This window comes from Mya arenaria, chromosome 15 (assembly GCF_026914265.1).
Source record: "Mya arenaria isolate MELC-2E11 chromosome 15, ASM2691426v1".
Classification (NCBI taxonomy): Eukaryota; Metazoa; Mollusca; class Bivalvia; order Myida; family Myidae; genus Mya; species Mya arenaria.
This window is the reverse complement of record NC_069136.1, coordinates 15,376,132-15,448,220: the sequence shown is the minus strand read 5'-3', so window position 1 is coordinate 15,448,220 and position 72,089 is coordinate 15,376,132. Positions and strand designations below refer to the sequence as shown.

Below are 72,089 nucleotides of genomic sequence, written 5' to 3'. Positions count from 1 at the left end.
AAGTCTTGGTTAACTGAATAAAACCAGATGGTAGAGGCAAAGTCTAGATGGCACTGAATAAGGGACATGACCAGTAACCTTTTTGTGTGCTGGGTAAGGTACTCACGCTTCCTAAATAAGAATTTTAACCTTGTATTTGCCTTTTTCATGACCGACCTAACCATGTCCTCAAAAGACAAGCAATTATCAATGGTTGCGCCTAAATATTTTACTGAAGTTTCACATTCAATTGGCAAACCTTTGCAAGTCACGTTTAGATTGCCTTTAGATTTAAGCCTCTGTTTTGACCCGAATAAAATAGTTTCTGTTTTACCCAAATGCAGAGATAGCTTATTACAGATAAGCCACTCACTAACAAGATCTAATTCTTCAGAAAGGCTAGACTCTAAATCTTCTGTACTTTTGCCTGACACTAAAATTGCGGAATCATCGGCCTATGCATTTACTATGCAGATCTGACAATCAAAGGGCATTACAGATGACAAATAGGAGCCTTGCATATAAATATAACATGACTGATTTTAAAGTTAAATATTGATCTCTGACGTTAATTAGATAAAACCTAAAATGTTCACACAAAAAAAACACTACCGCTCAGCAGCAACATACATAAATACACACAAAAATAGCTAAATCTGTTATTCCTTGTCAGGTTTTCAAGTTTCAATGTACGTTGTTTGTCATCTAAGCACCTGTGCGTTTGTAATTGTAAGGCGTTTTAGACCAAGGTGCCATTCTTTGAGAATCGGCAACTCAAACTAGACTCAAAATGGCACTTAAGCATTAATTGTAGGATTTTAAACATAAAAAAGAATTTAAAGAACATAACAAACATCCCACTATAAAGATGGTCAGAAGTGAAGGCCTTGAATTCTCTGAAGCGACCTAACTGAACTGTTTTCTGAAAAAAAGTTAACGCCCTATTGTATCAGAGAAGTGAAATAAAAGATATTTATCACTTCTGTTTTACTTGTCCGCTCTTACATGACGATTTAACTTGTTGTACAACTTATCTTCCTGAGGAGTATTTTCTTTCAACGCCTCCTTTTTGGATGGGAGAACACCACGGATTAGTTTAACTCTGCCGTCTTTAAACACGTCTAGGATTCCATTGGCATACCAATATATTGTGATTCCATGTACGTCTTCTCAAACAGACCCCATAAGCAATAACCTGTCCTCCTTCGTTTTCCTTTCCACTCTACCCTACCCGTGTTTATTTGTCTTGATATGTTTTTGCTCAATTCCAAATGTCTATTTAATGACATTACAATTGTGTTGTCTTACATGTCCCTTCTGTGCGTCATATTGTCAGCGTCATGTTGTTTATCCCATCTGTGTGTTATATTGTCAGCGTCATGTTGTATATCCCATCTGTGTTTTGTATTGTCAGCGTCATGTTGCATGACCTATCAGTGCGTTATATTGTCAGCATCATGTTGTTTATCCCATCTGTGTGATATATTGTCAGCGTCCTGTTGTATATCCCATCTGTATGTTAAATTGTCAGCGTCATGTTGTTTATCCCATCTGTGTGTTATATTGTCAGCGTCATGTTGTTTATCCCATCTGTGCGTTTTATTGTCAGCGTCATGTTGTATATCCCATCTGTGTGTTATATTGTCAGCGTCATGTTGTTTATCCCATCTGTGTGTTATATTGTCAGCGTCATGTTGTTTATCCCCTCTATGTTTTATACTGTCAGCGTCATGTTGTTTATCCCCTCTATGATTTATACTGTCAGCGTCATGTTGTATATCCCATCTGTGTGTTATATTGTCAGCGTCATGTTGTTTATCCCATCTGTGTGTTATATTGTCAGCGTCATGTTGTATATCCCATCTGTGTTTTGTATTGTCAGCGTCATGTTGCATGACCTATCAGTGCGTTATATTGTCAGCATCATGTTGTTTATCCCATCTGTGTGATATATTGTCAGCGTCCTGTTGTATATCCCATCTGTATGTTAAATTGTCAGTGTCATGTTGTTTATCCCATCTGTGTGTTATATTGTCAGCGTCATGTTGTATATCCCATCTGTGTTTTGTATTGTCAGCGTCATGTTGCATGACCTATCAGTGCGTTATATTGTCAGCATCATGTTGTTTATCCCATCTGTGTGATATATTGTCAGCGTCCTGTTGTATATCCCATCTGTATGTTAAATTGTCAGTGTCATGTTGTTTATCCCATCTGTGTGTTATATTGTCAGCGTCATGTTGTATATCCCATCTGTGCGTTTTATTGTCAGCGTCATGTTGTATATCCCATCTGTGTGTTATATTGTCAGCGTCATGTTGTTTATCCCATCTGTGTGTTATATTGTCATAGTCATGTTGTTTATCCCCTCTATGTTTTATACTGTCAGCGTCATGTTGTTTATCCCCTCTATGTTTTATACTGTCAGCGTCATGTTGTATATCCCATCTGTGTTTTATACTGTCAGCGTCATGTTGTATATCCCATCTGTGTATTATATTGTCAGCGTCATGTTGTATATCCCCTCTGTGTTTAATACTGTCAGCGTCATGTTGTTTATCCCATCTCTGTCAGCGTCATGTTGTTTATCCCCTCTGTGTTTTATACTGTCAGCGTCATGTTGTATATCCCATCTGTGCGTCATATTGTCAGCGTCATGTTGTATATCCCATCTGTGCGTCATATTGTCAGCGTCATGTTGTATATCCCATCTGTGCGTTATATTGTCAGCGTCATGTTGTATATCCCATCTGTGTGTTATATTGTCAGCGTCATGTTGTATATCCCATCTTTGTGTTATATTGTCAGCGTCATATTGTATATCCCATCTGCGTGTTATATTGTCAGCGGCAAGTTGTATATCCCCTCTGTGTCTTATATTGTCAGCGTCAAGTTCAATATCCCATCTGTGTGTTTTTTGTCAGTAGTGTTTGAAAATCGATAATCGAATCAAATCGGACCAAGCATTTCGATTTACCATCGGACAACAGCCGAAAGTTCATAATATAATTTAGGAATACATTCTTCATACAATCATGTTCATTTAAATGTTTAAACATGGAATCAGTACGTGTGATGCTATAGTAATGCTTTTTGCAACTGTTAGTAAATCGCCATAACCTTTTTTCTGTTTTTTTATATTTAATAAAAAACATCACAACACATACTTAATAATTGCACATCAATTGCAAAATGATGCACACCGCAGCAAGTATGTTATCTTAGCATTTTATCCATGTAAAAGCATATCAAATCATTGTGAACCAGCTTAACATTTAATAACCTGTTATATTGAACATTCCATTAGAATATCTTAATTAAAAAAACCTTCGCAAAAGAGTAAATTAGTTAATTACAAAAGATACCAAAACCGGTTTCAAAAACAGAATGCATCGAGCCGGGATCCCCGGTATTTGCGGGTAGGACCGGAGCAGCTACACCATAGGGACAATAATGAAGAAGGTTTTAAGAAATTTATAAACAATTAAAATCAATTTGTAATTTTGGGAGAGTTTGTTAAATTGAACTCAACGAGAATTTACCGAAAAGAAAAGTTGACATTTACTCGATATTTACCAAAAAACAAAATACGTAGTTACTGGAAGTAACATGAGCGGCATCGAATTTGGACAACCACTATCGATTGTCGCCGACATAGTAATTTTTTTCAGCGACGATTTATCGATTGTACTCGATAATCGTTTCAACACTAATTGTCAGCGCTATAATGATTATCCCATCTGTGTTATATTGTCAGCGTCATGTTGGTATATCCAACATGTTTGTAATATTGTCAGCGTCATGTTGTATATTCCATCCGTTTGTTATATTGTCAGCGTCAAGTTGTTTATCCCATCGGTGTGTTATATTGTGAGCGTCATGTTGTTTATGCCATACATTTGTTTTATTGTCAGCGTCATGTTGTTTATCCCCTCTGTGTGTTATATTATCAGCTCCGCGTTGTTTATCCCATCTGTGTATTATATTGTCAGCGTCAAGTTTTATATCCCATATGTGTTTAATATTTTCAACGCCATATTGTTTATCCCCTCAGTGTGTTATATTGTCAGCGTCATGTTGTATATCCCATATGTGTATTATATTGTCAGCCTCATGTTGTATATCCCATCTGTGTGTTAAATTGTCAGCGTCATGTTGTTTATCCCATCTGTGTGTTATATTGTCAGCCTCATGTTGTATATCCCATATGTGTGTTATATTGGCAGCGCCATTTTGAACATCCCATATTATTTTTTTATTTTCAGCGTCATGTTGTATATCCTCCCTGTGTGTTATAGCTTAAACGTCTTGTTCTGTATTCCATCTGTGTGTTATATTGTCAGCGTCATGTTGTTTATAACCTCTGTGTGCTTTATTGTCAGCGCCATGTTGTTTATAACCTCTGTGGCCTTTATTGTCAGCGCCATGTTGTTTATAACCTCTGTGTGCTTTATTTTCAGCGCGATATTGTTTATAACCTCTGTGTGCTTTATTATCAGCGTCATGTTGTTTATCCAATATGTGCACTTAATTGTCAGCGTCATGTTGTTTATAACTTATGTGTGCTTTATTGTCAGCGCCATGTTGTTTATCCCACCTGTGTGTTATATTTTCAGCGTCATGTTGTTTATAACCTCTGTGGGTAGCGCCATTTTGAACAGCCCATATTATTATTTTATTTTCAGCGTGTGTTATATTGTATGCGTCATGTTGTATTTCCCCTCTGTGGGCTTAATTTAAAGCGCCATGTTGTATATTCTTCTGTGTGTTATATTGTCAGCCCCATTTTGTATATCACATATATGTGTTTTATTATCAGCGTCATGTTGTATATCCCCTCTGTGTTTAATATTGTCAGCGTCATGTTGTATATTCACTCTGTGTGTTATATTGTCAGCGTCATGTTGTTTATCCCATCTGTGTGTTATTTTGTCAGCGCCATGTTGTATATCCCATACGTGTATAATATTTTCAGCGCCATTTTGTATATCCCATCTGTGTGTTATATTGTCAGCGGCATGTTGTTTATCCCCTCTGTGTCTTATATTGTGAGCGTCAAGTTCAATATCCCATCTGTGTGTTTTATTGTCAGCACCATGTTGTATATTCACTCTGTGTGTTATATTGTCAGCGTCGTGTTGTTCATTCCATCTGTGTTTAATATTGTCAGCTCCATTATGTTTTTCCCATCTGTGTGTTATATTGTCAGCGCCATGTTGTATATACCATCCGTGTGCTCTCTTGTCAGCGCCATGTAGTTTATCCCCTCTGTTTGTTATATTGTCAGCCCCATGTTGTTTATCCCATCTGTGTGTTATATTGTCAGCGTCATGTTGTATGTCCCATCTGTGTGTTATATTGTCAGCGTTAAGTTGTATGTCTCCTCGGTGTGTTATATTGTCAGAGCTATGCTGTTTATACCCACAGTGTGTTTTATTGTCAGCGTCTCGTTGTATTTGCCATCTGTGTGTTATATTGTCAGCGTCATATCTGATATCCTCTTAGTGTTTCATATTGTCGGCGTCATGTCGTATATTCCATCTGAATGTTATATTGTTAGCGTCATGTTGTATATTCCCTCTTTATTTTATGGTCAGCGTCATGTTGTTTTTGTTCATCCTATATGTGTGTTATATTATCAGCGTCAAGTATTTTATTTCGTCTGTGTTATACATTTTTAGCGTCATGTTGTATATTCACTCTTTGTTTATATTGTCAGCGTCATGTTTATATTCCCTCTGTGTTTTATATTTTCAGCGTCATGTTGTATATTCCATCGCGGTGTTTTTTTCAGCGTCATTGTTATTATCCCATCTGTGTGTTATATTGTCAGCGTCTTATCATTTATCCTATTTGTGTGTTATATAGTCAGCGTCATGTTGTATGTCCCATCAGTGTATTATATTGTCAGTGTCATGTTGTATGTCCCATCTGTGTGTTATATTGTCAGCGTCATGTTGTATGTCCCATCTGTGTTTTATATTGTCAGCGCCATGTTGTATAAACCCTCTATGTGTTTTATTGTCAGCGTCATGTTGTTTAAGCCATCTGTGTGTTATATTTTCAGCGTCATGTTTTATATCCCCTCAGTGTGTTATATTGTCAGCGTCAAGTTGTATATCCAGTTAGTCTGTTATATTGTCAGCGTCTTGTTGTATATCCCCTCTGTGTGTTATTGTCAGCGTCATGTTGTTTATTCCATCTGTGTGTTATATTGTGAGCGTCAAGTACTTTATTTCCTCTGTGTTTTAAATTTTCATGTTGTATATCCCCTCTGTGTTTTATATTGTCATCGTCATGTTGTATATTCCATCTCTGTGTTTTTTTGTCAGCGTCATGTTTATTATCCCATCAGTGTGTTATATTGTCAGCGTCATTTTGTTTATCCCCTATGTGGGTTATTGTCAGCGTCATGTTGTTTTTCCCATCTTTGTGTCATATTGTCAGCGTCATGTTGCATATCCCCAGTGTCGTTGAGCATGATCTGCATCTTCTGAAATTGCCGTATGTCTGTTTGCTAGATTTGTTTATAATGTACGCATCAAACTCCAAGTTCAATAAACTCTGAATTCTGATATATATATATAGTCGATAATCATATTCAAATTTAAGAATTTAACATAAGATATGTTTATTCAATATAAAGCTTTACTCATATAAATCTGTAAATTATTGCATTTTATTGAATTTCATGTTCAAACATCGATGATTGTAATATATTCAAGCAATACTTATGAAGCATATGGTACTGCATTAATTAACTCGTACTTATTTCATCTTTGTACTTTAAATATTTGCGCAGAACTTCGGAATTGAATGCATGCGCATCCGGAAATTCAACGTTGTACATGCGTGCGCATGATGAAACGACAGCTTTCAGAGCTTTAAGAGCTTTTAATTTGATACCAATTCAAACATTTATGAGTATATTGTTTCGCAGCAGGAAAAGGATTGAATATTGACAGTCTGTAGAGGAAGAGTCGCCTTGGATATTAGGAGTGTTCTTCAAGTCTAGGATTTTTCTGGTAAGCTTTAATTAATTTGTTGAATCATAATAGTTTAATTTTATTATGTTAATTGTTGGATGTTTGGTAGTATCAATTCTGACACATTTTATGAGTTTCTTGTATTCTGGTTGGCCATTTTAAATTTTAATTTAAAAAAAAATGTATAAACCGTTGCAATCTTGGTGTATGTACAGCCGATATTTTACTCAGTCGTATTCATAAGAAAACATTTCATATCTTTATTTTATGTTGTTGTGTTTTTAACAGATCGAACCTGTTTTCATCCGTAAATACACATTTACAAAAATTAAGTGTTTGTAATAGATATAAGACTGAACGTTTTTAAAATGTCAACCATATTTTTTCTATTTCTATTTATTTGTTTTCATTTTTCTGGCAACACTTATGTCAATTTGTATATAAATATGTAATCAATTTTGAAAAAAAAGGTTTTCTACCTACCCACCCTACTGTGATACCCGAAACCGCAACATTATTTTTAGAGGCTAAACCTTATTATATTGAAGCATTTGTGAACAAACAAGCAGGGGAGCCATAACACCGATCCGCGTCGTATACACTAAGCCGTTCGATCGTAAATTTATAAAGTCAAAACAATCACGGCCGATGATACAAGTTTTATTGAAAATAATATTTTATTTCTTAGTTGTCACTTAATTTCTTCTATTAAACGAGAGAAAAGCTGACTCTCAAGTCTTAACCACCTCAGCTCGGTCCACAGACCTCAAGATTAAACCCAAATGCATTTTCTCAGATTTTAACCGCTTTCCAGAATATAACCCAGACTCAGATTGACTGCCTGACTCTAAACTTTCTAACTTATTGACCCCGACTGCAGTTGACTATACAGAAGTTTTTTTCTGAATCACTCTTTACAGTTTAACGACATCATATGATACCCTTAACATAACGTGATAATAATCAAAAGATGTAACTTGTGATCGCCACAAAAAGGATCTAGTCAATCAACAGTTTCAGTGACGTCAATTTAAGCTAGGCCAAACCCTTTTAACAACGGTTTAGTAAACAGAGTAAATCAACTACTTTTGACAGAGTTTTAGTAAACAGAGTAATTAAACTACTTTCTTGACAGTGTCTTAGTTGACCTGAGGCGAAGGCATTTGATCTCGATAGAACTAAGTAAGATATGAGCGAAGTAAAAGGCAGGTCATTTGATAACAAGTATTCAAGTCTTAGGTCATCCTAAGCATATGCTAATGCGATTGACTGTTCCTTCTATTCTCAGAATATCTAATCGACACATGCCGGTAACGGTAATGAAGTTCCTATGCTAATAAAATGCTATGGCAGTTTGACCACTTAGTAGCTAAAGATAGGAATGATGACCTAAACAGAAATGAATTAATATTAGCGAGAGCCATTGTGTAAGAATCAATTGTCTTGTAAAATCCTTGAATTTTAACCCAAACGTTTAAGATCACGGCTTCGCAATGGCACAAAATTAAAAATGGGTAGTTCCTTCCAGTGTTATATCTTGCATGTACATTACCGCTATCAACCTAACAAGACTGACACTTTCATGTGACACCATACGCTATTCCGTGGCATCGTAAATAGATACTGTTAGGTGCAATAATTCCAATACAATAACAATATATTATTTGAAGTGCTGAAAATGAATTGACGGTTATCCAATTGCATCCAAATGCCATTACAATACAAGTGATGGCAATTTTTTTTGTTTTATTTTAACTTGTCTCGATTCATTGTCGACGTCGATTTAGGACCGACTCCCTTAATTCACCTTCCAGTACATGTTATATCGTACGAACCAACTTATAATGGAAGCGACCGTAAACTAGTAACGCCATTACCTTGTACGATGACGTACTGTGAAAAAACTCCCTAATACGACATGCATATATAAAATGAACATTATCGTACATTTGTCTCTTATAAATCCTGCCCAATGAAACTGTATCGTATAACAGTCGTAAACGTAGTCGCATTTAAACTAATTAAAACGTTCTTACGAAGACCCTCGGCTTTACAGAAAAGTGTTTATGACACTACGATAGTTAAATAAAGGGTACTTATTTATTACAACAGGAAAAACAAATCATTAGAAATTAATAATTTATCGAGCTAGTTCTCTATTCTTATTTATGGCAAGCCGAGATCTGATGCAATCAACCACTAATGTATGCGGTGTACATAGCGTTAAACAGATGTTGTTAAATGCACGTTATACGACCAATTTTACGTATAATAAGTTTGCATCTACCATCCAAAAAACATATTTCACATCGAGATCGATTGCGACCACAGAATGGTTGAAGATCAGTGCAACAATATTCCTGAATCTTGAAATTTAATGGTAGCTTAAAAAATCTCATTCAAAACATGGATGTTTTTTGTATTTTGGTATGAAATCCTCACCGAAAGTCATGATTTGATACGTGATAATATATTAGCATTTTTACTCAGTAGAACAACTCCTTTGTTTTCATCAAGCGTCATTTTTTAACTTTATATGTTAAATTGTGTTGTTACTTTTATCTATCTATATTATAATAACCATCCAATTATTTTGGAAGGAGTAGCTGCTTGTACGCGTCATTCTTCCCTCAATCATGAACATATGAATTTCACTAAAGTTCTTATAAACAAATATGAAATTCTACAAACAATGCACTATGGTTTACTTTATGAATATTACCATTCACGGTTATCTGAGCCTTTAACACACTCGCCATTGACGAGGGGGAATCGACTCGTTATAATTACGAACAATATGTAGCAGATGCGCTCAATTTCAATGAAATATCTTTAAGAAAGGTACACGAAATGTTATTTTAACCAATGTAAGGTGCACAATCAACGAACAGAAAGTCAAGAAAAAAAATTCGATTTTCATGACAAAGTTGTACAATTTAAATCAATAAAAATATAAGGATTAAAAGGCTTCAATAATGTGCAATGAAGCGTATATTTTTTTTTAAATACACATTTACCTTCTGTTACTACTCATACAAATATATTAAGCCTGGTCATTAGGGGTGTAGTTAGTATAGTATAATGACATTCAGGAAATGAAGAACAAAATGCAACAATATCAGTCTATATTTTGAATATAATGTGGGGATGACGGAAGGGGAGGGGTTAGGGAGAGGCAGGGTTGGAAAATAAGGCTCAGTTGGACAGTGTGCATCAAGTTTTCACTCTTAAGCTGTTTGGTCAAATCATTCACAAGAAAATTAGATTTAAGAACCACGTATACTTCATATCGTGGTTAATACCTATTCTATATAAAATGCTTTCGTCCGATTTCAAAATACGTTCATCCGTTGAGAGTAGATTAAATGACGAAGCAACTTGTCGGTCAGGACGTCAGTCAACCGAATTTGTTATGTCAGCGATAAGGCGGCATTTTCTATTTTTCTTTTCGGTATATGCAAACTGTGTTGCAGAATACACGTGTAAAGCGTCTAACGTTTCATCCGAGGATCGCTCATAGATAGACGGCCATGGACCTTCTTCGTCGATGTTTTATTGTCGTGCTGTGTGTCACCACAGTCAACGCTCACGTACAATGTCCAAAGGGGAATAACGAGATGCCTGGAGGTGAAATCGGATTGCCCTTTCCTCCAGACAAGTGTGCTGTGCCCACGGAAGACTTTCTAAAATACGCAAGTATCTTTTGTGAACCAAGGTGTTTCTGCTGTCTACAAAGCATGCTTCCTTATTATAATAAAGGTTATGCAAAATGTTTTTTTCATTTGGAGCAGTCTACTATCAACACTCGTATATCGAACATTGCAAAAAATAATAATTTTGGCTTTATCTACGGTACGATGTATGTTTATTTCTTGCCGGGAAGCCTACTGTATATTGTTTGAGTGTGACACCTGGCACTTATCATTTAAATAATTCGGTATGGTCTAAAATGGTTATATAAAGGCGTTCAGCATAAATTTAACGAATCAATACTACTTTATTATCATGACTTACCATGTAATATTGAATAACAATAATAGATGAACAAAACGCGAATGTATCCAAGGCGTCCTCGTACAGGATTTTTGGCACTATATCGATACCTCGCGGTCAAAGAAAATCCCTGTCTTTATCAAGATAAATTGAACTGCAGTATCGATTTGCATATCGATATCTCAAAATAAACTCGATCTGGGGTAAGAAATCCTGTGCAGCGACACCGAAGTAATAATTCGGAAGCACACACAAGCTAACTTTACTGTTAACAGGTTGTCAACAGGGTATACGTCTCGGCCTACGTGATCGACACCTTACGGTTAACCTCCGCTATATCTACCCAGCGTCGGTTTACAGTACAACCAGACGGCAGTATTGTGTCAACATTCGCATATGCGTAAGTCTCTTTATGATTATCATAATTAACTATGTTTCATATATCAAAATCAAACTTAAGTATGTTGTTTGGCTAATTGCAACAAGCCATTAAATCCTGCTTCCGAAGTTTCGAAAAATTGGGGCAATGGGTCGGGACGCCCAAGACATTTATCTACTAGGCTTGCTCATGTAGTTTTCAATGTTTCGTATTATTAAGATTATGATCAATATTACCCAATGTCTGTGATTATCATGTAATTTTCTAAATTAAATACACGAAAGGTTTTCATCTGATTACAAATCCCTTATAAATAAGTTGATGTACGCTATTAATTTCATTCATTACATTATACTATTTTATCAGTGCGGGCGACAGCTGCCAGAGCTTTGATGTGATATATCCAGGGATTCGTGACGATATTGCAGTCTTCCGTAAGGAATATGCAAGTTATATATCTTATCTATATCTCGCCTAAGCATCTGTGCTGAAGGTGAACTGTTGTGACCGGTCAATGTTCATCATCCGTAGTACGTTACCCATGGTTAACAGTTTATTGTTAACACTCTAAAGGCCACATTGAGCTTCCAACCTGCATTTGTATGGAGCTCTGTAGAAACGTATTCCCTATCAAAGAATATCCTGTTATGTTAGTAAGCATATCAATAGGTAATAACTAGTCTTGCTAATACTCTTGCAGCAAATGGTTGTCTAACAAACTTTTTCCGAATGTGTAAACTCTAGGTCATTAACAAAGGGTCGGGTAAATTAGTTAGTATTTATTCAAATTAGTATGTTAGAGACCAACAATCATATAGTCTATACATAATATTGACCAATTTGCACGCTGAACCAATCTATATATAATGGATGAAAGTTCCATCTGTGTACTTAACATTAAGCAAAAAAAAAATTGGGTCAAGTGTCCGATTGGCCTGAGTAGAACTGTACCCAATGCTAGAAGGTTTCAAGAACCCGGATAGGATTACACAAATGCGATAAAATAGTTTACAAAAAAGTAGACCCAGTAGATCTTTTTGTTCAGCGAGTTCAAATCGCAAATCATTCCGCTTGAAAACATGATGGGAGATGGAAAGTAGCCCATATCCTGACATGGTCAAACGATACATTGACTTGCCATGTATAAGGCAGTAAACCATGTATCACTGAGCAGTCACTTCCGCATTGGTTTTATCCTTTTGTGATTTCTTTTATTACATTCTAGGAACACTTTTCTTCTGTGTAATATTATAATTGGTTAGCCCTAGTACCGATACGTTTAAGTGCAATAATTTTGTGAGAGAATTTTTCGCAAAAATCAAAACGTTTTTTTTTTATATATTTTAAATCAATATCAAACAAAGAAGATAAATGCTAGCAAACCAAACAACTTTTTTGTCATATCTTTGAAATGGTACAAATACGATATATAAAGTTTCAACGGAATTCGTTGTTTTAATTGCAGTCATCATCATCATCATCATCATCATCATCATCATCATCATCATCATTGATTAAGACAGTAAAACGCCGCTCGAAATTTGTAATTTGTATGACACAATTGTTTTTGTAGCGGAACCGGAAAATCGAGACTTCAGAGTTTTGAGTTGTTCGCCAGCAGAGTACTTGATAACGTACCACTGTAGAGATGTGACTGAAATAGTGTGCGGAAAGTGTCCAAGAATCGCTGTTCTCATCTATGTCCGAGTAAGCAAAAAACTCTTTGTTTGTGGTTATGAATATTTAAAGAAGAATATTAAAAGAAAATGAAGGAGAAACAATTAAAACACTATCCTGCATTCAAACCAAAACGGACCATGGTCGGTTTGTTTTGTCTTTAAGAAGTGTTTTGCAGACATGGTGTATTCAGGTTAACTGTACTAGTTAGGGGCACGTTACTCAGAACTGGACTTTTTTCTTGAATACAATAAACACCTTCGAATAAGATTTCATAGGAAAAAAGTTAGACCCCATATCAATAAATCAGTATGACATATACATTTTGTCTAAAAATTAGTGCATTCACGTGCCAAATATACCAATTCAAATCCACTTAAATTACTGTACAAGTGATTCGTCAAATTTAGAGAGTTTAAAATTATTTCAGAAAAAAATCATAACTATCAATTAAATGAAAGACAGTCTGAATGGACTAGCTTAACAAGGGATTCTCATGTTGGACAACGAAATGATATGAGCGAACAGAAATGGTGAGTCTGTTAATTGCCTTTCTTGGTTTAAATAAAAGTTAGCCCCTTCACAATCATGATTAATTTAGGGAATACTGTTTAAAATTAATTATTGTTGATGCAATATTGCTGATTGTATATTCATAGGTAGCGAGTTCAGCGAGTTTTAACAATTAAAAAGCGTGTCGCATTTGATTGCATATTTGTTTTATAATGCATTTACATAAAGGACCGCCGTGAAGACAAGGACGGAGATGGGATTCCAGACGGAGATCCGGATTTCACAGACGTTCCGTGGGGCGAAATTGAGAAGTTTTCCAAACACTGTCTCGGCGAGGATTTCGAAAACGACGATCTTCTTGGATGGAAATGGAAGGGAAGATCACAGCCAGAAAGTTAGTTTAGAATAATTAAAAAAAGACAATAATATTTTTAAGAATTTTTTTTTTGGTAGTATATAATAGCCAAAATCATGGGGAATATACCTTAACAATGTTACTAGCAAAATAAAGTTAAGGAAAATGCAAATTAATTTAACTTCTGTAACTTGTACATATTTATATATTTTCTACTTTGAGATAAACAACTTGATTATGTACATTAACATAAAATGTTCATACTAAATAATGTAAAAAGCCGGGAGTAAAAGTATAGACTTCAATCTCGTACAAAAAATACGTGTTTTGTGACTTTTTCAGACTGTACGTTGCTGTCAGCTTAGCACCTTAGCAGTATTGTAGGTACTACGGTTGCCTCTGACGAAAAAAGAAAATAATTACAAACAAAAACTTAACATCGTCATTCAAAACCTTTAAATAAATTTGACATTGTGCCTTTTCAAAGAAAATGGCGATACCGATTTATATTGATGTCTGGTGAACCCCAACCCCCAAATTAAATAATCAAATAAAAGATATAACTATAGTACAATTAATAAATTATATCTTTTGGAAGGCATTGTCATTGCCAGTTGATACCTTAATATATGTAAAATAAATGATCGAATATATATTAAACACTAGACACCGCACAATGCGGCAAAAGTTGTGTTCGATTTGTATATTAGGAATGTTAAGGCTTATTGAACGATGTATGACGATCAGTCATACAGATGTACAGGAGTAAATTTATACCCCCTATATATGGTTGTTACATTGTCGGCAAACAACAGCAATGTCTGCCACTTAATATATGTTATAAAACAGTTTTTGTGAAAATTTGTGAACTTAAATACCAAAGTATTCTTTAAGAATAATAATGTTCAATTAGCTGTGTTTATTCGAAAGGCAAAGTACTCATGGCAAAAAATGTTCGAAGCAATTTCTCAATTCCACGTTAAATCTTTTAAAATCCAAAGCGTATTAGCATGTAACAGTCCAGACAATCAAAAGTACTACAAATTTCGACCAATGAACCTTTAGTGTGACCTTGATCTATGAACCACTGACAAAGCTTTTGCAACACACAAACTTGTCATGGTGAACATGTGAGTTATTCTAAGTTCTTTCAATGAACTGCTTACCACAGTCCGGACTAGCAATTGAGAGTTTATGGTGAACAATGGTTTTTAAATTCCTAAATGCATGGCCAAGCTACAACCCTGACTAACAAAATAACAAGCAATTTTGACCAATGACCTTTAAATGTATTCTCGGACTACGATTGTCAGAAATAAGTCTTGCTCATAACACACTCCTGTCATGACAAACATTTGTTCCAGATTATTTGAAAATCCCCCTACGGATGACAAAGAAACATCCCGGAATGATCAAGTTTTAGGGAATTTTTAATGACAGACACGGGTCTTGCAAGCGACACATCGTCTTGTCATGGTGAACATTTTTGCCAAGTGATTTCAAAATGTCCCTATATATGACATGATAACAACCCGAAAAAGACAGAAAAGGGTGTTGATCAATAACCCCTTACCAGTTTTACCATTGACCTTCAAGGCATGAGTCTTGCACGCGATTCACCGGTTTCTCATGATGACTATTTGTGCAAAGAGATTTTAAATCCCTCTTTACATTGCCAAGTTCAACCCGGAAAACGAAATGAAAAGAAAGTTGTATTTATAATCGGAACTTAGACCCCGCATTGGTTGCAATTGTTTTGAAAAATGTTGAAATTTGGACGTTACTCCGTAAAAATAGTGGTTTGTGACAAAAGTCGATCTGTACTTCATGGTCTTAAACACTTGGCCAAAAAACATATTAATCGTGTATGCGTCAATGTCCAGACACCATACAGGGACATTTCAACATACAGAAATTAAACATTAATAGACCAGTGTCTTCTATATGTATATATAATTAACCCCCACTGAGGATGGATGTCATAAACCGAGCAGATTTTCTATTCGTACATGGTGATAATTAACTGCGGTCGGAGTCCGATCTACCAGTCAATCATTTCACACTATAAGAAAAAAATTGGTTCTAGCCGAGCTTATTCGCATATATTTGTTTGAACTTACCTATACGGGTGTTGAGAGGTGTGTAAGCGGTCCGGTAGCTCAGTCGGTAAAGCACTCGCCCTGATAGCGAGGGGTCCGGAGTTCGAGCCCCGGTCTAGCTGTACAGTTTTCTCACCTTGTGACACTTGGCGCCAAACGATATATACTCAATATCCTACCCGTGGTTTCGACGAGATCATGTTAAACCTTGTCCTCAATCCTGATAATTCGAGGACGAATTTGAACTTGGCAAGGGAGTATGTAACGTTATACTTACCTAACCCATAACCCATAAGCTTGGATGGATAAACTGTAGTTACGTGGCCAAGTGGTAAGATACTTGTCCGTGAACACAAAAGGAGCATATTTAATCCCAACCTTCGACCGTATAAGTCGGATACTCTTACTTGCGCTTTTGCCCATCTTAGGACTTCGTAGATATACAAAGCTTTCCAGTTCGATGTGTACTCGTACATCGGCAGATTGCAAACGTTGTCAGGTAGGATGTGTATACTTCAGAGGAAAAAAGACGTTATCAAGTCTAAAATGTACACATCGGAGGAAGTGAACTTTCCAGCCTGGTGTGTATTAATCGGGAGAAAGCATAACAATGGGTTAATTCAATACGAGAATCATTAAGAACGGAACTTATGTCAGAAACGATTAACCAAATATCACCAGATGAATTAACGGATAAATTACCGAAATCAAAACAGGCTAATAAATTCCTTTATTCATTACAGCAAAGAGATATTTTAAAACCGTCGTCAGAAAGTAAATGGCGAACATTATTTCCAAGTTTAGATGACGACAAAAAATGGAAGTCAATTTACAGGCAAACATATATTAATACAATACACACGTGTCTGCGCAGTTTTTAGTATAGATTTTCATTAAGAATAATACCGACAAATAAATTTCTTTATAAATTTAAAATAAATCAACACCTCTATGTGACTTCTGTAGCATAGAAACAGAAACAATAGAAAACGTATTCTGGGAATGTCAGAAGATACAACCTTTATGGGACGAACTTAACATCAGACTGAAAAAAACGAACTTAACATCAGACTGAATTACGATTGTTTGCATGTTTACACGTAACATTAAACAGTGGTTGCCCTCTCCTAATGTATAAATGTGGAACGAAACAACGGTTGTCTTTCTCAAATGTATACATGTCAGACGGAACTACGGTCCTCTTTCCCTAGTGTATACATGTCAGACAAAACAGTTATCCCAAGTCTATCCCCGTTAGACTCAACAACTGTTGTCTTCCCCCAATATATACACGTAGGACAGAAAAACGGTTGTTTTTCCCCGATGTATACACATCAGTCATTCCCATAATGTATACACGGTCCGAACAACGATTTTCTATCTGTCATTTAAGTTAACATTTATATAGTGTAGTACACACTCATACTATCAGGTTTTTGTATTAACCCAACATTAAAGTTCAATTAATATATAACAATATGGAATTCTTTGATTTATATAACTTATGTAGTGGCTGTATATGTTTAGTCGATATATCGACTTAAAACTTTTCTTTTTCTTACAGATAAACACTTATTTAAGAAGCTATACCTTTTGCGTATAGTCTCCTTTAAAAGGTTGACAATGGGACATCAAGTTGTCTTAGTAATCTTTTGTATGTCTATATCGGAGATTAAAGAATTAAATGCACCAAAATGCACCGTTTAAGACTCAATATATACAAGTTGTTATTAGTACAGGGCCTGATACCACCTTTAAACACTAAACAATATAATTGTCGGCTGTGGGGAGGGGCGCCATTCAGACGTTGCACCACCATGTTCTGCTTCTTAAAGCTTCAAATCCTAGGCCCATCATGGCAAATAACAAAGCCGCGGTATGTTTTTTTATTGCGCTGGCATGGCCACGAGTGAATATGTATTTTTGGTGTTCACGAGGTGAAACTTTTACACTGTAACAAACATTTTGTATTGTAAAATGACAGTTATTTAGTGGGTGTTTTTGAAAGCGCAGATTGTTTGCGGACGTAAATTCATTTCAAATGGTGTCTTAAAATTTTAAACCCAGCCCTGTGTGCACTGACGTTTGATTTGCGGCATGAGAGCTGGCTAAGATATCAAAACTATATACCAAATCAAACATATATTTTACTGTATGCAACAATGAAACAACATTTTATTTTTCTTACAGATATTATATCTAACATTTATTTTATACTTTCCGGTTGTTTATATATATAAACAACCGGAAAGTATAAAATAAATATTCGGCTGTGCACTCAAAAACAGATAGACATATTACAAGTTTATATTTTCTTAGATAAACAGACAATTTAACCATATAGCGACAATTGTAAACGATCCATTTTTGGAAGTACTCGATCATCGTTTTATCTCTACAGTGAAGTAATAGTCTTCCTGAATTGAGATACAAATAACCTACTCGAATCATTTCATTATATAAATCTAGTTTCAGCTGAATATCCAATGAAATAAAAGCACTAAGTGCATTTCCCTTTCAATGATGTATTAAAGCGATTGACATATTTACAATAGAGTTTTCAAGAGCGTCCTACTCTTTAATACCCGGACGTATGCATGCTCTTCAAAAAATATACGCAAAATGGCCGGGACGCGATAGGTAAGCTTTAAAATTACTTACAATAAATAAAAACGATGAATGATTTTGACATGAACGGGTATTTACCTACATTACATTTAACCACACATCTCCGTTATATCTCATACTTAAGCTTTATTTATGAGAACTCCATAAACACTTTCACTTAAGATTTATTTATGAGACCTCCATAAGCACTTTCACTTAAGATTTATGAAACAGATAACACATCAAACAAACTGCAGTCAAAATTTACATTTTGGTTAACCAAAGATTTCCTTGTTTGATATATAAGTCAATCATAGTACATCATAGGTATAAAACAAACACATCTTACGCATTCGCCAGAAATATATCAAACTACATGTACGAACGTATACGTGTAGGTGGCAGCTTTTAATATTATCTTGGGGCTCAACGTGTATGGAATAAGTCCTGTATTAAAGAAAAGAAATGATTCAAAAATTCTCCTTAGAAGTTCTCGTTACCGTTCTAGGATGCATAAATGTAGTGACATCCAGCCATTTTCGTGGTGGTTCAATCTTCTGGAAACCTACTGGTAACAGTTACGAGGTATGTGGAAACCTTTTACCCTACCACACCTGACTCTGGCTGTGATGTTAGTCGAATGAATATCTTTATGTATGGATGGGTGTAAAATTGATTACTGGAACCAGTTCGTTACTAAAAACACTATTATTTAATTTGGACATATTTTGAAGTAGTAAACGTCAAGAAAATGAAATCTTAATTATTTATATTTTGTTTATTTATTCTGTACACCTGTTGATAAAATGTTTATGCTATCCTTGAAAACAGTGTTTATTTATTAGTTACTTAACGTATTGCAGAACTAATGGTTTGTTTTTGTTGAACGATGACTTATATCAAAACCTATACATTTCTACTCACAATAGAATATCAAAATATGTAAACGTTTCGAGAAATTCTCGAAACAACGTAATTTTAGGACGTATTCGCCTTTATTTCCACTAGTGTGAGAACGTCTCTTGAGGCATACATTTAGACTCTGCAACTATCAGTGGCATCATAACGCCTCCAGATCCCTTCTTTAAAATGCAAGTAACTTTAAGAAACGGATGTTACTTTATTTTTTTAACCTAGTAATAGCCTGTTTCCGGTTCCGTTAACACTGCTGTTAAATGTTGCCAAACATTAAGGTATTATATCGTTACTCTAATAAGAAAAAAAGCTGAGAACACACCTCTTGGCATACACAGGCATCAATTATACTAAGTTAGGGTGAAAGGCCGAAAACTATCCATTATGTCAGAAAAAGAACAGTCCGAGACACGCAGTGCCGAGGTTGTTTTTTCGCTGGCATAATGGACAGTTTTAGGCGTTTCCCTTACTTAAAACATGAACAACGAGGTCCAAATCATGATTTTCGTGGCGCGATTGGCAAATTATTGTAACCTGTCACACAAATTAAAAAGATACTAATCATGCAAATTTTAGGCAAAGTAAAATAAGTTGGCGTTCATTTACGTGTGAATATAAATTATATTTTTTTAAACTGATCATGTTTAGAATATAACCTTTATTTATAGCCAATGAATTGGCAGATAAGCAATCATTATGTACTAGGCTTAATCATTATGAATTTAAACCTTCCCGGGTGTTAAAGGTCCATCTAATGCTCCTCATCCGATATTAACTCCCTGTGTCAGATTTTGCGTTGATAATGTGTCAGCCAATGAGGCTGTATTCTAAGTCCATTCTACGGATGTATAACAAGTGCAAACTGTAATTTAATTGTGCATTATTAACTTAAAACGGAAACGTTTTAAGTTTAATAACTTTTTGTTTTCAACTCCGTAAAGTAAAATGCAACTGTAACTTTTGGCTCTACCATCGTTAGAATAACGACAAATGTAGATAAAGTTTCGTTCGATATTTTATTTTGTCATTTACACATCAAAACATGTCCAACCCGTGTAACCACTGGAATGGCAGTAACAGTGAAACGTCAAAGTATCTGGTACTTTAGACACGTCACCCCAATCAATCTCTGGCTTTCGCTCTCAAACCGGGACTGGAGGACCTGGTGAAATATGAGATTTGTCTAATAGAATATGGATATCTAATGAAGCTGTTATGACACTAAATTAATATGCCATTCTATTATACGTGTCGATATCTCCCGATACGATCTACTACAAAACTGCCAGTATCTCTGGCTTCCTCTCGTGGAGAAAACTTACTTAACCCAAAGAAAATATACATAAAGGTTACACTACACTATTGATTTTATCACCCTGTCACATTCTCCCCCTCTTCGGAAAAGTCGTCTCGACTTGTCTGAAAGCTTATCTCGTATAAAACGGTTAAAACATAATAATAATTCAAGTATACATTTACTAAGCATGTAATACAACTATGCAAATATCTTGATACCTGAAATACATAAAAAAAAATATAATGTGTACTCCTCCCCTTTCTTCGAAAATAATTTAATTCCTGTAATTAAATTATACAATGATTAGTAGTTAATAAACTGAACTACACACAAAAAGAAATCCTGTATGAATTGTCCCATCTTTAGAGAATATCTGAGTATCCATCTGTAATTCCTACAAATGCTGTTAACTCCCTGAAATAAATTCAACATATGATAAAAAAATAATAATAATACCTCGTAAAAACTATTAATCTTTACAAATAAATGACAAGACTTATACTGTAATAGGTACTGTCACAATTGCATGAAATAAAACAATAAAATCTTATTATCTGAAATAAGCTACTTAATCACTGATTTCAACAAATCTGTAGTGCATCTAATATTTTCCATGTGTAAATGCATCAACTGACTGATGTCCTGCTGTTGTCCTACAACATAGGAATCATACCAAGCTGGTTTCTTTCTCTGTCTTGAAGACCTCCGTAATTGTGATACTTCTTCGTCGCTTTCTGGGTCCCTCTCTTCCTGTCTTCTTGGTGGATCTCTAGGATGAATTCCTGGTAACTGAACTGCTTCTTCTGCTTCAATTTCATCTTCAGCATCATTAGATGTTCTTCTAGAACGATCTCGTGGCTGGATTCTTGGCCGTCCTGCTTCTTCGTTATATCTCTCTCTATCTTCTTGCTGACCGGTCAGTCTATCTTTAGAACGTATTACAATACATTCCATCTCCGAGTCTGTATCACTTGACTCATGTTCATCAATCTTAACGTGTTCGTCTTCTACTTCTCTTACATCTGTAGTACCTCTGTCCAGTTCTACATTTCCCACTGTATTTTCTTTATCTTTACTTGTTTTAGCCATCATTCGCCTGCGGGGCTTCGGAATCGGCCTTTCAGCTTTCTGTTCTTCTTCTGTATCTTTAATCAATAACAAATGGTTTCTATGCAGTGTTTTTGTCCTACCATCTTCATCCTCAACCACAAATACAGGTATGTCTTTGTTTGGTTGACCCATAACCTCATACATCCTTTTCTCAAACTTATCAGCCAGTTTGTGAGGTCCTGAAAATGCTAATATGTTTACAAGAACCTTATCTCCTATTTTAATATTTGTTGCTTTGGCCTTTTTATCGTACTGAAGTTTTTGTTTATTTCTGGCCTTTTCTAATGATTTGTTCGCAAGTTCTTGTACTGTTTGCAATCTCCTCTGCAAATCCTTCACATAATCTGTAGTGATCCTTTCATCATCCATGTCCGTCTGAAACATAACATCGATTGGTAGTTTTGTCTTTCGCCCAAACATTAACTCAAAGGGTGAATAACCTGTAGATTCGTGTTTTGTCGAGTTGTAAGAGAAAACAAGTGCTGATATATACCTTTTCCAGTTTTCCTTCTTGTTCGGGTCTAATGTTCTTAACATACCTAGTAGGCTTTTGTTGAATCTTTCAGAGATGCCGTTACACTGTGGATGGTACACAGTGGTTCTGATCTTGTCTATTCCCATCAAACAGCAAAGTTCCTTTATAATTTCGGATTCAAAATTTGGACCTTGGTCGGACAAGAGTTTGGATGGAATGCCATACTGGTAGATGAAATGATTTAACAAAACTTCTGCTGTAGTTTTTGCAGTTTGGTTTTTTGTTGGAATAGCTACAGCCAACTTTGTGAAGTGATCTGTTATCACTAACACATTGCCAATCCCTCCTTTACATTCATCAACTTTTAAGAAATCTGTGCTTACTAGTTCTAGAGGATATGAAGACTTAATGTTTATTAAAGGAGCTGTTGCATTTTTGGTAGTCAGACTGAACAACGGTTATCTATCGAGGATCTATACACGTCAGATTTGACAACAGCTGTCTACCTAGGATGTTTACACGTCAGACTGACCAACGGTTGTCTTCTCATGATACATACACGTCATACTAAACAACGATGTCTACCAAGAATGTAAACATGTAAGACCGAACAACAGTTCTCTTTTCCTGGTTGTATACACGTCCGACTGAACAACACATCAGATGGAACATAGTTTTTCTTCCCAGGAAATTTACAGGCCATACTGAATTACGATTGTTTCCACAATGTATACATGTAACACTAAACAGTGATTGCCCTCTCCTAATGTTTAAATGTGGAACGGAACAACTGTTGTCTTCCTCAAATGTATACTTGTCAGACGGAACAGCGGTTGTCTTTTCCTGGTGTATACATGTCAGATAAAATCGGTTATCCCCAGTCTATACCCGTAGGACTCAACAACAGAACAACAGTTGTCTTCCCCCGATATATATGCATCAAATTGAGCAACGGTTGTCTTCCCATTATGTATACATGGACAGAACAACGATTTTCTATTTGTCATTTAAGTTCACAAGTATATACATGTAGTGTAGTACACACTCATATCGTCATGTTTTTGGATGAACCCAATATTAAATTTCCAGTAATAGATAACAATATGAACTATTTGTATTTATATAACTTATGTAGTTGCTCTATATGTTTAGTCGATAAATAACCTAAAAACTTTCCTTTGTCTTACAGATAAACATTTATTTTCTTTAGAAGCTATACCTTATGCATATAGTCCCCTTTAAAAGCTTGACAAGGGGACGTCAAGTTGTCCAAGTAATCTTTTGTATGTCAATACAGCAGAATAAATAAAGAAATGCACCTAAAGGCAACATTTAAGACTAAAAAGACCACCTTTAAACACTTAAACAATATATGTGTCGGCTGTGGAGGAGGCGTCGTTCAGACGTTGCACCCCAGAGTTCCGCTATCTAAAGCGTCAAGTCCTAGGCCCATCACGGCAAATATCAAAGCCGCGGTATGGTGTTTACTGCGCTGGCGTAGTCACGAGTGAATACGTTCTTTTGGTGTTCACGAGGAGAAACTTTTACACTGAAAAATATATATGGGTTTTTTGAAAAGTGCAGAATTGTTTGCGGACGTAAATTCATTTCAAATGGTGTCTTTAAAACTTTATCAAAGTCCTGTGTGAACTGACATTTGATCCAGGCAATGAGAGCGGGCTAATCTATCAAAACAATATACCATATCAAATAGATATTTTATTGTATGCAACACTGGCCCATCATTCTGTTTTACTTACAGATATCTTTAAACAACCGGAAAATATAATATAAATTCGGTTGTGCACTCAAAACAGATAACAAGTTTATATTTTCTTAGATAAACAAATAATATAACCATAAAACGACAATTTTACGTTTTTGGAAGTACTCGATCATCGTTTTATCTATACAGTGAAGTAATAGTCTTCCTGAATTAAGATAAAAAAGTAACCTGCTGAAATCATATCAGTATATAAATCTAGGTGCAGCTTAATGTCCAATGGAATGAAAGCACTGAGTACATAATTTCCCTTTCAATGCTGTATTTAAGCGATTGGCATATTTACAATAGAGTGTTCAAGAGCGTCCTACTCTTTAATACCCGGATGTATTCATGCTCTTAAACAAATACACGCAAAATGGCTGGGACGCGAAAGGTAAGCCTTAAACTAATACTAACAGCAAATAAAAACGATGAATGATTTTTATCATGAACGGGTATTTACCTACATTACATTTAAAGCTGCACTCTCATAGATTGACAATTTTAACAACATTTTTTTTTTGTCTTGGAAAGAGAATGTTTTTGCGTAAATATGTGCAAACCAATAATTTAAGATTGCTGACAAAAAATCAGATCGTAGATTTTCATATTTCCGTTCGAAAATTAATGTTTTATGGCTAAAAACATCAATTTTTAGAATAATATTTAAACATCTGCGATCTGATTTTTTGTCAGCAGTCTTTTATCACTAGTTTCCATGGATTTTCCTAAAAATTGGCTCGTTCCAAGATAAAAAATAAAAAGAGTTGTCAAAACGTCCAATCTGTGAGAGTGCAGCTTTAATCACACATCTCAGCTATATCTCTTAATAAAGCTTTATTTATGCGACCTCCATAAGCACTTTCACTTAAGATTTATGAAACAGATAACACATCAAACAAACTGCAGTCAAATTTACATTTTGGTTAACGAAAGATTTCCGGGTTTGATATTTAAGTACATCATAGTACATCATAGGTATATTACAAATATATCTCTTACGCACTCGCCAGGAATATATTTAACTACATGTAAGGTAGTCAACGTCAAAGTGGCAGCTCATAATAATATCTTTAAGGCTCAAAGTGTATGGAATTAGTCCTGTATAGAAAAAAGAAATGGTACCAATATTCTCCTTCAAAATTCTCGTTACCGTTCTGGGATGCATAAATATAGTGACATCAAACCATTTTCGAATCTAAGAAAGCTAATATTTTCCTTGGGCATATGGTAACAGTCATTGTTTTAATTGGCTATGACAATTACGGTTACCTGCATAATTATAATAATTATTGTTTTTTATGATTAATGTTTTAAATCTCCTTGTATTTTTTATACCATTGTTTCCATTGTCCCGAATTGTACATTGTTTCCCAACATGTCCGAATTAATAATAAAATAAGTCATTTAAAAATAGATTTTGAGTATTTATACAAATAAACGGATATTTGCACGAACAAATCTCAGTGAATGCATTTTATTGTTCCTTTTAGTTTTTACATTTGTCATGAAATAATCTTATCCAAAGAGATAATAACTTATCAGCCAGAAAATTTTTAAAGGGTTAAAATATAAGTTGATGCAAAACAATGGTCATTTAAATGCATATATTTAACTCGCTTGACTTCAATAATAAAAACAACAACATTGATAAGTTTTAACCTTATTGTATAACTTTAACTGCTGTACTTACGAAAAAATGCCTATAATATATCAGAAGAATGACAAATAAAAGTGGGTTACACAGCAGTGGTAATAATTTGTGTCACATTTCCTGTACGATTGAAATTCATTTCACAGAATGAACAATTAATCTTTTGTTTGCAAGCGTGTCTTAACTAAAGATGATAAGAAACGTTTTGTGCTCGTGCGGTGCAAATTATTTGATACCTTACACTAAAACAAGCAATAATAAATATTCTATGTAATTACAACCTGTTTTATAACTGTATTCATGTTGTCTAGGTCGAATTCAGTGCTAAGCTAGGTTGGGCATATAGAACATATTCGTGTAGTTCAAGTAACCTTAACGTGTACCAACCCTCATCCATCGTTGACTGGAAATGCGTTTCTGGGTGTCCAGTTCACGGGACGATTGTTAACGCCAAGAGGCCTGGGCTTACATGCACTGGGTTTGAAGCTTTGCAAAATTGGGAGAGGACTGAAAGCACTTTCAGTTACGTCTTTCCTGCGCCAGGACCTTACGTCATTGAGTAATATATCTTTATTACAAAAGAAAACGTTTTCCATTGTCGTATTACTAGAGTATTTCATTCCCTTATTGTAACATTAATATAACAAGCTTCACGTCATACCTTCGTTTACAGTATGATGATGTACTGTCGGCTTCATCTTTGTATATGACCCTGTCATGTTTTGAGAGTAGAAAAAAATATTTATATTCAGCCGAAGCCACTGGGCATTGGAAGTATTGCATTTAATCTTCCTTAATGTATAAGTATTTTTTTCCAGAATGATTTATATTATATTCGTGTTCAATCAGGTTTACGGGTGGATATTGGATTGGCGCACTAGGAAGTGGAGACTGGAGATTACTTACAACTGTGAATTTGCATACACGTTCAGACACTCTCGCCCCCAACACCAGCCCCGTTGTGCCATCCAAACCTGTATACTAGTGGGTGTACTTTTAATAAATTGTATGTTTCCTTATATAAATGCAATTTAGGGGAAATACAAATACATCGCCAATTGATAGAAACATTCTGAATTTTACCTAAAGCTGTTTGTTACATAACCACAAACATTGAGGGGTATGGAGGAGGGTTGGATTGTCAGGCGGTCGATCGTTCGACGGTCTGTCGGTCAGTCCTTTTCACCGGACGATAAATCATGATGAGGTTGCCGGATTCAAAAGTTTTGGTTGACGTATTAAGTACAATAAACTACATGTCAATTCCGACCACAATTGCGAATCACCTATTTTGGCGGAGTTATTGAATTTATCATTTGCCTTTAATACGGTTGTCAAACAATAATTCGTTAATACATTTTGGCGGTGCATATGTTCAATACCTTAATATATAGGTCACATTTGGTTTTAGCTGCAAACCATTCATTTTTTACAAAATTATGAACGCCGTTAAAACCTTAAATTATAAAACACGTTGTCCGGGCAAGATCTTTGAAGGAATTCACGGATTTTAATTGCAAACATCTTTAACATCGTGAAATATAGACCAATTTCGATTTCAGTTACAAACCTCAATATTTATATTTGGCGATTATTTATGAAGGGATGACATATTTAAACGAGTTTAAGTATACCTTCAGATCATAATAAAACATAGTAAATTCTTGACTTCGGTAACAGAATACTTCTTTTGAACAGAGCTATGACCCCTATTTTCTCATCAGTTGCTAAAAGGTGGTGTCCTGATGACACTTACATATTCATTTTTGTAGTGTTAAATACGGATGTAAGGAGACGCTCCGGTTACCAGTGTCTGATGCAGATGGTGACAACGTGGCATGCAGATGGTCTACGGGTACTGAGTGTGAAAGTATTTGCTACTCTGCAGGAAAGGCTCCAGTAGCAACTCTTCAAACGGTATATTGTTAGTTGGGTATACTACCTGCTTCCGGAATAAATTTGTCAATTTGAACTATATGATACAATACATACAACTCAAAATTTAACTATGATCACATTAAAATCATATTCACCAATTGTTTGTAAATAATGAATATCAAAATTTGGATATTAAAATTCATGCCCCCAAGAACAACTTGCCAAAAAAGCGTCAACATTGAAGCATAGTAACATATATTCGACATTAATACATGTTCTTTTTCCATTTAATACTGAGCGTAGTGTGCCCTATTTAATATTTCAGAATTGTGATTTGACAATAGATGCTACCCACAAAAAATCTGGCGTCTACGCCTTGGCAATTACGATTGAGGACAAACCTACATCAACAATAACTATCGGGAGCACAACGTATGCACCGTCGAGGGTTATATCATCGGTGCCTTTACAGGTATGCGTTTTGGCGTGAGTTAGGATAACCAAAAGTATGCAAGATCCACGGTCATAACTTCGGTGTCCTTCTGTATCTGCAGTAAAGCGCTAGATAGGTTATCGAACATATGCACCATCGAAGATCATATACTCAGTGCCTCTTAATGTATGCTATTAGGTTTTGGATATGGTGTTTGAGAAAATATAATCGTTACATGAAAAGGCTCCTTTCGCATAGACAATCACTTAATTATACGCATCAGCAATGTTTTCTTTTTTAGCACTATTTGTAAGTTGTATACAGTGCCATTTCATATTCATATTATTTTTACAGTTTGTTTTGGAGACACCCGACCTTCCTACCAGGTCTTGCTCTGACAAGCCCATTTTTTTGGATCCAACTCCATCACAAAACGACGTTCTTGTTTACAGACCAGGGGATATTGTTTATCTGAGCTTCTATGCAACATCAAGGGCGGCAACGTAAGAATTTCACCACATAAAGTGTTTAAACATGTTTTCTTCGGTATGAACACAAGTCTAAAAATACAATACAAACGTATCATAAGTAAAGACAAATACAGTATTTCAAATTTTGTTTTCAGTTTTGTAATAGTCAGGAAGAAATGAAAAAAAAAACATATGAACAGAGACGTCTTGGAGTTCTCTCGCATTTTGCAAGAATTATAAACATGCATTGAATTAACCTACCTCATTTGATCATATTCTTGAACAAAAGGCTGTATTACCTTAAATTTTAATACACTTATATTCTTTAATCATGCCTACAGGATAAAATCATTCAGCCTTCTTGATCCACCAACCAATGTGAGACAGTCTGCTCCGCGCAATGACGACATGCATTGAATTAACCTACCTCATTTGATCATATTCTTGAACCAAAAGGCTGTATTGCCTTAAATTTTAATACACTTATATTCTTTAATCATGCCTACAGGATAAAATCATTCAGCCTTCTTGATCCACCAACCAATGTGAGACAGTCTGCTCTGCGCAATGACGACATGTTCCGGCCTGATGTTTATGCAATGGACCTCACATGGACACCATTGCATGCTGACAAGGGCTCTAAAACTATCTGTGTTGAGGCGACAGACAACTTCTTGTAGGACTGAATTTTATATTATGTATAAAATAATTAATTCCCTGTTGTATCAGTGTATGCTACTTATGTTTATTCAATTATAAAACCCTGGTTTTGGTATGAATACAACTTCCTTCTTTATTGGTAATGTTAATATGGATCATGATTTCAAGCAGATTTAAATATATATTGAATGGTTGTCGGCTGCAACTGTTTCTTTGTATCAATGTATATTTACTCTGCTACAAAAATGAGGGTTATTTCGAAGTACGAGTTCAATAGGTTTAGATTTAAACAGAGAAATATAAAAGGTCTTATTTTTTCAGGATGAGTACCCAACATTGTGTGACACTTGTTGTCTGGGGTAAGTACGTTTTACTACGGTGGTCATCTCTTAGCTTCTTATGAATGTTCTAAAATATGTTAAATGCAAATACCTGAGCGTAGCGTTCTGTGACATCGGTTTCGTTGGTCATTCTTTAAGAATATGTGCAATTTATAACATCGTTATCAACTATTTTGTACTAATAGTGTTGTTGATTTCCCAGTTCTTTGGGATCATTCAATATTAGTCCGTCGGTCTAGAAAGTAGAATACCCGTTCTACTAAAAACGCTCGTGCTTATGCTTTACCTACAGCGGAACTCTTCCAACGAAATTGCGCAATCAATGCCAGAATTTCTTGTGTAAGCAATGAATCCTCTCCTTCAGAATGCATTTGTTTAGAGAAACGAAAAGTTGTGTTGGTGTTTAATATGTTTACATGAGTGTGTATTCCGGTACAGGTTTCGTCAGTTTCCCACTGCCTGGTGCATTCGCATATTGTAGAGTGCGACAGGACCTGTCGTACACGCACAAATTTAATTCGCGATTTTTTTTCATAACAATAGAGGATATTTACTGTAATATGTAAGCTTCATTAGGTGTATTGCCTACTAAACACATATATTTAACCTTAAAATGTTCTTCTTTCAAATAAAGAACCTTTAGAAAAACTTTTATTGCAGATAATAACCCATGCGACAGTTCACCGTGTAAACATAATGGAACCTGTGATCGTCAAGGATATAAGGACAACTATAAATGCGCATGCGTACCAGGTTTCACGGGACACGACTGCAAAATAGGTCACGGGTCTTTTTTTCTGAACCGATTCAATAATTGGAATGTTGAAAACATTTATTTTAAAACGTAAATAAAGATTCCTTAAAATATTATTTCTTCATTAAGTGTTAATTTTTAGAACGAATTTCTTAACCACTTACAAATGACGACTTTCGGTTGGCTGGTAACACGTATTGCAGGCAGTATCATTTATTTGGGCTGGACATGTGCTTTATATAGCCGGAATTTCATCGCAGTATATAACAAATAATACATATAATATAATAGTGTACAACAGTAAACAGGTCTACGTCAAATTTGTTGATGAGCATTTAAAGTACACCGATATCGAGACAATAATAATACTTTTAAATGTACCTTCTTTGTATTTCCAGACATTGACGAGTGTGCTAGCAGCCCATGCCAACATAATGGGACGTGCTCTGACCAAGTTAATGAGTTCTTCTGTGGATGTGTTGCTGGATACACCGGCTTCAACTGTGGAATAGGTAAGTGAAATATTTATAACGTAGATCTTACTTTCCTAACACCATTTATGTAGGTCAATACGTTCAGATACTTTTTAAAAAACATAGATACCTTAGGATAGTACTTCTTTGAAAAGCGTTCTTTGCAGCACAATTTCTTAAGCACATATCAATGGCAACGTTCGGTTTGTTGGCTACACGATATGTTGGCAGTATCCTTGATAGATAGGCGGTCTGCTAAAAAGCGGGAAATGTTTCAGCCCGTTTACTTGTGATGGGACGATGATCGCCAATAATCGATTATATCGGCAGACATTCGTAACGATCGGCGACCACATCGTTCGATAATCGAAATATCGAAAAATAAATCCTTGAACCTAGTAAATTTCAACTTGATGTAGCGCAGTAACTTAGAGCTTATGTAAGTAACCGCTACTTTATATTTTAAGAGTACTTTCCTTCATTTGTTTATGTTGCTTACAAATCGCTTTATGATGGCAGACAGCGACCCCGATCTCAAAATATTATATTACCCTGGTAATCGATCGTCCGCCGGAAAAGTGCAAATTATTCGAGCGAATTGGTTACGGTCATGAAAGCCCAGATTGCATTTGCTTGATCGACCCTAGCTGTGTTCACATATTGGAATGAACGTCAAAATCAGTCGATGTAAAAACTAGAAATATTCGCAGAATCGAAATATTAACCGTCTAATTTCGAAAATACGTTAGAAAAGGTTTGCTCTTTTTGTTCCAATTACTTGTTATTTTTAATAGCTAATGCCATCCAAAACAAATTTGTTATGTCTCATTTTTTCATTTTATTTTTCAAAACCGGTTTAATTAATGCACCAGTCAATTGTAACCAAGCCCCCCCCCCCTCCCCATTATTTAATATGCCAGAAATAATACCTGTTTTCTGACTGAAGCATAAGAAATGAAACACACATGAAAACTAAGGTCCTTATTGATATAAATCAGAAAATGATGTTTTTGTGATTTTGTCCGATTACAGCCGATTGGTCGGATAATCGATCTCAGATTAATCGATATTGAAAATCCAAGCCGACAGCCGATCATTGCAGTTTACCCTCATTATGTTGTTTAATGATAGTGAAACAGTGAAAATGTGCGCTATAAACTTTGTGATAACCATTAAGTTGACAGAGAGTATTCAGAAATGAGTCATGTATATAATCCTATTACAAAATCTTTCAACCGCACCGGGAACCATCCCAGTGCCCCGAAGGTTTTCCGTTCGAAATTCACTATGTGTTTGCACGACAACAGTTTCCGCAGAGAAATCAAGCTGGATACAAACATATGCAGCAACGGTCATCTGACTATAAATCTACAACGGCACCTTCCCCCCGTAACAGGCGCGGGCACCCATTCAACTATTTATCGCTGTCGGATCTAACGCCTCCGCTCCACAACAACCTGACAATTCGTACGCAGGACCATTGAACCACCTGAAAATCGGTCATTGTTCGAAACACCAAATCGCTTTTCAGTATTCGTCGCCGAAACCCCAACGTTCTAAGTGTCGGACAGTAAACGTAAAGCCGTTTCCGCACTCGAACTCGATTCCTCTCCTTAGCGCACTGACGACGGAGGCTCCTCTGCATTCCCGTAAGTGCCCGTGGAAATCACCGACAGCTTCGACATCGAACTGATCTCAAACGAAGCCCACGCCTAACCTCAACTCACAGTGGGCAGTCTTCAAAATTGGGACAGGCATGGAGAGTCACTGATGATCTTTGAATAATGTGTATAAATGGCCAAACCCGTACAGTGTTTGTTTCTATAGCCCTTGTAACAACTACATACCTTTTCCACATATATGTTCAACCATGCCATACGCATCTTAATTATGTTGAAAGATTTGCATTGAATAACAAAACCGATGGATACATCCATACTAATGTTTTGTCTTATGAAAATGAAATAAGTTTCCCTATACGTGTTCAGTAGAAAAAAAAGTTTATTTAATAATGTATAGTCAGATCATTTAAATGGATATGGAATAAGAAATACTGTTTATAGTATTATGAAACCGACCAACTTGAAGATTTTTTGTCTCTAAATGTATGCGGTTTAAAATTGAAACTTAATTGTCCTGAATTTGTTTAAACCAACACATTATCGAATTACAAGAAACTCATATAGATAATTTAGATATTGTCATAAGATCAATAGTTACGATGAATTGCACCTCGATATTCATTATATATTCAAATAAAGATCCCATTTTGATATTCAGTGCGATATAGATACAATTTCTAATCAACATAGTAAAACTTGCATCTTTGGTGATTTTAACGCAGGAAATAATGTCTTGGCGATTTAACGGCATTTTTAAAGCAGTTAATAAAGAGTTCCAGTGTGAACTTGAAATATTTGAACAATCGAAAAATGTTCACATTAAAAGAAGTAATAGTGACAAATCAAGCGTTAATTATAGGCTTAAAAATTTCTATTGTTTTTTATATATATATTGAATGGCCGTACAAATGGTAATGTATTAGGAACACCTACCTATAGTAGAGTTAGTATTGTTGATTATTTTATGTGTTATCGTAATGTGGCGGAATTTTGCCCAATCCTTTCTGATGCACACACTCCGGTTAGTTTGAGTAACACTTTTAAAACAGAGAATGATAAACATAACGATTTAGGCAAGGGAGACAAACTAAAACTATGGGAAAATAAAATAAAACGTAATGTTGACAAACGTTGACTAGACTAGATGAATAATGAAATTAATGAAGAAATCAATTATAAAAATGACTGTTGAAAAGATTGAAACACATGTAAAAACATCGAACTATAATAAAGACTGTGGATTTGGTCAAATGAGTATATCAAACGTTCATTTAAAGATATATACTATTCAATTAAATTTTAGACAAGGGAATTGTTTGTCAAGGTTAGACAAATGGAATTTAAATCCTATATATAAAAATAAAGGAGAACATAGCCGGCTTGAAAATTATCGACCTATAACATTTTATAATGTTATGGCTTAGTCAAGTCATTTATCCCTAGTGTTTGATACATGTATATACAATAGAATAAATCATTGAATGAACCTTTTTTTAATTGCCAGATATTGACGAGTGTGCTAGCAGCCCATGCCAACACAACGGTACCTGCTTTGATCTAGTTAACGAGTTCTTCTGTCTATGTCTGGATGGATACACCGGCTTTGACTGTGGGATAGGTAGATTGAAAATTTATGACATATACCTAACTATCGAAACAACGTGTAAATATATCAATATTTTCAACTATTTTTAAAACCTTCATACCTTAAAATAGTTTAGCTCTCTCTGTGTACAACGATGTTCCTAAGTATGCTAATGGCAACGTTCTCTTTGCTGCATACACGTGACTCAGTCAATAGCATTTATATGTCGGTGCGTTCTTTTTAGCATGATTTTGTTAAAACCCAACAGCGTCATGCGATTAGCTGGTTACTGGTGTTGCAGGAAGTATTATTGATAGATTGGCGCTGTGCAAAATAAAGATGGAATTTCATCGCTGTGTTTATATCCATTATGTAATAGAATTAAGGTGCAACAGAGTACATGTATGCGTTGAACTGTGTGATGACCATTTTTAGTACTCCGATATCTAGACTTTAATTATTATCTATAAATGTACCTACCTTGCATTGTCAGACATTAACGAGTGTGCTAGCATCCCATGCAAACACAATGGGACCTGCTTTGACCTAGTTAACGAGTTCTTCTGTGGATGCCCTGTTGGATACACTGACCTTGACTGTGGAATAGGTAAGTAAACTAGTTAACCATGGAGATTACTATTGTTAGAAGGAGTTTGTATATATAAAAAGAGAGCTTTTTATTTATTCATAATTACATTAATTTAACGTTCAACATTTCTAGCACAATTAAATGTTGTTTTGTTATATTTTTGGCAGATATAAATGAATGTACGGCCCAGCCTTGCAATAATGGCGGGACATGTGTTGATCTTGTTGGATCCTCCTATTGTCTGTGCAAACCATGGTTTACTGGCAACATTTGCCAAACAGGTACAGTGTGTAACAAACTGACTTTGCTTCAAATGATTTCGCTTAAGTATAATGGATATTTTAGTACGAGTGACCACATTTCAAGAAAGCATCATACCCAATAGAATCTCTTAACATTATCTTAATACAAATAAATAATATATTTCATTATTTAACTATTCTATAACTTGGGGATGTTTGCTTCAGAACTTATATTTACATACGAATATTTTCACAAATATAAACCAGGCGTTGACACATGCGAATCCATGCCGTGTAAAAATGACGGAATCTGCCTATTTAACGAGTCAAGTGGTTACTTCTGCGACTGTCAAGATGGCTGGGTTGGCAGACAATGTGGCTATAGGCTTGAGAACGAAACGTTTTTCAAGGGTGAAAAAACTGGAATGGTTGGTATAACAGCTCTTTCTAGGGATTATTTAAACTCAGAGTTTGGGATTCGAGTGTAACGATGGCATTGGTTTCACCTGTTTGCGTAGCAAGTATAATAACTTCACTTCACGAGTATGATTATTCTACCTGGAGAATTAAAAACAGCATGGTAGATGATCGCCGTTATATGTTAATATCGAGTCATGGTTACACATATTTTATAATATTTTTATATTTTCACGACTTGGAAACGCTCAATTTATGGATTTTAAATAAAAGGCATTGATTTTGTAGGTGCGTGTCATTTAAACAGCGTGTAAGGATTCGATCCGTGTTCAATATCTCATCCCTGCCTCTTAAAGCAAAATTAACTTTTTTGACTTTCAGACGGACGAGTACATTCACTACTCCGACTGTGATTGTGTACTCGGTTCGGGTCGCCAAGACTACTGCTACATGTACACTCTTAACAAACATACCGGATTTGGAATTCTTGCCGTCCTGCTTGGAATCCTGTCATCGATGATTTTGTATTTTCTATTTTACTGCGTATTCAACAAATCCCTACCTTGTTTTCATAACCGAATATCGCAAGCATGGGATCACGAAGAAAAAAATGATTTTTCTGATACACTAGAAGAAGAAAAAGTAGAAAAAGAGAATGAAGTGTGTGATACACCCTTGGCCAAAAATAAAGAAGTGAAAGTATCTCCTCTAGAAAAACTGGACGCACCTAACAAACGCAAACATCACTGTTGGGCTTGCGAAGTTAAATACAACAATGCGCCAGCCCCACTGTGGTACAGGAAGGATTTTAAGAAATATTGAGTTAACACTGTCATGCTTTTGTAATATTCTATTTACTATGTTCGTCTATTGGTGTTTCGTTGTATATCCTCTCACATTATTTATTTTGATAAATGTTTGAATACGTTAAAGGTTGAATACCCTTTTCTGACGTCTATCCGAAAAACAGATATTTTGACTTTCAGAAACATTTCGAATCTTTTTGACACTTGATCGATATCATTATTATAAGGACCGGCCAGTCAGCCCAAGAAGGCGAATGGACATCGGCTTACGCCCGCTCATATACACCTTTGATTGGCCGGTCCTTATAATTTAATTTGACCCTCAGAGGTTTTTTAATATTTCTTAATTTATGTGAGGCTGAACACCTTGCCTCATTAACATGTTTGTAACTGTGTCTTTCGTTGAGTGAATGTTAGGTATTAACATTTTGCATCTATAAAGGGTCATTTACAAGGTATCTAACCATCTTCTGCACGGAATGTTTGTATTTATTTTGTATATCATTTTGCCCATATTTATATTTTCATCAATTATTTACTTTTACGTACTTGTTAGAATATATTAAGGACATAAGTATTAATAAGGCAGGAGTAAGGAAAGCGCAATGAGCCAGCTTCTCCTTTACTAATACGATTAACGTTATAAGTTCTGACAGAATTAGAATAAATACTGCTATTATTTTCGTAGAGAAAACTGTATCATTTAACTAAAATAGCCAGTGAATTTCATACGCAAAATCTTTTTTTTATCGAATTTACTTTTGTTGTTCTTGTTTATGTTTTTGTTGAAATAAAGTCCAAGTAGAAGATTTTTTCCAAGTCTTTATACAACCTATTTAAAATAAAATAACGAAAAATTGATGTTCCTAGCTCTACTTTCTTCCGGTATCCTTATGATACCGGGCTTGAGCTCATCATTTCTTATAAACGACCATTTATTTTGTATATCATTTTGCCCATATTTATATTTTCATCAATTATTTACTTTTACGTACTTGTTAGAATATATTAAGGACATAAGTATTAATAAGGCAGGAGTAAGGAAAGCGCAATGAGCCAGCTTCTCCTTTACTAATACGATTAACGTTATAAGTTCTGACAGAATTAGAATAAAGGATACTATTATTTTTGTAAAGAAAACTGTATCATTTAACTAAAATAGCCATTGAATCTCATACGCAAAATATTTTTTATCGATTTTTTTAATATAAAATTATGTTGCAACTCTTGATATTATAAAATATTTCTGGTGTTTTTAAATCGTGTTTTTTTGCCGTTGATTCGTTATACTTGTATTGGAGATCAAGTTCAGTAATACTTAATCACACAGTGGTAAAGGACAGTCAGTTTTCATTGAATTCATTGCAACAAATTGACAGTTGCCCATTGAAATATGAGCAGAGCATGTCCGCCAATAGATAAATCGTTGCCTCAGGAAACGACAGTGGAAAAACTGAAATAAACAAGCGTAACGATCTAAATGGAACACAACTCTTACGAGAATTGTCCATAAGTTACCAACAGTAAGTTCCCCTATTATTTATCATTATCGTGAAAGCAATGAAATAATTTCAATACAAATATATCTGTAAATCTTATTCCGTTTTGCACAATTTTTTGTGATTTTATATATCCGATGTATAACCGAAATGTATTCATACATAATTATATTGAATATGAATTATGATTAAAGCAAACATCAGATTAAGCAGCGAGAGCAAAAGCTTTCTGTACATGGTAATTATAATGTAGTGAAATGATCATATATACTGTTTTGCCAATTAACTGTTTATTTTAATAGTTGAATTAAGCTTACCTAGATATTCTGCCAATCATCTCTTATACTTTTAATGGGAACCCAAAACCTACGACGTCTTAATTATAATATATTTCCACGACATACTCCATATCTAACTACAAAAATAACTCAAGACACATTTCAAGTATTTCAGATTTAATAATGTTTTAAGCACTTGGGCAACCAAATGAAAATCAAAGAACGGGAAAATTAAATACTAATGGAATGATATAAACACCTTAAACTGTCAAACTAAAAACAACATCACCGATCAAATGATGCACATTCTCATAGTCTCAAACATAAAGACACTGAAAATCTTTTATTTTAATTGTTCTTACGTATCCATCCTTACCTCAGCATCCCTGCACGTGCGGAACCTACGTAGTGCACCCTTCGAGGTGCCTAGAACGTTATTCGGTCACAGGTGTTTAAGGCTGCAAAGTGCGTCCAAAGCGTTACTTTTCATTGGGTTCTGCCATACCTTAAAATAGGAAGTAAATGCCGACTATATTTCCGGAACCACAGAAGCCACGTTAACAGGACCGGTCTTGTAGTCTTGCCTACGTAACGCGACCGTCGGTGCATCTCTGACCTACCTGCGCCGCTGTTAACATAAATTTCCTATGGTGTAAAAATGGCACAAAAAAAACGAAAAATGCTGTACCCTGTGTTGACTATAGCTCAGCATCACTGCACATGCGGATGTCGGAAACAGTATTGTTGTTTAGGGTTGTCTTATGCCTACTTAATGCACCCTTCGGAGTGCCTTGGACGTTATTCTTTCACCGATTTGTAATGACGCAAAGTGCGTCCAAAACGTTATTTTTCAGCGGGTTCTGCAATACCTTATAATGGGAAGTAAATGCCAATGATATCTCCGGAGCCACAAAAGCCACGTGTTCGGGACCGGCCTTATAGTATAGGTATCTCGATTGCCTACGAATCTCAATTGTCGCCGTTACCATTCGCGTACCAGTTTCTCATTTATTGTAAAAATTGCGCCAAAACACCGTACAATGCGGTACCTGGTGTCGAAGGTAGCTCAGCATCCCTGCACGTGCAGAAGTCGGGCTTAGTATTGTTGTTTAGGGTTTTCTACTACCTACGTAATGCACTCTTCGGGGTGCCTGGGACCATATTCGGTCACTGGTTTCCAAGGCCGCAAAATGCGTCCCAAACTTTACTTTTCAGCGGGTTCTACCAAACCGTATAATGGGAAGCCAAAACATATATTCCCCAACGTATACGCACTGGACGGAACAACACTTGTTTTGCCCCGATGTATACACGTCGCTCCGAACAACGGTTGTATTCCCCCAATGAATACACGTCAGACTGAACAACGGTTGCCGTCCCCCGATGTATACACGTCAGTCTAAACAACGGTTGTATTCCCTTAGTATACACGCCAGACGGAACACTGGTGGTCTTTCCCCAGATTTGTAGACGTCAGACTGAATAACGGCATTCTTTTCATGAACTATAAACGCCAGACTGAATAACGGTTGTCTTCTCAGGATGTATACACGCCAGTCTGAAGAACGGCTGTCTACCCAGGATGTATATACGCCAAACTGAACAACGGTTGTCTACCCAGGCTCTATACACGTCAGACTGAACAACGGTTATCTTCCCAGGATGTATACACGTCAGACTGAACAACGGTTGTCTACCCAGGATGTATACACGTCAGATGGAACAACGGCTGTCTACCCAGGATGTATACACGTCAGACTGTACAACGGTTTCTACCCAGAATACATACAGGTCAGACGGAACAACGGTTGCCTTTCCCGATGTATACACGTAAGACAGAGCATAGTTTGTCTTTCTTTGATATATACACGTCAGACAGAACAATGAATTTTTTACCACAATGTATACAGATCCGACTGAACAACGATTAAATAACCCTAATGTTTACACGTCAGACTAAACAACGGCTGTCTTCTCTCTATGTTTACACGGACAGAACACCGATTTACTTTTTATTATTTAAGTTTATATGAATATAGTGTAGTAAACACTTATATCGTCAGGTTTTAGTAACGCTAAATTGAATAATTGAAATTTGAAATATTTTGATTTATTTAACTTATGTAGTTGCTGTATATGCTTATTAGATACTTAGACTTAAATCTTCCTTACATATATCTTCACTTTTACCTTATGTGTATAATCAAAAGTTTGACATGGGACCACAAAATGACCAATTGATAGTGTGTATGTCATTATCGGATAATAAACATTACATGCAGTTAAATGCACCATTCAAAACTCAATAGAGACAAAATATTTTAGTGTAGGACTCCATACCTCCTTAAACACTTTAACAATATATTTGTCAACTGTTGGGAGGGGCGCCGTTCAGACGTTGCAACACCAAGTTCTGCCTTGTGGCTGTCAAATCTTAGGCCCGCCACGGCTAATATCAAAGCCGCGGTATGTGTTTCACAGCGCAAAAGAGTGAATAGTTACTTTTGGTGTTCACGAGAAGAAGCTTAAGGCGATCTTATCTGTTACGAATATTTTGTATTCTATGTATAAAAGGGAAATGACAGTTAATGAAATGACAGTTAATGTAAAGTGACAGTTAATGAAAGAAGTGGAAAGTTTAAAAACATTTGCGGACGTAACTTCATTTCAGATGGCGTCTTCAAAATTTTGACCAAACCTGTGTGAACTGGCGTTTCATCTTGGGCATGAGAGCAGGCTGCAATATCAAAACTGTATATAATATGAAATAGATATGTTCACTGTTTGAAACAATGAGACATCATTTTGTTTCACTGATAAATATCTATAAACCACAGGAAAGTATTTGATAAATTTGCATCTGTGCATGGAATACGAATAGACAGATAAATTGTATTTTTTTTTCAATTTGAAAGATAAACTGAAAATATAACCAAATAGCGCCAGATGTAAACATTCGATTTTTGGTAATACTCGATCATCGTTTTATCTCTACAGTGAAGTAATAGTTTTCCTGAATTGAGATAAAAAGCCACCTTCTCAAATCATATCAGTAATATAATCTATGTGCAGCTAAATGACCAATGGATTAAAAGGAAGGAATGCATAACTTCCCTTTCGATGCTATATTTAAGCGATAAGCATATCTATAATAGAGTGTTCAAGAGGGTCCCACATTTCATTACCCGGATGTATGTTTGCTCTTCAAAAATGCTGCACAACAAATGGCCGGGGCGCAATATATAAGCTTTATACAAATACTACTGTAAGATAACAACAAAGATTAATGTCTTTGACATGAATGGATATTTACATACTTTACATTTAGCCTCAGATATATGTATCCGTCATATATCTAACAATAGCTTTATCGATAAGACCTTCATATGCAAATTATTTTCAGATTCATTAAGCAGATAACACATCAACCAATCTTCAGAAGAAAAAAAATACATTTTGGTTTACGAAAGTGTTCCGGGTTTGAGATATAAATACATCATAACTATATAACATACATATCTTACGCACGCGTCAGAAATATATGAAACTTCATGTCAAGAAAGTATAAGCTTAGATGACAGCACGTTATATTTTCTTAAAGGTGTAAAGTGTATGGACTAAGTCCTGAATAGACGAAAAGAAATGATACTAATATTCTTCTTCGAAATTCTCGTTATCGGTCTAGGATGCATACATGAAGTGACATCCAGCCATTTTCGTGGTGGCTCCATTTTCTGGAAACCTGGTAACGGCTTCGAGGTATGTACAAGTATTGGACCTAAAACACCCGACTCTGGCTGTGATGTGTGCAGTTTTACGGATGGGTGAAAAATTTATAACTTGAACCATGTCCGTTTCTAAAAATGTTAATATCTATTTTGGCATTATTGTCAAGGTAAAGGTAAAAAAACTCAGTCCTATTTTCCGTCGTTGTTTTTATAATTATGCTTGTTGATAAAATCTCTATGCTTACCTTAAATACAGTGTTAATATTTAAGCAACTTAAACGTTTTACATAGCTTAAAATACAATTGGACATTAAACGATTAAAGTTTGTTATGATTGTTTTTGAAACTTGCTTCAATATACGCGGTTTTACTTAACGGAAAGCATGTTACAGAAAGGACAACAAGGACAATGAAATTTGTTACATGTGGACAATTTCACACGATCTTCATAAATTTATCATTTTGATTCGAACAGACAGGAACTGATTAAAGCATAAACAATATTTTTTAAAAGAAATGAAATAACAGGTGCGATCAATAGAGAAATATTTTTAGAAGCATACAGCGGATGGTATATCGGCATAAGGATAATTTTAAGACTGCGCCCAGGAGTGAGCCGTTTATATTTGATATCGTTTAAAATGTAGCTTTATCTTAAATGATTGCTTTCGATATTTTTCACGTTGTAAGATAAAATGTGAATTACAGTGTTTTTTTAAAGAATGCATACTTTAATTGATAACGCAGCCTTAAATTATAACGGCCCTGAATAATGTTTTTATTTTAATATTGCTTATCAATCTCCTACGCAGTAATCTTCCTTTGCGCGCAGCGATGAAGGGAGTTTTGAATAACTAAAATTAAGCTTAATGAATTGTTTTGCAAATGTCATTCAAAATAATAAATTCTAGAATATTCTCTCATGATGTATAGCCTCATTTTTAATTTACTCATAACAGAAAAATGTGTTCACGAAATCAGAAACAATATACAATTGTTGCAATATTTTCAACAATAATATATTTCGAGCATATGTTTACTTCACATGTTATCATTTCAGTAAATTACAACATTGTTTTGGTGATCTACATGCATGTTTGTTTTTTCTTCTATTTTTGCGCTGACTTTATGCTATGCATCATTGGGAAAATCATCAAGGAAAAGCCATTATCAACATAATCTTATTCTGTATGATACACATACATATGTTTATCATAAGAAATCAAAACAGTAAACATATTTACGTGTTTGTCCATTGCACCATCAATATATCCAGTTTTCTGTTTTTCTAATGTCGATTCATTCTGACGTTCATATTATAATGTGAATACAACTAGGGTCTATGAAGCCTAGGAACAGATTCATTAATATATAAGCTTGAAAGACCTTAGCAATTTCCCTGAAATAATTAACATTTATTATCTGAATAAGTAAATTAAATACTTTTCAACAAAATTATTTGAACCCTTAAAACCAGTTGCACTCATTACTGCAAATGCGGTGTGTCCTTGTCTTAGCGATAATGTTGTAAATTCATTAATAATCTTCATTGCGTCGATGTTTGCCTATCCTACGTCAATTTTATATTTTCGTAAAAATGACGTCTGTGGTACACGTGCTTGTCGTCGTCGGACAGTTATGCCATATTTGCCCTCACTTGCCATGATAATCTTACGAGTGGAAACGATTATCATCTAGGAAAGAACAAATTTATATAGTTAAATGTTACTTAATATAGTAAGTATTGTAGTATACAGTTATAACTCTTCAAAGTATAATTTGACATTTTCTAGCATTTTGAACTCTTTTTTATATGTGAAAGCAGTTTAAAATGCACACAGAGCATGATGAAAACTCAAATACGTACTATCTGGGATGGAGACCATAGGCTAAAATTTGGAGCGCTTTTGTAAACAAAATGTCAATTCAAATCTCATTGTAGCATAGACAAATGAATAGAATGAAAATACTATGTTTAAGAGAACAAATGCAATACATTTCAACCAGTGAACATTGAATGTTAGTATTCCAAACGTACCTAATTCACACGTGATTAATGGCTTTCAGGGATATGAACGTAGTTGGGCTGGTTAAAGTACTCATGTAGTCCGTCACACTCTAACCAACCCAACTGCGTTCCTACCCCGATAATTTCACCATTTCATTTCTTTAATGACCACTATAATAATTTTATATCTAAACATTTAATCTGTATGTGACATATTAATCTTATCAGTGATTTTGCAACTTACACACTTTGTAGTGTATCAAAAAGATTATTGTCGTTGAAACCTTACACTGAACAAGCATTAATGATTGCTTCATACCTTAAGCTAAATCTTGTTCGTGTTATTACAATATGTTTAGATCATAACTGTTTTGCATTTTATCCAGGTAGAATTCAGTGCCAAGCTGGGATGGGCATATAATACGAATGCGTGTAGCTCAAGTAACCTAAACGTGTACCGAAACTCATCCATCGCTAACTGGATATGCGTTTCTGGATGTCCAGTTGGAACGGTTGTTAACGCCAAGAGGCCTGGATTTACGTGCACTGGGTTTGACGTTTCACAAAATTGGGAGAGGACTGAAAGCACGTTTAGTTACGTCTTTCCTGGGCCAGGACATTACGTCATTGAGTAATATATCTACATTATAGAAGAAAACGTTTATGTTGTATCCCTGAATATGAACTGGAAATATATAGCCATTGGTCATTATAAATATCCCTTCTTCAGGTGATACTTTTGTTTACAGTATGGTGCATTATAGTCTGATTTATCGTAATAGTTTAATATGATTTGGACATTTTTAAAAAAAAAACATTTATAATCAGCCGACTGAGCATTGGCAGTATTGCATGTAACATTACTCAATGAATAAATTAAATTGTTCCTTACGTTACATCATATTGGTACTTGCAAATGGTCTGTGCTCAAGAATGTATTTTTATACTATATTCGTGTTCAATCAGGTTTACAGGTGGAGCATGGATTAGTGAACTAGGAGGTGGAAGCTGGAGATTAACTACAACGGTGGATTTGCATACACGTTCAGACACTCACGCCCCAAACTTCAGCCCTGTTGTGCCAACCAAACCTGTTTACTAGTGGGTGTATTAACTTTTAATAAATTATATGTTTCCTAACACGAACTATCAATGAAAACTAGAGAAAATGCATCGCTATTCGATAAAAGAATCATCTTAATCTTAAACAAAGTTTTGAGGTCATGTAGGAGTAAATTTGTCCGAAAGTAGTTCGGTCTGATCATTAATAGAAACTACCATTTTTTTCAACTTAAACATTGCAAAGAATACGGCTTTTGGACGAGTATTCATTAATGAGCTTTGGAGGTTCACAAGCTTAATAGCATGATAAAACTTCGAAATTTACTTAAAATACAGTATCCAGAAATTAGCTCATGGAAGAGGATTGGCATGAATTTTGATACACATAAAGATCAAGATCGACTTCAGTTACAAACAACCAATTCAGACAAAGTCTTTTCCCTTTTTCAAACTAGATTTTGCCAAAAAAACGGTGACCAGACAGATTGCCAGATATAAATGAGTTTTGGTATACATGTTAATCAATCTGTAATACCATTAAAGTTAGACTGTGGTTAGGGAGTTATGTCACCCTTTTAACTTTGAAATCGCCAACACTTGGTGTCCTGATGATCTCTTATATAACCATTTCTGCAGCGTTAAATACGGATGTAAGGAAACGCTCCGGTTACCAGTGTCAGATGAAGATGGAGACCGCGTGGCATGCAGATGGTCAACAGGTCCTGAGTGTGTCGACGTTTGCTACTCTGCAGGAATGGCACCAGTAGCAACCCTTCAAACGGTATAAAATGCTCGCTTCCAAAGTTATTGAGATAAAAGTTTGTCAATTTGAATTATATGATACAAGACGTACAAATCAAGTTTTATTTGACCAAAACAACTGTTAATTATATAAACCCATATTTGTAAGTAAACCATTACTGTGTTTTAATAAAATCCATGCGCCAAAGAACATCTGACCACATTATGGTCAACATTGAAGTATGGCAACATTCTATTCGACATATTTAACATTATGCTGTTCCATTACAATCAGGTTAAAGTGTGCCCTATTTAATATTTCAGAATTGTGACTTAACAATTGATGCTAGCCTAGACAAACATGGCGTTTACGCCTTGGCAATTACGATTGAGGACAAACCTACATCTACAATAACTATCGGGAGCACGCCATATGTACCTTCGAGGGTCATATCATCAGTGCCTCTACAGGTTCGCAATAAAGTTAGGAGATTCAAACGTATGCAATATCATATATTCAGTGTCTCTGTAGTTTTGCTATAAAGCGCTAGATATGGTATTCAAACATATGCACCATCGAAGGTCATATATTCAGTGCCTCTTTATGTTTTCTATAAGGCATTGGAAATGATATTCAAATTGTGTGTATAAGAAAAATATTAGCCGAAACATCAAAAGGCGCCTTTGCCAAAGACAAACACCTATCAGCTATCATATATTTTCAGCAAAATCGGAAGAGGTCTGAAGTACTATAGCATATTCATATTATGTTTACAGTTTGTTTTGTTGACACCCGACCTTCCTACCAGGTCGTGCTCTGATAAGCCTGTGTTTCTTGACCCAACTCCATCAGAAAATGACGTTCATGTGTACAGACCAGGGGATAATGTTAGTCTGAGCTTCTATGCAACATCAAGAGCGGCAACGTAAGAACTTCCCCACATTTAGTGTTTAAACATGTTTAAACATGTGTTTTTTTCCTTTGTAGGAAAATAAGTTTAAAAATACAATACGTACGTATCATATGCATAAACATATACAGTATCCCAATTTGTGTTTTCAGTTTAATAGAGTGAGAGAAATGACAAAACATATGAACAGAGAATGAATAAAGAACAAGCATTTAACGTAAATCAAGCTACCTCATTTGATAATATTAGTGGACAACATGAAGTTAATAGAAATTTTCATATTTTTAATCATATTCACAGGATTATATCATTTACCCTACTTGATCCACCAACCAATGTAAGGCAGTCTGCTCTGCGCAATGACGACACGTTCCGGCCTGACGTCTATGCAATGGACCTCACATGGACACCAGTGGCTGCTGACAGGGGCTCTAAAACCATCTGTGTGGAGGCGACAGACAACTTCTTGTAAGAGTGAACTCAGTAATATGTATTGAATTTATCCCTGATGTATCGGTGTATGCAAGTCATTTTTGCATTTATAAAAGCCTCGTTTTGTTATGAATCCAACTTTCTATTTTATTGGTAATATGCAATGACATGTTTGGCTTTCTATCGTATAATTGAAGTGTTTGTTGCTTGGATCCTGATTTCATGCAATACAAACTTCAGACTTAAATTCATATTGGTTAAAAAATATTCATTTCAAAAGAGCATTTTAAGGTTAAACAAAGTTATAGCATAATCAAAAATAAATGGGTTTTTTCTAAGGTTATAATACATGAAAGCTAAACAATTGATATATGCACAAAACAAAATAATTTCTACAGAATTGAGAAGGAAGCTTGATAGGTTATACTATGCCTCGCGTCTGTCACTCTTTAATGCTGCTTGTAATGTTGTTAATGTTGTAATTATTTGTAGATTTATTTTATCGTTTTAACTTGATGGATAAGTTGCAAGGTGAATGACAAATATATGAAGTAGTAGGTGGCAAAATGCGTTTGGAGTACGAAAGTAGCCAAAGAGAGCAACGTTCAGGGCAGAGAGAGGGGAGATGGCAGGGTCAGGGCAGGTCATTTGATCTATAATTATATTAATTAGGTGATTTCATATTTGCTGAGTTATTTTTCAGAGGTTAGCTTATTTGCCTGAGCCCAAAACTCGGCCAATATAAAATCACCTTATTGATAAGTATTTTATCAATTAACTATTACGTATAGTAAACATTTTGGTAAAAAAAATCAAATACATTACCTTTAGTTCACATTGAAGCCGTAGGTATCCCTTATTCATTCATGGTGTCTGCTTTCCTAGACATGATATGATTATGCTGATTTTGATATGCATCCTTTAGTAACATAGCAAATACTTATGAATTAAGCGCTGTGCAGTCTAAGGAAGCATGCCTTTTCGTCTTAATTTCGTAAATCCTTTGCCAAAACGTCAAAGGTTTCACATCTGTCGTACATTGTATCGATGTATAAAATCATAATAGTCGTAATATCCACAAACGGGTTAAATACAACTTTAACACAAAAGTGGTTGAAGAATTTAATAGGCTACCAATTGCATAAAGGTTTTAACGAAGCACAAAACAGAACGTGATTGGATATCGTTGAGTTGGTCAGGTCCGTGGCGTGTTTTGGATCCAAACAATAGAACTTGAAGTGAAATATGCCTAATGGCAGACAATTGGTCGAGTAGGTGATGCTGTATGCATATGTTGTTTTTTTGCATGATATAGGGAACAGGTGACGAAGAAATGATAGGCGTCCTCATATTGAATGGTTGTAGACTTCAATTGTTCTCTGTATTCATTGTACCCCGCTACAATGTTCATGGCAATTTCTCAGTACAAATCTAATGGTTTTGTTTAAGAAGAAATAGAGAATGTTAAATTTTTCAGGATGAGTACCCAGCATTGTGTGACTCTTGTTGTCTTGGGTAAGTACTGAACGTTATATCATGGTGATCATTTCTAAGCTTCTTATGAATGTTCTAAAATACCGTTTATGTTTAATGCAATACTGTAAGCGTCCTGTGACATCGGTTTCTTGAGGTAATTCTTATTAGGCAAATTATTACATCGGTATCAAATATGTTTTAGATTTGTATTCTTATCGTACTTCATTTATAGTAGTGTATTTATTTCCTACTTTTTAGGATTATTTTATATCAGTCAGTCGTCCTGGAAAGTAGAATACACGTTTTGCTAAAAAAGCCTTATGTTTTACCTACCACGGAACACTTCCAACGAAAGCACGCAATCAATACGAGATTGTTGTTTTAGGAATGAAACATCTCATTCAGAATGTCAGTGCTTATGTTTTACCTACAACGGAACACTTCCAACGAAAGCACGCAATCAACACGAGATTGTTGTTTTAGGAATGAAACATCTCATTCAAAATTTGTTTACTGTTAAGATGCAGGAGAAGTTATGTTGGGTTTGAATATGGTTAAACGGGTGTGTATTCCGGTACATGTGTTGTCTGTTTTCCTCTACCTTGGGTCAAACAGTACTTTTCTTACACACTCAAGAGCAATGGGTAATTTCTTTATAACAATAAGGGGCATATACTATTAAATGTAAGCTTCGTACGCAGCTTTATCTGATTTATTGCATACTTAACACGTATGATAATCAATCAAATGACGTTCTGGCTATTTCAAATAAAGAACAAGAACCTTTTGAAAAATTGAAAATTTGGTATTGTTTTTTTCTTTTGCAGATATCAATCCATGCGACAGTTCACCATGTAAACACAATGGAACCTGTCAACGTCAAGGATACATAAACAACTATAACTGCGCATGCGTACCAGGTTTCACGGGACACAACTGCATAATAGGTCACATATCTTTCACTGCTGAGACAGTTGAATAGTTGATATGAAGAAAAAAATTCGTTTTAAAACAACATATGTAGAGTATGTATCTATTAAGCGTTCTTTGTAGAACGATTTCATTAAGCACATACCAACCCAGACTTTTGGTTTGCTGTTTGCACGTAATACAGGCAGAATCATGATGGGCTGGGGCTGTGCTTAATACAGGCGGTATTGCAAGGCCGTGTAATGTTATATATGTACAACAGTGTACTGTATACGTCAAATCGTTTGACGAGCAAGTAAAGTACACTGATATCGAGAAAAAGTGTAAAAGGTTAACCTTTTAATATATTAACTCTGTATTTTCAGACATTAACGAGTGTGCTAGCAGCCCATGTCAACACAATGGGACCTGCATTGACCTAGTTAACGAGTTCTTCTGTGGATGCCTTGATGGATACACAGGCTTTGAATGTGGAATAGGTAGAAAATATAAGTAAACTGTAGTTCTAACTTTCGTAATAATTGGTTTGTAAAACAATTTGTTCAATTATATATTCTAAAACATACACACCTTGATAGAGCAGTTTTTCTGTGATTAGCGTTCTTTGTTGCACGATTTTCTTCAGCACGTTCAAACAGCAGCGTTTGTTTGGCTGCTTACACGTGATGCATGCAGTAATAAATAGGCCGTTGATATGCGAACTAAAGCCGGAATTACATCACCGGTAGAGCCCGCATTATGTGACTAAATAAGCGGCCAACAGTGTACGTGGGCACGACAAACTGTTCGGTGACCATGTCAAGAACATCGATATTGTGACTTTAATACAATGTTTAAATGTACCTACGTTGCATTGCCAGAGATGAACGAGTGCGCTAGCAGCCCATGCCATCACAATGGAACCTGCTATGACCTAGTTAACAATTTCTCTTGTGGATGTCTGGATGGCTACACCGGCTATGACTGTGAAATAGGTAAGCACAATATTTATACCGTGATCTTACTTTCTTTACAAGATGTTAGTTCATCAATATGTTCAATTATTTAAAAGAAAATATGTATGTTGAAATGGTATTTCTGAGTAAAGCATTTATTTGAGCACGCTTTTCTCAGACCATCCAAAGGTGATGCACAGCTGATGATGGCAGTATCAATTAAAGGACGGCGTTGAGATAAATAAAACCTAAATTTCAACGCCGTGTTTATCCGCGTTGTGTACTTTAAAAAGAGTGCATCAGAAAAATTGTGTGATAAAAAATTACCGAACGCCGATATCTTGACTATAATATGATCTTTAAATCTACCAACTATGTATTTCCAGACATTGACGAGTGTGCTAGCAGCCCATGCCAACATAATGGGACGTGCTTTGGCCATGTAAACGAGTTCATCTGTGGATGTCTTGATGGATACACCGGCTTCGACTGCGGAATAGGTAGACGCAAGGTTTATGACGTAGATCTTACTTGCATAACACTATATTTGTAGATCAATACGTTAAATTGTTGTTGTTGTTTCAAAACACATTGATACTTTCAAATACTACTTTTGTGGAAAGCGGACTTTGTAGCACAATTGCGTCAGCACATAACAATGGCGACGTTCGGTTTGCTGGCTACATGTGTTGTAAGCAGTATCATTGATAGGGCGGCGCTCTGCTAGAAATCAGGGGATTGTTTTCGCCGCAATTACCCGCACTATGTAAGTTAGTAAGAGTGAAACATGTGTAAATGTCCACTATAAGCTGTGTGATAACTTGTATATGATTTAAACCGAAATAGTATTCATAATATTATCATTTGACGAACCTACTTATTACCTTTATTTGCAGATATTAACGAGTGTGCTAGCAGCCCATGCAAACACAACGGGACCTGCTTTGACCTAGTTAACGAATTCGTCTGTGGATGTCCGGATGGATACACCGGCTTTGACTGTGGAATAGGTAGACTGAACATTTAAAACATAGACCTGACTATCGTAACAACGTGTAAATATATCAATATGTTAAATTGTGTTTAAAACATACACACCTTCAATAATTACATACCAACAGCAACATTTGGTTGGCTGTGTACACGTGATATCGTTATTGATAGGTCGGAGCCGTGCGAAACATAGCTGGAATTTCATCGCCGAGTTTACACCCATAACGTAATTGAACAAAGGTACAACAGTGTGCATATATGCGTTAAACTGTGTGATCATCATTTAAAGTACACCATTATATTTACTATAATGTCTCCTTTAAATGTACCTACTTTGCATTGTCAGACATTAACGAGTGTGCTAGCAGCCCATGTCAACATAATGGGACCTGCTTTGACCAAGTAAACGAGTTCTTCTGTGGATGCCCTGATGGATACACTGATCTTGACTGTGGAATAGGCAAGCATAATTTTTATACCGTGGAGCTTACCATCGTAAAATCGTGTTTGTATATCACTATTTTCGATAATTGTAAAACACATATGTATCATGAAATAAAATTTCTGAGTTAAGCGTAAATATTTAGCACGCTTTACTTCAGCACATCAGGTGGCGATGTTCAGTTTGATGGTGACACTCAATGCTGGCAGTATGATTCATAGCACGGCGTTGAGATAATTGTATTCTAAAAGTCAATGCTGTCTTTAGCCGCGTCACGTAATATAAAAATATAAAAAATACATCAGTGGAAAATTTAAAAATCAACATGTGTGATGATTATGTACTGTATGCCGATATCGTGACAATAATATTCCCTTTAAATGTTCCTTTATTGTATTCCTAGACATTAACGAGTGTGCTAGCATACCCTGCCAACACAACGGGACCTGCTACGACCTAGTTAACGAGTTCGTCTGTGGATGTAGTGATGGATACACCGGTTTTGACTGTGGTTTAGGTAGACATACTATTTATTACGTAGATATTACTATCGTTACTATCGTAACACATACATAAAAAAACGTTCAAATAAAGGCTTTTTAAAACATGGATACCTTATAGTTGTTTTTATGTGAAAAGCTTTCTTTGCAGCACATTTTTAAGCGATGGTGACGTTCTATTTTGTGGCTACATTGATTGGGCGGCACACTGCTAAAATATCGGGAATTGTTTCGCCGCCTTTACCCGCAATTTGTTATTAATAAGAGTGAAACAGTCTAAATGTGCACAATAAACTGTGTGATTATAACCATGTAAAGTAAATGTACACCGCTATCGTGGCCATAATATTATCATTGAATGCATATTCTTTGCATTGCCAGATATAAACGAGTGTGCCAGCAGCCCATGTAAACACAACGGGACCTGCTATGACCTAGTTAATGAGTTCGTCTGTAGATGTAGTGATGGATACACCGGTTTTGACTGTGGAATAGGTAGTTTGGATTTTTAAAACATCGATCTTACTATCGTTAAAATGTATAAATATATCAATATGATTATTTAGTTTTAAATCATACACACCCTTGGAATAGTATCAACTTTGATATGTCGGCGCGTTATTTTTACCGTAATTTTGTTCATTATATACCAACAGAGATATTCGGTTGGCTGGTTACTCGTGATGCCGGAAGAATAACTGATAGGTCGGCGCTGTGCTAAAAAAAGCTATACTTTCATCCCCGTGTTTACACCCAATTTGTAATGACACAATTGTGCAACAGTGAACATGTATGCGTTACTCTGTTTGACGACCATTTATTGTGCACTTATATCATGACTGTAATATTACAATTAAATATTCCTACTTTGCATTGCCAGATATTAACGAGTGTGCTAGCAGCCCGTGTCAAAACAATGGGACCTGCGTTGATCTAGTTAACGAATTCGTCTGTGGATGCCCTGATGGATACACTGACCTTGACTGTGGAATAGGTAAGCATTATATTTATACCGTGGTGCTAACTATTGTTGCAACGTGTTTGTATATCATTATTTACAATTCTTTTTAAAAACATATGTGATTGGAAATAGTTTTTATGAGTAAAGTGTTACTTTAGCACGTTTTTTTTCAGCACATCTACTGACGACGTTAAGTTGGCTTGCGGATATTGATGCTGGCAGTATTATTGATAGGACTACTAAAATATATACATGTAATAACATAAGGAAGATGGGAATTAAAGTGATGGCATGTTTGCTCAATTTGTTAAGCCAGTTTGATTTGATAACTATTATGATACCAATCAAGCCAGACTTATTAAGAGGCGCCTTATGCGAAATCAAGCCAAGCTAAGAAATCAAGGTGTAAATTCACATTATGGGCCGTAAAAAATACACCCAGCCAAGCGAACAAAACAAAGAGTGGAATTCTTAAGAAGGGACCGCGAAAATGAATGCGAACGTGGTAAAATATCGACCATCGAGAAATCGAGTCGTCCGATCAAATTTTATATGGACATATAGTAAAGAAATCGGTCCTTTTAATCCAGTTCGAGTCCACGAATATAGTGAGCCGGGTGTTGATCATACACCGACATTGATACCATTATATTATCAGTGAATGCATGTACTTTGCATTGCCAGATATTAACGAGTGTGCTAGCAGCCCATGTCAACACAACGGGACCTGCTTTGACCAAGTGAACAAGTTCGTCTGTGGTTGTCTGGATGGATATACCGGCTTTGACTGTGGGATAGGTAAACTGAACATTCATAACAAAGACCTAACTATCGTAAGAACGTGATATAAAAAAAATATATCAATCTGTTCAATTAGGTTAAAAGCATACACACCTAATAATATGTGTTAGCGTTCCTTGTAGCACGATGTTCCTAGGTATAACAATTGCGGCATTCTCTGGTTCGTCCTTTTTAGCCCGATTTTGCTCATTGCATACCAACAGCAACATTTGGTTGGCTGGTCATTCTTGATGTCGGAAATATTACTGATAGGGCGGCCCTGTTATAAATTAAGCTAGCTATTCATCGCCATTTTTACATCAATTAAGCAATTTAAACAAGGTGCAACAGTGTACATGTATGCGTTAAACTCTGTGTCGACCATTTAAAGTACACCAATACCGTGACTATAATGATACCTTTAAATGTACTTCTTTTTCATTGCCAGACATTAACGAGTGTGCCAGCAGCCCATGCCAACACAATGGGACCTGCTTTGACCAAGTGAACGAGTTCTTCTGTGGATGCCTGGATGGATACACTGACCATGACTGTGGAATCGGTAAGCATTATATTTATACCGTAGATTTGACTATCGAAACAACGTGTTTGTACATCATTTTTTTCAATATTTGTTTTAAAAACATACGTATCTTGAAATAGTATTTCTGAGTGAAGAGGTTTTTTTAGCTATAATATTACCTTTCAATGTACCTTCTTTGTATTGCAAGACATAAACGAGTGTGCTAGCAGCCCCTGCCAACACAATGGGACATGCTTTGACCTAGTTAACGAGTTCTTCTGCGGATGTCATAATGGATACACCGGCTTTGACTGTGGAATAGGTAGAGGGATTATTTATAACGTAGATCCTACTTTTGTTACACCATTTTTGTAAATATATCCGTTTGAATAGTTATTTAAAAAAATAGATATCTCCATATAGTATTTTTGAGGAAAGGGTTCTTTGTAGCATAATTTCTTAAGCACATTCATATGGCGAACGTAGATCTGCTAGCTACGCGTGATGTAGGCAGCAGCATTGATTGGGCGGCGCTTTGCTAAAAATATCGGGAATGGTTTGTCGCGTTCATCTGCATTATTTCCAGTGTAAATATGCACTATAAACTGTGTTATAATCATATAAAGTACATGTACACCGATTTTGTGACCGTAATATTATCATTGAATGCACTTTCATTGCATTGCCAGATATTAACGAGTGTGATAGCAGCCCATGTCAACACAACGGGACCTGCTTTGACCTAGTAAACCAGTTCGCCTGTGGATGTCTGGATGGATACACCGGTTTTGACTGTGGAATAGGTAGATTTAACATTTATATCATAGACCTAACTATCGTTAGAACGTGTAAATATATCAATATGTTCAACCATTTGAAAAAATACACAACTTCAAACAGTATGTCCGTGTTGAGCGTTATTTGTAGCACGATGTTCATATCTATAACATTTGAGAATTTCTCGTGCTCGATACACGTGAGGTAATCAGTATCATTAATATGTCGGCGCGTTTGATAGCATGATGTTGTTCATTATATACCAGTAGCGACATTCGTTTGGATGGTAACTCGTGATGCAAGAAGTACTATTGATAGGTCGGCGCTGGGCTAAATATAGTTATACCTTCATCGCCTTGTTTACACTCATTATATAATTGAACAAAGGTGCAACAGTGTACATATGTGCGTTAAACTTTGTGACAATCAAGTAAACCGATATCATGACTATAATGCTACCTTTAAATGTACCTTATTTTCTTTTCAAGACATTAACGAGTGCGCTAGCAGCCCATGCCAACACAATGGGACCTGCCTTGACCTAGTTAACGATTTCTTCTGTGGATGCCCTGATGGATACTCTGGCCTTGACTGTGGAATAGGTAAGCACACTGTTCATACCGTGAATATCACTTTCAAATATCATCTTTTTTTCATTTCTAGCACATGTTGATGTTTTTATTTAAAACAAATTGCAGATATTAATGAATGTAAGGCTCAGCCTTGTAAGCATGGCGGGACATGTGTTGATCTGGTCGGAACTTCCGTTTGCCAGTGCACACCATGGTTCACTGGTAACATTTGCCAAACAGGTACAGTGTGTTACAAACTTTGCCTTGGAAAGTTTTCACTTAATTAGTATAGACATTTTCTGTAGGAGTTAGCATATTGAATCATGCCTAAAATAAACTTTTGACATTATCTTAATACGTATAAATGATATTTTTCATCATTTAAATATTCTTTAAGCTGTGGTGTTTTGCTTCAAAACTTATATATACATAATACAAATAATTTCACAAATATAAACCAGGCGTTGACACATGCGAATCCCTGCCGTGTGTAAACGACGGGCACTGCCTCTTTAACGAGTCGAGTGGATACATTTGCGAGTGTCAAGATGGGTGGGTTGGCAGACAATGTGGCCATAGGCTAGAGAACAAAACGTTTTTCAAGGGTGATAAAACTGGAATGGTAGGTATTACAGCTCCCTCTAGGGAGTATTTAAACTCGGTGTTTGGGATTCGATTGTAATGATGAGTATAACTTCACGGCATTTATGTCAACCTTATTGTGAATATAGAGAGAATGATCATTCTACTTGGCGAATTGAAGCAGCATGGTAAATGATAGCCCTTAGAAAATATAGAGTAATATCGAGCGATGGTTACACGTATTTGATAGGATTTCTATATTTTTATGATATGGAAACGCTCAATATATGCATTTTAAGTAAAAGGACTTTTTTATCTGCGTGTCATATAAACTGAGTGTAAGGAGTCCATAAGTGTACAATACCCCGTCTCTGAAAGCAAATTTAACTTTTTGACTTTCAGACGGACGAATACCTTCACTACTCCGACTGTGATTGTGTACTTGGTTCCGGTCGTCAAGACTACTGCTATATGTACACTCTTAACAAGCACTCTGGATTTGTAGTTCTTGCCGTCCTGCTTGGAATCCTGTCATCGATGATTTTGTATTTTCTATTTTACTGCGCTTTAAACAAATCCCTACCTTGTTTTTATAACCGAATATCACAAGCATGGGATCACGAAGAAAAAGATGACTTACCTCATACACTCGAAGAAGAAAAAGTAGAAAAAGAAAATGAAGTGTGTGATACACACTTGGAGAAAAATAAAGAAGTGAAAGTATCTCCTCTAGAAAAGCTGGACGCACCTAAAAAGCGCAAACATCACTGTTGGGCTTGCGAAGTTAAATACAACAATGCACCTGTCCCACTGTGGTACAGGAAGGACTTTAAGAAATATTGAGCTAATACAGACATGCTTCAATACTTGTCTTCTTACTATATACATCGATTGATGATACGTTGTATATCCTCTCACATTAATCATTATTTATTTTTTGTTGTGTTACATATTTATTGATGACTTCGTTTGTGGTAAGTCATACATAAACACATTGTTGATAAATAATTGAACAATTTTATGGTTGACACCCCAGTTAATTCTGTTTCACTGCTCATTCCAAGGCGGTATTTATATTTATTAATTAAGACGTTTTGTCTGTCTTGTCTATGCTGTATTGTGAAGTTGTGTATCTCTAAATAAGGTTATTTATATGCATGATACTTTGTGTTAATAATTAAAATTGTGTTTCTAGACAGGGTCATTAATATGATTGTTTTTTGTCTGTATCTCTTTGAGTGTCTGTATGGCCTTATCATTGTGACTATAAAAAGGGCCAGTGACATGTTTGCTATTGGGGTAATAGGTGTAGTTTGCATAATCACTGTACAGTGTCATTAACATGTTTACTTCTGTATGTCTTTCACTTAGTGAATTTAAAGTTTAACATTGTGGGTCCAGAGTAGTTTGCCATGTGTGTCTAAATAAGGTATATTTGGCTACTGGTCTTGTCCCTGTAGTTTAAATTGTATTGTGAACAGTGTGCTTTTGAAAAAAAGGGCAATGAACATATTTGTTACTTTATGTCTTTCACAAAGTAAATATTAGGCTTAGTATTGTTCCACTAAACAGACTCATTAACATGTCTACTATTGTATGCTTTCCACTTAGTGAATGTTAAGCTTAGCAATGTGCCTTTAAACACTGTCATGAAAAAAATTGCTACTGTATGTCTCTCACGAAGTGAGTGTTAGCCATTATATCTAAATAGGGTCATTAACATGTTGTGTTCTGTATGCTTTCTACGTCGTGAATGTTAAGCCTAACAGTGTGTCTTAAAACACTGTCATTAAAATGTTTGCAACTGTATGTATTTCATTTTGCCTCTTAACTGGGTCATTAACATGTTGTGTTTTGTATGTATTTCACTTAATGAATGTTAGGTTTAATATTTTGTCTTTTAACACTGTCATTATCATGTTAACTTCAGTATGTCTTTCACATAATTAATGTTAGGCTTTAGGCTTAACAGTGTGACTCTAAACAGTGTCATTAACATGTTTTCTTCCGTATGTCTTTCATTTAGTGTAGGTTAGGCTTACCATAACATTGAGCCTTCAAACAATGTTTTAATCTGTTTGACACAGTATGTTTTTCATCTAGTTTATGTTAGGCTTAACACTGTACTATTGAACCGGGTCACTAACATGTTAGCTCCTGTATGTCTTTCGCTTAGGGTATCTAAAGGCTTAATAATTTTTTCTCTAAGCATGGTAATGAACATGTTTGCTTTTGCATCTCTTTCACTTTGTGTATGTTAGCCATAACATCAAACTTTAAACATTAACATAATTATGTATGTCTTTCACTCAGGGTAAGTTAGGCTTACAAATGTGTGCCATCTAATAGGGTCGCTTACATAATTGCTTTTGATTGTACTTCGTTGAGTAAATGTTAGACATTGAATTTGTGCATTTAAATATTGTCACTGACATGTTAGCTTCTGCACTTGTATTTGTAATTTAGGTTGTTTAATAAAACGTAATGGGTCACCTATCGTGCTCTGCACCAACGAGATATTATGTAACATGTGTAATGTAATAATATATGTTCTGCCCAGAACACGTGATAGTTAGAATCTAAGGAAATGGTATTGATTAAGAAGAGGCAAAGCGAGCGCAGCTGGCAAGCCCAGCTATAACCAATACGATAAGCGTAATATGTTCTAACTAAATTGGAATACAATACACTTTTCCATTATCTGGCGTATTCAGCGCGTATGCATCGAGTTTTTTTTTAAATTTGAATTTTAGCAACGATTCAATTCCTTTGTTTAACGCCAAACACAACTGTTTTAACACGGATGACCTATTTGATTTGCTAGCAGTAGATTTAACGTTAGCAGAAACTGCATCATATTTAACATTTCGTGTGACTTTGATGCCAACTATCAATAGTTCATGATATGGTTAGAACTTGCTATGATTAACCAATGATCTTGATCCATTTAAACTTGTTGTGTTGTTTTTTTCTTGTTGGTGTTTTTTTTGTAAAAAACTATAAGTCTAAGTGTGATATATCTCTGTACAGCCTATTTTAATAATACACAATTGAATAAATCAATATTTATTTATGTATCTAGACCTATTCAATTCTGATCTATAAATAAATCGATATGTATCTAGACCTATTCAAATCCGATCTATTAAAGTACTGGCCATGAAAACATTTGTTCATTTTAATATGAATATAAGGGTCCTAAAGGTATGGTTCAAGCAGTATGGAATTAAAACAGCTGTACTTTATTTTTTTGATTCCTTTGTTAGATCTGACAATGTGAATATAGAGGGAGATTACAAAACCACATAATTGAAAGGGTAGAAAAAATCATTTCTTTATCCCCAGCTGTGCTTTCTCCTGTTTTTGTTAATTGTCATTTAGTGCTGTGTTCAAGGACAACCGATTGTGCTTTGACTAATCAATATCGATTGATCTGATCGATGATTACAGACACTAATGGGCAATAAAGATTAGGATATAAAAAGGCACAAAAGAAAATAAGAACAAAATGTTTATTTGAAATTAAAACATTATCCAAATGTCAACTATGTTCTACGAAATTAAAAGTACTCAAATCAATAGAAGATCAATCTTTTTAGTTAAGTTCTAATCTGCATGGACATTTACTTCCGTTTAATTCATGTTGACACTCATCGTACCATATACAGTTTGGATGCATTTACAATGGTTTTGAGTTCAATATATACTCTGCCATAAAGAGGTCAAAGACAATCATGCGATTCATTGCAACAAATTGACGGCTGCCTTTTGACTGATAGTAGATGTACCAACACATCAATTGCTGTTTCAGGGCACGACTCTACTTCCGTTGAAATGCTGCAATAAAGCATTCAAAACGATCTTAATGGACCACAACTCTTAGTTTAATCGTATTTTATTGTATATGATATACGCACGTCATATAAATCATTTCAACAAATAATATAATTCTATAAAGTTATAACAACGTTAGAAAATGGCCGTCTCGGCAACTCTTAAAACAATTGTCTGTATGTTTACAATAGTTAGTTCCACTATCATTCATCATTTACGTGAAACGAATGAATTAATTCGTATAAAAATACACTTGTTAATCTTAGTCCGTTTGGCATAATATTGGAATGCCAATGGTCAATGTTTATCGCTTCAAATAGAAAATGTGCATTTGTTTGGAGTTTGTATGAAAATTTATTCATATTTAAGATGAATTATGCTTAAATTGAATACTATATAATGCAGCGAGAGCAACAACTTTCTGTACATAGTAACTTTAATGTAGAGAAATTATCAAATATATTGTTGGGCCAATTAAATGTTTATTTTCATATTTGAATTAAGCTGACCTAGATCATAGATTTTCTGTTTGGTAACTACTGTTTAATTGGAACTAAAAAACTAAGATGTCCGAATGCTAATATAGAGATTGCAACAAAATGACATAGCGGGTGAAGTAACGTAGAATACATGACGATAGAGATTACGGCAGAGCTTATAAAAATATAAATGATGATATACGTTGTATGGGAGCGTAACGGAATGGTTTAAATGATTATGAACCATAATACCGGGACAGGCTTGCTGGAGTAACACTATATATATGCAAAATAAATACTGAAACAAAGTCAGTAGCAAAACGTTTAAACATTAACCTGTTTAACTGCCCAGAGTAAACGCCAAAGACCTAGAACACAAAACAAAAAAAATCACAAACAAGACACATCGAACAACAGCACCAAATTCCACAAAGAACAAAGTGCATACTAGTATATATTATATAAAAACAAAACAAAGCAACGATCATATGGATTTTATAATAGCGCGACGGAACGGATGATGCAACTAGGTATTCAAAGTTAACAAAAGTTCATAATAGCAAGGTGGAATATGTAGATTTTATAACAGCGGTACGGAATGTAAGTTATCGAAATATAATTTATATTATGTAATTGATAAAAGCGGGACGGAACGGGAAAAGTAACAAAGTAAACAATGAAAATGGAAGTTTGAAAATGGACGGAGTTTGTGTAACACCAAAGCATTAAAGATTAAAGAAAGTTCACAACAATGTGATTTTTTGTTAGGACGGTACATGTGACATTACCATATGAATGATTCAGCTGCCATTCTAGAGGGACGAAACAGGAGTATAAATGGAAACAGGAAATTCATAGAACCTTTGTGTTATGTTGATATATTTCACACTATGATTAAACAAGTAATATGTTATTGTTCCCATATCTGGGTTTACGCATATAGCCCTAATATTAAATATAAACAAAATTAATGCTTTTTTGCAGTAAGCATTCTTGTATTAATAAAAGTACTAATACATGTTCGGTTCCTCGGAGAGTGTGGAAGATAGCCACTGTGTGCATACTAGATGTTTAAGTTTCTTGATGAAGTTGGATGAAATTGCTAGTTTACAATTTTAAGAACGCTATTTATGTATGGCTTTGGATATTTATAGATATTTCAAAACGTTGGCGATAAAGATGTATTGCTTAATATCTTTAAACAGAGGCTTATTGATTGTTTCATTCAAAACTTGCACGAATCCATTAACAATTTAAGTAGGTGTTTTCGATATAGATATTTTAAAACTTGGCTTAAAGTATTTTGTAAATGTCGATGCTCTAATAAAAAGTCATGAGCTGAGATTGGCAAACATAATAATACCCCAAGAGACAATCGTGTTTGTGTGTGTCTGTATTGTCAAGATAATGGGATTATACATGCTAAAACTATGAATACCATGCTTTTTTCATATGTAAAAAATATAATGATGTACGTCAAAAATACTTATTTAATTGGTATTTGTAAGGCATAGATTTAAATACCTACTTACCCCTTTTATGTATCGTATTTTATTGAACATTAATAGTTAAAGGGAAGTAATCAATGTTTCATATAACATATTCTTGTTTTGATACATTACCGTGACACAACTTCAAATGTATTATGTTTTATCTTATGTATTATGGACCGCCCTTCATAATAGGCTGAAGTCGGACAAAACGGGATGAATAATGAGGTTTATGTTATAATAAGGGTATCATAACAGATGGAATGTTTAAAGGGTGTCAATACTACAATACTAAAGAAGTAAGGAATTGCTGAATAAGTATTATTTTGTCGTTCACTTTCCATTTGATATTATCCAAGATATCATTCGTGTATCACTGAAACATTCCAATTTGTTGTTATTTTTGCTATCTCCACAGCTGGTTTATTAAACAATAACGGTAGACTTATCTTTTCACTTAAAAACGATCATGAAAGCATGCAAGTTATGAAAAATCTATTCAGAAAGCTAGGATTAAGAAGGGATTTCTTTTTATTTCGCTCACTCACCTTCTTTATTTATTCCGTTGCTTTTTCAACGACAATTATAATTAACAGTGTTACACTTGTAAATAGCCTATTAGTAGCAGTAGCAGTAGCAGCAGCAGCAGCCGCCGCAGCAGTAGTAATAGTAGTAGTTGTTGTTGTAGTAGTAGTAGTAGTAGTAGTAGTAGTAGTAGTAGTAGTAGTAGTAGTAGTAGTAGTAGTAGTAGTAGTAGTAGTAGTAGTAGTAGTAGTAGTAGTAGTAACAGTCGTAGTAGTAGTAGTAGTAGTAGTAACAGTAGTAGTAGTAGTAGTAGTAGTAGTAGTAGTAGTAGTAGTAGTAGTAGTAGTAGTAGTAGTAGTAGTAGTAGTAGTAGTAGTAGTAGTAGTAGTAGTAGTAGTAGTAGTAGTAGTAGTAGTAGTAGTAGTAACAGTAGTAGTAGTAGTAGTAACAGTAGTAGTAGTAGTAGTAGTAGTAGTAGTAGTAGTAGTAGTAGTAGTAGTAGTAGTAGTAGTAGTAGTAGTAGTAGTAGTAGTAGTAGTAGTAGTAGTAGTAGTAGTAGTAGTAGTAGTAGTAGTAGTAGTAGTAGTAGTAGTAGTAGTAGTAGTAGTAGTAGTTGTAGTAGTAGTAGTAGTAGTCGTAGTAGTAGTAACAGTAGTAGTAGTAGTAGTAGTAGTAGTAGTAGTAGTAGTAGTAGTAGTAGTAGTAGTAGTAGTAGTAACAGTCGCTTTTTCAACGACAATTATGAACTAAACGATTATAATTAACAGTGTTACACTTGTAAATAGCCTATAGTAGCAGTAGCAGAAGCAGTAGCAGCAGCCGCCGCAGCAGAAATAGTAGTAGTTGTTGTTGTAGTAGTAGTAGTAGTAGTAACAGTCGTAGTAGTAATACCGTTTCTTTACAGTGTGTCATTTGACCACAATCTGTAATACCATACTATATAATTTATAATCTTTATCAATATGTAAGATATAAGAATAATTTGTCCCGACCGCTGTTTTCTTTGCAGAAAGAGGGTAAGACATAATAACATATAAATTTACTTCTACAAATTACTTAAAGATATTTTCAATTAAGATGTACCAGAATTAATACAAGTGTTTTAGTTTACCGAAAAGGATGATTAACAATCGAAAACAATGGTTCTTGTGAAGGATACCGTATCTAATTTGAAAGAAATGTGCAGAACACACGGTATTTCTACCTAATGAGACGACGGTTGATATTTTTAAATATTTAAGTCGTTTAATATTTGTGCGATTTTAGGTATTAAATACATGGCTACACTTTTGCAAGGCCATGTCTACGTCCAACAGCTTTTTCCAGAAACTAGAAAAAATGCTTCTAAAGATGGTGTCTGTCACAAAAGATTATCTGGTTGACCACTTAAAATTGTTTTGAAGTCTTTTCTAATGTTGGGTTTCCCTCCAATAAACTAGTTACTCATCGAAAAAGATACTCGTATATGGTTTCCTAATCTTAACAAAAATCCCTGATAGAGATACTATGTCGAAGGAAAAATGTTTCTAAAACTCAACGTCTGGCTTAAGTACGGAGCGTCTCTACTTATGACAAAGTTATAAATATATTTATTAACTGCGGGACGTTCTTCTCCAGTTAAAACAAGGCAAGCGACAAATGTCACTCGGAGTAATTGTTTTGCAATCGCGGTTAAAATATTAAGACAAAAACGTGACTGTGTACTTTTATATGATGAAGTTAAATTTGTTGTGGTCATATCATAAAAGTTAAAATATATTTATCAGGGAAAATATCAAATATAAGTTTATGTAACCATTTTTTGTTACGAACAAAACGTTTGTCAATAATACAATCATGATAAGTACAACGTGGGTACATCACCGCTATCTTGTTTGAAACCGAGTAAGGGTAGTTATTTTAAGTGCGTGGTTATAAAAATACGATTTAGATATGCGTTTAAGAATACTTCTTAACAGTTCGTATTTCTATATTTTAAATTACAGTGTGTGTATACCACGTGATAATTTGCGTCATAAATGCTACGTCGGAAGGCAATATTTGATGTGAAAAAAGACTTTAATCAAAGATAACTTCACATTTTCTTCACCATTTTAAATGAAACATAGCGCAGTCTACGCCGCTTACCGAGCCCAACCATCGTTCTTTTTACCAGAATTTGATTGTGAGTTTAGTTTCTTAAAACACTTTAACAAACCTTTTCACAATACGGCCGTCTGACAGAGCACTAACAAAATATTATTTTGGAAACAGGTTTGTCTAAGTGTTTGATGAAACTAATAAACTCATCAAATTCTTTCGCTTGATGTCTTATTTCATTTGTTCAGTAGCATATCTTGTACATATATTGCCCATAATGGAAGTCTATATTGACATCGGCCACCAGGTTAAATGCACTTACTTTAGATGAGAGATGCGTACCAAAATCGTCGTACCAATAATAAAACAATATCAGAAGTTTTAATAATAACTCTAGTGTTTATTATTCTTAAACAATATGACGAAAAACGGCTTTATTTTGCGTAAAAGCGTTAGTAAATATTGCATTTCCGCTTGAATTTGTGCCATCAGTTTCAAAACACTACCAGTCGTCACAGGTTATTGGTGTAACACGTTGTTCATGAAATTCTTAATGTATTAATTAGCTATCTTATCACTTACATAGGACCCGTTCATAGTCTTTATACCAACGAAAAATCAACTTGAAACTTTCTACATTATATTATTAATAAACACCAACTGCAAGATTCTCATTAAAACAAAGATGTAATGATTAGCCTAAAACATTCAGTGGACAGTAGTTATACTAACGTTTTTCGGCAAAAAACATAGCATTTTATGGCACATTTCAGTATATGTTTAAACCTAAAGCCTTAACTTTACTTAACTGTTAAGGATGTTTAATTTGATTCAAGAATTAGTTCACCTTTCAATGTTGTTGTTCGCTGTCTGACCCAATACAATGTAAACTGGTCCCATCAAAAATGTGTTTGGTCATGTAATAAAACCTTTAACGTTGTCCACTTGTTGTTTTACCACCTATATATCATCATTATGTATTTTTTTACATCGTTTTGTCCATAACAAGATATTGCAACATGCTTATGTTCTACTTTCAGGAATCATCTAATCAAAGGGGATTACTTATGTTCCATATGGCTTTGTGGTCATACTCAGGTCGAACAAAATAAAATACAAACTACTCAAAAATAGGTTTTATGATTTGTACTCAATCTTGACGGTTGATCTCACATTGGGACAAGAACACTTTTAGTCTCTTATCTGGTAACCAGTTGGCTAAATTATTATGTGCAATGTTTTTTTTAAGTATTGCGCAAAACACAACAATTTGTCTTGAATAACAGAGTTGTTTTATGACAAATTTACAACGAAAAACATACGCTGGTTTCCAAACATTACAAATTGATAAGCTTTCCCGCCATGTATAAATGCATAATCTTACAAAGAAGATGAGATTTTTAGAGGCTCTATCACAGGGGTATCAAACAATAAACATGGTACTAGTATATACGAATATACTAGTTCACATTGGACTAATTCTGTACGTTGCTCAGTGTGTTTATAAAAAAGACTCGCTCAAGTGTTTGCCCCAAAAATAAATTTTCTCTGTAGTTGCTTCTGAAAACTATTGTGTTGTAATAGTTTTACTCTTTGACACCATTTCATAACAAATTAGTAAACTATACATTCAACGAACTTTGGTACATTTTGTCTTTTCAGGTAAAATTTATCTATATATGTTTTCTTATGTCATAAAACAAAGGGCATTCCAGAATAAAATGATATTCATCTTCTAATACATAGCACACTTGGTAAGTTATAGGTTCAGATCCATGTCATCATCCTGCTTAACTGATAATAGATATTTCATAGCAGCAGGAAACTACCGATAAAAGTGACAATGTTTAAATAGGTAGTTGAACGGCAAAAGTAACGAAGTATAAATGATTATAAAATGTATGGCCTGAACTGAGTTTTTGATTGAACTTTATAGAAAACTGTATTGGTTCATGGTTTGTTTTCTATCAACAAAGTGTCAGTTCATCAAGTATCACATATTTATTCATATAAAGTCATTTAGAATGTACATCGATGTACAAACTATATATGAGTATGCCTAGATACATAAACTTTGTTCGAGAAATGTTTATATTACAACAGTTATGAAACATGGTTGTTATAAAACAATGATTATAAAACCGACTTGCATAAAAAAAGAACATTCTATAGCCCAGTTATTTAACTATATAAGAACGTTAAGTTGAACTGTACTTCAGTTAAGCTAATGATGGCAAGAAGACTGAAACTTTTAGTCTTGAACGCAGATATGCACAACTTCAGACTTTTAGCTGTGTATCGTTCATAACTGACACTTGTAAACGTTACTAAAATAAAAGAACTCGTTTTATTTCATTTGATGTCAGTGACCCTGTTCCCGTGTTCCGCAATTATGCTATAAGATTTGACTAATAAAACCGATGGAATAATACAGTATAAAATATTTATGAATTTAATAGTAGCGCTTTATATTCAGATATTTAACAGCGGGATGGAACGGCGATGGAGTAACGTGGTATAACTGTAATAGGAATTTCATCAAGGCAGAATTGAACGGGACAATGGAAAAAGTATCAACGATACTAGGAAATTTATAACAGTGGGACGGAATGGACATATTAAATGTCCATTCAAATAATGTTAATATGGATGCCAATATAATAGTACAGAAGGGATAAAGTAAGTGTTTAATAGGTATAATTTTCTGAATTCTTACATTTTCTTCCCATTTAAAATCCTTTAAGACCCCATTATTGTTTCAGGAGAACATTCAAATGATCTTTGGGGATATTCGTCTTCCTCGCAACTGTGTTAAGAAATGGATCGAATATACTACGAGGGAGTCGCACCCGGCGCGCGTCCCTATAAAATCAATCAAGTTTACTTTTTATTTCAAAATGAGAGAAAAAAGTATCATTGCATAAACACATAGTATGTTTTCGGTCCGTTATCTCGCTGTGTTAAAACGCAAATAAAACGGGCGTTATCGGTAGAAAACGTGCATTATTCAGTAAATTCACGTGCCGTTAATGACCGGCTTTTAGTTTTGCATTAGCGCTATCAGGGTCCGCATCAAAACACTGGACGTTATGAGACCTGGTTTCTGGCCGAATGTAGGCCATCTATGCAAACCTATGAACAGAAACATATTTCAGCTCATACAGCTTTATACAAATATTAAAAAAAAAAAAAAACACATTCAACTTTCATATTTTCTTCTGAGCTGACTTTTCATGTCAGGCTGATATGTGTTTACTAGATAGTGCTTTCTGCTTAATTGTTTCAAAAGCACTGTATTAAGTCTAAAACTCCTTCCGATTTCAGTTATTTCTGTCGATTTCATTCCGAACAAACGACTTATATGAACATGATTCCATTACGTCGATTGAAATGAACAAATATTATTCAAATATTCCCTTTTTCTGATGCTGAGCTCAGTCAATGAAGCCTTATATCCAGAACATTATAACAAAATTTGCCGGTTTTTATAACAAAATATATAAATGTTAAAAGAAGGAACTTATCGGTAATTAATCGATCACCCGATATGTAGTGTGTATAAATATTCCAATTAATCCAGTAAACTTCTGAAAACATACACATATCTACTAAACACTGAAAAAATGGCGTCATCATCATCATCATTATTATTAATAATTTTACGAGCTAGTTTAACTAGTGCACCTCAAACAAATACGCAGAGGCGGACGATAAGAATTATATAGAAAATATATTTGATGATCAGACAAAACCTGTATGGAACGGGGTATGACGTAACTATAAAAACATGTTGCAACTGTCTAGTTATGGCGAGGCTCTTATTGAGCGAAACGTAAAACTTTTTCAAGAACATTTCTCATGGCGTCACACAAGTACCTGTTATGGAAGTTATTTTGAACTAACTGTTTTTGCATTTTCGTGACATTTAACAGCTTTTAAAAACACAAAAGTGTTACTCATGAAGTGTTTTTTATGCTAAGCAATCGGGCTGTAAACCATTTTACGGGCCTTTGCAGATGGTATCGACGCTCAAACTGCACCATTTCCGACAACAGGCGACTACAAATTGTTCAAATTATTTTCTTGAAGGAAAACGCTATGCAAGTAGTTTATGCCATGTTATTTCGGTTCACAAGGTTGCTCCCCTAAGTAACGCCCCCTCTAACGTTGATACCGGGAACCGCCCCTGGAATGAAACCTGAAACTACTAGAAATGCAGAATAACGTATAATACATTGTATAATAAAAGTCAGTTCAAAACAAACACAGTAAAACAAACATCAAAAACTGAAAGTGTTAAGCAAACATCAACCAATTATAGTGTTGTATGAAGACTGCAGTAGAGATGGTTTGCTAAAGTCTGAATTTTCACATGATGTATCTATGACGACCGAATGCGAACACATTTCCTCATACTAAAATATAACCAGTAATTTATTTTTTGCTATTCGGGTTTTAAATATATTCGTTGTCCATTTAGAGTTTAAAATTATTACAATGGGGATGAAATATTAAAGAACAAATACATTCATTGCGATACAAAGCATCTTGTAAACTTAAGTTTTAAACCGTTTGTTGCAAAAGGCCAAAAGGATTACAAAGTCACATTGACATGTTACATCGATATTGTGAACAATGGAAGCTTAAAGTTAATATCAACAAAACCAAAGTTATGGTTTTCGTAAGGCTGGCCAGATACGACGAAGTGATATATTTACGTATAACGGTGAAAACATAGAAGTAATGGACAATTACAACTACTTAGGGTTTGTTATGAGCTCTGGGGGATCCTTTCGTAAAGGTATCGATAATATTGCGAGTAGGGCATTGAAATCAATTATGTCACTACGGAATATGACAATCGACTTATATTTACCAATTAATATCACATTTGATTTATTTGATTCTTATGTTTCCTCGATACTTAATTATTGCTCAGAATTGTGGGGATTTTCTACAGCCGATAGCCTAGAGAGACTGCATCGTAAATTCTTAAAAAAGACACTTAATGTGAAAATGAGCACAAATAACCTAGTTTTATACGGTGAAACGGGACGTTGCCCTTTATTTGTTATCAGGAAAGTCAGAATTGTTAAATATTGGTTTAAACTTATGAATTGTTACACCTCAAACCATATACTGTACACTATGTATAACACGTTGTTACTTAGATGTGATCAAGGCAAAAATAATTGGGTGAGAAATGTTAAGGAGAAGTTACAATTGACTGTATTTAGTGATGTGTGGACATTCAGAGACTCTGTGGTCAATGTGCTCCTTTTCATCGAACAATTTAAGCTCAGATTTAAGGACCTCTACATAAGGCAATGGCGAGTAGGAGTTCAAGCGTCGTCTGCATTGTCAGTGTTTAGTGCACTAAAACCAAACTTTAATATGTCTCGATATCTGTTAGTTATAGATAATGTTAAACATCGACAAGAGCTTTGTAAACTTAGATTGTCTTCACACAAACTATTCGTAGAACAAGGACGATATACGAACATTGCAAGAAGTGATCGGAAGTGCAATATTTGTGGAAATAATGACATTGAAGATGAATTTCATTTCGTTCTTATATGCCCAACATATAGGGAAATTCGTGAAAAATATATTCCTTTGTATTATCGGAGAAGACCGAATATGTTCAAATTTGTAAACATGCTGAATACAACGAAAAAACACTTACTACACAAAATAGCAACTTATCTGATAAAGGCAAATAATGTAAGAAACTCTGCTATCAACATTCCTGTGTGACACGTTATATTTTGCATTATACACTCTCATGTCAAGTAACTTATTATTTTGTTTTCTGTGTTTCTATCATTATCTATGTTATTGTTTGACTGCATACCATTTACATACATGTATATTTGAAAAATTGTGTGATTGAAAATAAGCTGTACATGCTTACATCAGAATAAACTTTATGTTATGTTATGTTATGTTATGTTATTAAAATGCCTCGCATGAAAACAGTCGTCTCATTTCTAGGGATCTAGCAATAATTGTGGTTTTAAGAAAACGTGACTTGTTTCAACACATGCCTCTAAATCTAGGTTTATTGCATTATAATTTCAGTCAATTTCACTTATATAAATTCAACATTTTATAACAATAATTATCAACCAACTTTACTTTTCAATACCATTACGTACTGTCTCCAAGCGTCATTGAACTGCTAACACTCTAATCAGAATGAAATCATCATGACAATAGTTAAAAGTTATTTCTATCCGACGGTCTATAGTTTCACTTTATTGATCATAAAACAGCTAAAATTCTTAACCGTATCCGGGTGATATGAATGGGTTAAATAACCTATTTATTTCCATTATTTGTAAATATTTGAGTCAATACATTACCATTTCGTTAACAGTGATTTAATCTGATCACCGTTAAAGGGTTCATCTAAGAATACCGGTACAAAGGAGGGGGTACATACATGTGTTTGAGCCTGTAGGGTCTACAATATAATTAGTTCAACATCGTGTATAAAATAATAACAACGCTGTAATGAGCTAAATATTTATATTGAAGGAAAACATTACATTATACATTTAAGAACTTATCAAGCCGATGACACTATAATTACCTATAAAAGATCAGTATGTTAGCATATTATAAGCATTGATACAAGTTTAATTCATAACATTGTTTTGTTTAATAATAATAATAATAATAATAATAATAATAATAATAATAATAATAATAATAATAATAATAGCAATAATAATATTAGCTTTATTTACCGAAATTTACACATTCAGACATATGAGAACATATATTCTAATTTTTCAAAATGGCCTTCAAAGTAACGAATAAAAGAAAACACATTATTCTTGAAAATATGTCACCTGTCAGTGTTAAAACTAAAAAGGTACAGTTACATATAAGACCATTAAACAGTTTGTTAATAAAGCATTTATACTTAAACATTCACTGACAGACACTTAAAGGACGTGACTATAAATTAAACATATAAATATGTTCAAGAACATGTAAATAATTTTTTAAATCATTCACACAATAAATTAAGGTTGTATTTTCCTTGAACGTTTTAATGGTTTTCAAGGTACGAATATGTGAAGAAATGTCATTCCATATATTTTTGCTATAGTTTCTGAATGATGTTTCAATTTATTCAGTTCGATGTGTTTATCTGCAATACAAGAACCTTGTTTGATACTGATCTTAGCTGGTATGTTTTATTGTCAGAGAACGTTACAATATCTGCCAAATATGATGGGGCCTTGTTATTCATAATTGTATACACGAGGACGGCACAGTGGTATTTGTATCGTTCTGAAAAACTCAGCTCATGCTTCTAGGCTGAAGTTGAATAGTTATATAAAGAGTAGCATTCAGTCATCATATTTATTAAAGGAAATATATAACATCAGTTTATTATTTTATTGCTACGAAATAAATATTTTATTAATTCCGAAGGCGATAACATCAGAACGGATACAATAATT

General features: G+C 34.9%; 3 protein-coding genes across 3 annotated transcripts; all 3 read left to right on the top strand.

Moving 5' to 3' along the window:
* Window positions 1–6,845: 6,845 nt before the first annotated feature.
* On the top strand, window positions 6,846–14,547 carry LOC128219803 (uncharacterized). Its single transcript, XM_052927842.1, has 7 exons — window positions 6,846–7,004; window positions 10,439–10,657; window positions 11,234–11,358; window positions 11,704–11,771; window positions 12,911–13,044; window positions 13,756–13,921; window positions 14,225–14,547. Exons 2-7 carry the CDS (start codon window positions 10,496–10,498, stop codon window positions 14,245–14,247), a joined length of 678 nt encoding a protein of 225 aa, XP_052783802.1. The 5' UTR covers window positions 6,846–7,004; window positions 10,439–10,495; the 3' UTR covers window positions 14,248–14,547.
* A 4,506-nt stretch (window positions 14,548–19,053) lies between these two features.
* Window positions 19,054–29,265, top strand: LOC128219145 (integrin beta-like protein C). Its single transcript, XM_052926965.1, has 7 exons — window positions 19,054–19,173; window positions 26,116–26,363; window positions 26,654–26,788; window positions 27,577–27,721; window positions 28,008–28,154; window positions 28,470–28,618; window positions 29,094–29,265. The coding sequence occupies exons 1-7, from the start codon at window positions 19,054–19,056 to the stop codon at window positions 29,263–29,265; spliced, it is 1,116 nt and encodes a 371-aa protein (XP_052782925.1).
* Window positions 29,266–29,567: 302 nt separating this feature from the next.
* On the top strand, window positions 29,568–57,047 carry LOC128219144 (fibropellin-1-like). Its single transcript, XM_052926964.1, has 18 exons — window positions 29,568–29,604; window positions 30,247–30,366; window positions 30,739–30,852; window positions 33,940–34,053; window positions 49,505–49,618; window positions 50,000–50,113; window positions 50,971–51,084; window positions 51,414–51,527; window positions 51,913–52,026; window positions 52,391–52,504; window positions 52,890–53,003; window positions 54,199–54,312; window positions 54,482–54,595; window positions 54,963–55,076; window positions 55,539–55,652; window positions 55,749–55,862; window positions 56,084–56,244; window positions 56,607–57,047. Exons 1-18 carry the CDS (start codon window positions 29,568–29,570, stop codon window positions 57,045–57,047), a joined length of 2,355 nt encoding a protein of 784 aa, XP_052782924.1.
* The last annotated feature ends 15,042 nt before the right edge of the window (window positions 57,048–72,089 follow it).

Bases quoted from the DNA above. Each gene is read 5' to 3' on its own strand.
- LOC128219803 (XM_052927842.1), top strand. From the start codon at position 10,496: ATGGACCTTCTTCGTCGATGTTTTATTGTCGTGCTGTGTGTCACCACA. The intron at 11,772-12,910 runs GTAAGGAATATG...TTGTTTTTGTAG, and splicing joins TGACGATATTGCAGTCTTCC to CGGAACCGGAAAATCGAGAC. The intron at 13,045-13,755 runs GTAAGCAAAAAA...ATTTACATAAAG, and splicing joins CTGTTCTCATCTATGTCCGA to GACCGCCGTGAAGACAAGGA.
- LOC128219145 (XM_052926965.1), top strand. From the start codon at position 19,054: ATGATTCAAAAATTCTCCTTAGAAGTTCTCGTTACCGTTCTAGGATGC. The intron at 19,174-26,115 runs GTATGTGGAAAC...CATGTTGTCTAG, and splicing joins CTACTGGTAACAGTTACGAG to GTCGAATTCAGTGCTAAGCT. The intron at 26,364-26,653 runs GTAATATATCTT...GTGTTCAATCAG, and splicing joins CCAGGACCTTACGTCATTGA to GTTTACGGGTGGATATTGGA.
- LOC128219144 (XM_052926964.1), top strand. From the start codon at position 29,568: ATGAGTACCCAACATTGTGTGACACTTGTTGTCTGGG. The intron at 29,605-30,246 runs GTAAGTACGTTT...CTTTTATTGCAG, and splicing joins TGTGACACTTGTTGTCTGGG to ATAATAACCCATGCGACAGT. The intron at 50,114-50,970 runs GTAAGCACAATA...CTTTATTTGCAG, and splicing joins CGGCTATGACTGTGAAATAG to ATATTAACGAGTGTGCTAGC.